Source organism: Bufo gargarizans, chromosome 7 (genome assembly GCF_014858855.1).
Source record: "Bufo gargarizans isolate SCDJY-AF-19 chromosome 7, ASM1485885v1, whole genome shotgun sequence".
Lineage (NCBI taxonomy): Eukaryota > Metazoa > Chordata > Amphibia > Anura > Bufonidae > Bufo > Bufo gargarizans.
Genome location: NC_058086.1, coordinates 6,590,805 through 6,658,510, shown reverse-complemented (window position 1 = coordinate 6,658,510; position 67,706 = coordinate 6,590,805). Strand labels below are relative to the sequence as shown.

General features: G+C 44.8%; 1 protein-coding gene across 1 annotated transcript; it reads left to right on the top strand.

The window, feature by feature from the left end:
* Nucleotides 1-26,960: 26,960 nt before the first annotated feature.
* RPS19BP1 (ribosomal protein S19 binding protein 1) lies at nt 26,961-36,899 on the top strand. Its single transcript, XM_044300947.1, has 4 exons — nt 26,961-27,085; nt 29,876-30,028; nt 31,883-31,980; nt 35,325-36,899. Exons 1-4 carry the CDS (start codon nt 27,031-27,033, stop codon nt 35,454-35,456), a joined length of 438 nt encoding a protein of 145 aa, XP_044156882.1. The 5' UTR covers nt 26,961-27,030; the 3' UTR covers nt 35,457-36,899.
* Nucleotides 36,900-67,706: the final 30,807 nt, after the last annotated feature.

Genomic DNA, 67,706 nt, shown 5'->3' with positions numbered 1-67,706 from the left:
CGCAAATACTGCACAAATGAGCGGATAAAGAGCAGATACCACCACCCCATCAGCCAGAATCGGAGCGGGAACCTCTGAATACCCCCCCTCCCCTATGTGACAAAGCTACGTGACAAAATTAAACCTGGTAAAAAACAATTACCATCTGGCCTGCCTAGGGTTCAGACGTTTAGCTGATTGCAGGTAAGCCAGATTCTTATGGTCAGAAATTACTGTAATCGGATGAATCGCTCCTTCTAGCCAATGACACCATTCCTTAAAGGCCAATTTGATGGCCAACAACTCTCTATTCCCAACATCATAATTTCTTTCGGCAGCAGAGAGTTTCTTAGAGAAAACAGCACATGGGCGCCATTTGCTAGGAGAGGGCCCCTTTGACAAAACTGCTCCGACTCCCACTTCTGATGCGTCAACCTCCACAATGAAGGGTTGAGACACATCGGGTTGTATCAGAATGGGAGCGGAAGCAAAACATTCCTTAATAGCAGAAAAAGCCTGTAATGCCTCTTCCGACCAGACAGAGAAGTCAGCGCCCTTCCTAGTCATATCAGTCAAAGATTAGACAATAGTGGAATAATTCAGGATGAATTTCCTGTAGTAATTAGTAAATCCTAAAAACCGCATCAGAGCTTTCTGATTCTCTGGCCGGTCCCATTCTAGTACCGCACGGACCTTTTCGGGATCCATGCGAAAACCTGAGCCAGAAAGTAAATAACCCAGAAACTACAGTTCCTGAACAGCAAACACACATTTTTCCAACTTAGCATACAATTTATTCTCCCGAAGGATGAATAATACTTGTCTTAAATGATCCTGATAAGTCTCCATATCGGGTGAGTAAATCAGTATGTCATCGAGGTAAACAACAATAAACCTCTCCAACAAATGATGAAAAATGTAATTGATAAAGTGCTGGAAGACTGCCGGGGCATTAGTTAAACCAAAGGGCATAACCAGGTTCTCAAAGTGACCCTCAGGGATATTGAAGGCCGTCTTCCATTCATCCCCTTCCCTGATTCTTATCAGATTATAAGCTCCTCTTAAATCCAACTTAGAAAACACCTTGGCACTGACAATCTAATCAAATAGATCCAGAATGAAGGGAAGGGGATAAGGGTCCCGGACAGTAATGAGATTCAGTACCCGGAAAACTAGGCACGGTCTAAGGGACACGCCTTTTTTTTTTTTTTTTTTTTACAAAAAAGAAGCCCACTACCATAGGTGATTTAGATGGTCTAATATGTCCTTTTGCCAAACTCTCGGCAATATACTCTCGCATAGCTACTCTTTCGGGTTGGGAAATATTATATAACCGAGATTTTGGCAATTTAGCTTCAGGAATAAGATTGATCAGACAATAATACTTTCGGTGGGGGGCAACTCCCAATCTCCACCTTCCGAGAATACGTCCAAAAAATCAGAAAGAAACTGAGGTAACACCTTAGTGGATACCCCAGAAGTAGATGTGCCGAGACAGTTGTCCATGCAAAAATCAATCCAATTACTGATTTGTCTAGTTTGTGTCATGGTCTTACCTTCTTACTGTTCTCCTTCGTTTGACATGTGCTGGCGGCCATCTTGGTTTCTGGGTTTCTTGTAGCCTCCCACCCTGCGGCTTCTCCTTCCCACTGGGAGGAGCTGGATGCCTAGCTCATATATATAGGAGGTCTGTGGCTTCAGTTCCTTGCTTGGTCCTCCTGTGTTCACATGCTTCTAAGACTGCTGCTGCTTCTGGTTCCTGATCCTGGCCTCGTCTGACTACCCCGTTGGTTCCTGATCCTGGCTTCGTCTGACTACCCTGCTGGTTCCTGATCCAGGCTTCGTCTGACTACCCTTCTGGTTCCTGACCTCTGTCTACGCAAGACCCTGCTTCGGTTTAGCCATCCGTTTGGACTTTTGCTTACAGCTTGATTTTCAATAAAGCCTTCTTATTTCCACTTATCTCTTGTTGTACGTCTGGTTCATGGTTCCATGACATTAGGACCAAGCCATGAATTCTGACGGTACAGGGCCATCCTCGCTACCTACGCTGGTTGCCAGACTTGATCAGCAGGATCACCTGTTGGGTCGGTTCGCTGTGGCGTTGCAAACCCTGCTTGAACGCACGGCTCATTTCGCTTCCGTTGCCGATGGGTCGGTTGTCGCTCCTGGGCCCGCTCCTACTGCCGCTCCGGTTGTTGCGCCAGAGTCTACCCCGACACCTGTTGCTGCGCCTGCGGTGTCTCGGGGTATGACCGGTTCTGCCCCCCTTCCACAGCGCTTTGGGGGAGAGCCAACTCAGTGCCGAGGTTTCCTTAACCAGGTGGGCATTTATTTCGAGTTGCTGCCACATGCCTTTCCTACTGAGAGATCAAAGGTGGGCTTCTTGATCTCGCTGCTCTCGGACAAGGCCTTGGCCTGGGCCAGCCCTTTATGGGAGAACAACAATCCGGTGGTTGCCGAGTTTTCCGGTTTTGTTGCTTCTCTTCGGAAGGTATTCGATGTGCCGGCTCGTGCTGCCTCTGCTGCGAAGCTCCTTATGTCCATCAGACAGGGTTCACGATCCGTAGCTGAATACGCCATTGAGTTTCGTACCCTGGCAGCAGAGGTGGGCTGGAATAATGAGGCTCTGGTCGCTGCTTTCTCTCATGGTCTCTCGGATGCCTTGAAGGATGAGGTTGCAGCTAAGGACCTACCAGTGGAGCTCGAGTCTCTTATTTCTTTCCTGATTTTGATTGACACCAGACTCAGGGAGAGACCTTCCTTTAAGGAGAGCCTGCGGAGGTCTTCTAACAGATTGGCGCCTACGTTTGCTGTCCCACCCGTGCCTCCCTCTCCTCCCACGCCTCCTGGGGATGACTTGTCTGGGGGTGAACCCATGCAGCTGGGGTTTGCTCGCCTGTCCGAGGGGGAGAGGGTACTCCGGAGACGCGAGGGCCGATGCATGTACTGTGGTCTCGGTGGGCATTTTCGGTTGGCATGTCCGAACCGTCCGGGAAACGCTCGCACCTGAGATCCTGTCGGGGGCAGATCTTGGGTGGAGTCTCCTCGTCCCCGGTTTCCCGTGTTGACAAACCACTGATCACTGTTGTCCTCTCCTGGGTCGGGGGCTCGGTGACGACCCAGGCGTTGGTGGACTCTGGTGCTGGTGGTTTGTTCATTGATAGTGTGTTCGCTGCCGCCAATTCCATTCCTCTGCAGCCTCGAGGTTCCCCACTGGCTCTTGAGGCGATAGACGGCAGACCCCTTCTGCCGCCACACGTGACTCATGAGACCCTTCCAGTGGGGATAGCCATTGGTGCCGTTCACAGAGAGTCGGTCTGTCTCCAGGTGATTTCGTCTCCACACTACTCGGTGGTCTTGGGGTACCCCTGGCTCCAGAAGCATAATCCGACTTTCGATTGGAGATCGGCCGAGATCCTCTCGTGGTCACCGCAGTGTGGGGCTAGTTGCATCCATGGGCCTGTCAAGTTGCTGTGTACTTCCTCGGACTCTCTGTTGCCTCCTGAATACGAAGAGTACCGGGATGTATTCGATAAGGTGCGCGCGGTTGCCCTACCTCCGCACCGCCCATACGATTGTGCCATAGAGTTACAATCTGGTGCCGTTCCTCCTCGTGGCAAAGTCTATCCACTGTCGGTAGCGGAGAATGAGGCCATGGAGGACTACGTGAGGGAGGCGCTTTCACGCGGACACATTCGCAAATCCTCGTCCCCGGCAGGGGCTGGATTTTTCTTTGTGAAAAAGAAGGGCGGTGAGTTGAGGCCTTGCATCGATTACAGGGGTCTCAATCGCATCACGATCAAGAACGCTTACCCGATACCCTTGATTTCCGAGCTGTTCGATCGCCTCAAAGGGGCCACGGTCTTTACCAAACTCGACCTGAGGGCGGCATATAACCTGGTAAGGATCAAGGCGGGCGATGAGTGGAAGACCGCGTTTAACACCAGGAACGGTCATTATGAATCCTTGGTTATGCCCTTTGGGTTGTGCAATGCGCCCGCAGTCTTCCAGGAATTCATCAACGATGTTTTCCGTGACCTGTTGCAGCAGTGTGTGGTGGTCTATTTGGATGACATCTTGGTATATTCTGAATCCACGGAGGCCCACATTATGGATGTCAGACGAGTGTTGCAACGGTTACGAGAGAACAGGCTGTTCGGTAAGCTTGAGAAATGCGAATTTCACCGATCCCAGGTAACCTTCTTAGGTTACATCATTTCCGCTGAGGGGTTCTCCATGGATCCTGAGAAGGTTTCGGCTGTCTTACAGTGGCCCCAGCCCAGTGGTCTCCGTGCCCTGCAGCGCTTTTTGGGCTTCGCCAATTATTATCGGAAGTTCATCAGGGACTTTTCCATGCTAGCCAAGCCTCTCACGGATCTGACCAGGAAGGGCAGTAATTTCCAGGTCTGGCCGCTCGAGGCCATCCGAGCTTTTGAGGCTCTAAAGTCCGCCTTTGTGTCGGCTCCGATTCTGTCGCATCCCAACCCTGGGTTGCCCTTTGTCCTCGAGGTGGACGCGTCTGAGACGGGAGTAGGCGCCCTTCTGTCTCAGCGTAGAACACCAGAGGGTCCTCTGCTTCCTTGTGGGTTTTACTCCCGGAAACTGTCTTCCGCGGAGTGCAACTATCAGATTGGTGACAGGGAGTTATTGGCCATCGTGCAGGCCCTTAAAGAATGGAGGCACTTGCTCGAGGGTTCGTGGTTCCGGTTCTCATCCTGACGGACCACAAGAATCTGACCTACCTTTCTGAGGCCAAGAGATTGACACCACGTCAGGCCAGATGGGCTCTGTTCTTGTCACGTTTTAATTACGTGGTCTCCTACCTACCCGGTTCCAAGAACATCAGAGCGGATGCCTTATCACGGCAGTACTCCGAGCTGTCCGGGGAGGAGTCGATTCCGACTTCGGTCATACCTCCGAATCAGATCCTGGCCGCCATTCGCACCAGCCTGACCTCTCCCCTGGGTGAGCAGATTTTGGTGGCTCAATCTGGTGCTCCCTCTGGGAGACCCAACGGCAGGTGTTTTGTGCCTGAGGAGTTGCGCACTCGGTTGTTGCGAACCTACCATAACTCCAAGGCCGCGGGGCATCCTGGAAAGAATCAGCTGTCCTGGGCTGTTTCACGTCTGTTCTGGTGGCCTTCTCTACGTTCCGACATCGCCGCATATGTAGCGGCATGCTCCGTTTGTGCCCAGAGTAAGTCCCCTCGGCACCTTCCGTTGGGCCTTTTGCAACCCATAGCCACCGGGGAGCGCCCATGGTCACACCTGGGGATGGATTTCATTGTGGACCTCCCTGCATCCCGAGGCCATACGGTCATTCTCATGATTGTGGATCGGTTTTCCAAAATGTGCCACTGTGTTCCTCTCAAGAAGTTACCCTCTGCACAAGAGTTTGCCACGATTTTCGCCAGGGAGGTCTTCCGGTTGCACGGTTTGCCCAAGGAGATTGTGTCGGATCGGGGGAGTCAGTTTGTGTCCAGGTTCTGGCGCGCCTTTTGCTCCCAGTTGGGGATTCATCTCTCTTTCTCCTCGGCCTACCACCCTCAGTCCAATGGGGCCGCAGAACGATCCAATCAGGCCTTGGAGCAATTCCTTCGTTGCTATGTCTCCGATCACCAAGACAATTGGGTTGACCTCCTGCCTTGGGCTGAGTTTGCCAGGAACACGGCGGTGAACTCTTCCTCTGGGACGTCTCCCTTCATGGCCAATTATGGGTTCGAACCTGCCGTGTTACCGGAGGTATTCTCTCCCCAGGATATTCCGGCTGTGGAGGATCACCTTTCCGTCCTACGTGCTTCTTGGGTACAGATCCAGAGGTCTCTTGAGGTCTCTGCGCAGCGCCAGAGACTCCAGGCTGATCGCAGACGAGCGCCCGCTCCTTCCTACCAGGTCGGAGAACGTGTATGGTTGTCCACCCGCAAACCTCAACCTTCGAGTGCCCACTCCCAAGCTGGCGCCTCGCTTTGTTGGTCCCTTCCGAGTGCTTCGCAGGGTAAACCCGGTAGCCTATGCCCTTGCGCTTCCTCCTGGCATGCGGATCTCCAACGTGTTTCATGTCTCCCTGTTGAAGCCATTGGTGTGTAATCGTTTCACTTCCTCGGTTCCTCGGCCCCGTCCGGTCCAAGTGGGCAATCGTGAGGAATATGAGGTGAGCAATATCCTGGACTCACGCCTGGTCCGCGGTCGGTTGCAGTTTTTGGTCCATTGGCGTGGTTATGGTCCAGAGGAGCGTTCCTGGGTTCCCTCCGCAGATGTCCATGCTCCTGCTTTGCTCCGAGCCTTCCACGCACGCTTCCCTCAGAAACCGTTCCTTACTCCGCGGAGGAGGGGCCCTTGAGGGGGAGGTACTGTCATGGTCTTACCTTCTTACTGTTCTCCTTCGTTTGACATGTGCTGGCGGCCATCTTGGTTTCTGGGTTTCTTGTAGCCTCCCACCCTGCGGCTTCTCCTTCCCACTGGGAGGAGCTGGATGCCTAGCTCATATATAGGAGGTCTGTGGCTTCAGTTCCTTGCTTGGTCCTCCTGTGTTCACATGCTTCTAAGACTGCTGCTGCTTCTGGTTCCTGATCCTGGCCTCGTCTGACTACCCCGTTGGTTCCTGATCCTGGCTTCGTCTGACTACCCTGCTGGTTCCTGATCCAGGCTTCGTCTGACTACCCTTCTGGTTCCTGACCTCTGTCTACGCAAGACCCTGCTTCGGTTTAGCCATCCGTTTGGACTTTTGCTTACAGCTTGATTTTCAATAAAGCCTTCTTATTTCCACTTATCTCTTGTTGTACGTCTGGTTCATGGTTCCATGACAGTTTGCCAGTCAATGGTCGGATTATGTTTGGTCAACCATGGTAAACCCAGAACCACTGGAGCAGGCAAACCTTTAAGAACAAAACACGATGTAACGGATCTCCTGGCACCCCGACCGGGTACCTCCGTTGATGGATGCTCCTAGTGCTTTCCGAGGACTCCACTTGACACCGTACGCACTGCAGACCCCACGAACCGCCGAAGCTTGGTTGAGGTCTCACCGCCTCCTACCACCCTGGACCTACGACAAGGCTCCAGGCTCCAGTGGGTGAACCTCTCCTAAATCCAGAGAGCATGGACAGCTCTTACAAGAGCTAGTAGTTATGCCAGGGGAGTATAGAAAATCTTCAGCGTATAGCAATCCCCAAGTGTCGATCAGTTACCCTAACACCAGCCTCAACATGGTAAAGGGTAAAAACAGGAACTCTTTATTTGAACACACAAGCCTTGATTTATACTCATCTTCCAACAAGGTTACCACCCACAGGGTTTTGTAAAAACAGCCAATAACTACGTACAATACACTCAGACACTCCCACACAAAATCCTCCCCTCTGCCCGTGATACAATTACCTCACACTGGATTGATGTAATCATCACAGGCAGGCGAATACACAATGTCTTCTGTCCTGGAGACAACCGAGACATAATTCAATTATCTCTCAGGACAAAGGGACATCGCCAATACACACAGAGAGACAATGGAACAGACCTCACTACTCAACATATACAATGTCCCACCCTTTAGAATACACCTAGACATTTAACATCCCAAAATGGCACGAATTAGACCAGGGGTTCAAGTTATTACAAGTCCTTTGTGAACAAAGGAAGCCTGGCTGATGAGAGGGCCCATAATCCTGGGGCAAGAGGCTAGCAAACAGGCCCCTCCAAAACCCAGTGACGAGGTTGGTTTCGCCACACAAGAAGTATATTCAGCATGAGAATCAGCTACCCTCAAATGAATATCCTGCACAATATGAGTTAGATTTTTTGCTAGAGAGGAGCGGAATCTATAGCAAACACTGATATCTCCTTGCTTAATGCGCTAGTTCTAAAACCATGACTCTGAACAAATTGATAATCAACAAGATTAACCCCTGCGCCACTGTCAACAAATACTTCTACTTCAATATTTTCAGAGTCTAGTGCCACCATGGCAGGCAGGAGGAATCGGGTACTGCAGGTAGAAAACAAATATACCTGTTCTGACTCTTCATTCACGCTACAAAGAATAAGGGAACTTGTTTTCTTTTTGAAAGAACCCTCCTTATGTTTTTTGTTACCACTTTGAGCCTCAGTAAAAGGACACACATTAACGAAATGTCCTTCTTTAGCACAGAAATAACACAGTCTTTTCTGCACTCTAGAGTTCCTATTACTAAGGCAAGAAGAGACCTGAAATATGATGCATAGATGAGCACTCTCATCTGTTCTTATGCAGAAATATTTATTGGTTAAAAGATATATAAAATATTTTAAAAGAGAATATATTGAAAGAGGGTATAATGTACAGATAACGTATACAGTTGCTTATTAAGATTTCTACAGAAGCAAAGAATGATGTGAACTTGATCGCATGAATATAATTGTGTACAAAGAAGTGCATGTGCGGTAAAGAGGTATCAATAATTTGATAAAAATAGAAAATAAAAAAAAATATTAAAATGTGAAAAAACAGGATGGAAAAGTTTTAGGTATAAAAATAGTAAAGGTATGTGAGTGTCCAATCTATTGTAAAGGGTTAATACTGGTGTTGGTATAACAGTTGTTGTTGAATTCTTGATAGAAGATCAGAAAGTGAATAAGTGCAAAAAATAGTAAATGAAGTATATATCGTTGTGATTTAGATAGTTCCGTGTCTTCTCTTATATAATTGTATTCTCCTTTCCTCTGTGGAGTGATTCTATTCCTTGTGCAGGTTAGTGTTGCTAATAGTCATAAATAGCATTCATATTGCACAGCGGCATTCCTGCTTATTTGTGACTTTCGAATAAGAAGATATCCGGTTCTGCTAAATACTATTTCAAATGCAGAGGTATTCAATGAATAAATATAGTTCACAGGCAGCAGGTTGTCGGGTCAGCCGTGGCGTCCCACGTAGCCGCCAATAACAACTCCAAACTGCCGTTACCTTTGTGATGTCTTTACAACTATCCTGCCTGTGTTTGCCCTTGTACGGTCGGCGGGCGTGTGGATAAGACTTTAGTTTCTCTTCCCAGACTGACATTCTTATATTTGAAAGTGGAATATTGCGTTTCTATTGCAGTTTCACATTTCATACTTTTGTTACACATCTTGCTTTTATTCTATTTTCTTTTCTCTATATTTTTTATTTAGTTTTTTGTTTTTATCTTGAGGTTTGGGACTCATATTATGTGAATATTAATATCACCATGTGGACATCTAGTGTATTCAAATCGACTGTAAATATTTCTATCTTCCTATTTAGGTCTGTTTAAGATGAATCGAGTGCTTTGATGGAAGAGAGGGGGGAAGAGGCCACCCGTCGGTGGGGAGGGAGGGTCGGGGTGCTGGGAAACAGCCGGACACCGACCCTCCACCCCAGTCCATTCATAGGATGTGAAACAGTTTGAATTCTGCATTTAAACCTCCTGGTGTGAGTGTATTGAACTCAAATATATATTGATTCAATACGTGACATTTTTTTTATGTGGTCTCCTCCACTCCAATCTCCATTGACCCTTTCTATTGCCGCAAATGATAGACCCTTTGGATCTTGATTATGTACTGTTTTAAAATGTTTGGACAAGGAATGTAATTGGTAACCATTTTTTATGTTGTTAATATGTTCCGATATACGTTTTTTCAGTGTCCTTTTTGTCCTCCCTACATACTGTTTCTTGCAGGGACATTGTACTATATATATTACATTTGTGCTGCTACAAGTGAGGAATTCTCTAATCTTGTGTGCGAAAGTATTTGTTGTGGACTGTATCTCTTCCGTCTTTTTTTGAAAAGTGGTTGTCTTGCAGTGCTAGGGAACAAGGAAAGGTCACCTCCTGACTATCCCTCAGCCCTCTCCCTGACTGCTACCAACATGAACAAATCTCGATGGTAGAAGTGTTCATGCACTCAAACCTAATGCCTGCTGCAACTGATACAAACCCTCAGCTAGGGAGCAGGCGAAAAGACAACCTGTTCCTTGCACAGGATGAAGGAACCCGTGTCTACCTAAGGCCTAGCCAGAACAAACAACAGAAGGGAAGGAAGGAGAAGTTAATTGAACACGAACTGGGAGCAGGCGATCCACCAAACACCAGCAGAAAACTCCAGGAGTAACTATAAACCGACAAGGGCTATACAGGGAGTGCAGAATTATTAGGCAAGTTGTATTTTTGAGGATTAATTTTATTATTGAACAACAACCATGTTCTCAATGAACCCAAAAAACTAATTAATATCAAAGCTGAATATTTTTGGAAGTAGTTTTTAGTTTGTTTTTAGTTTTAGCTATTTTAGGGGGATATCTGTGTGTGCAGGTGACTATTACTGTACATAATTATTAGGCAACTTAACAAAAAACAAATATATACCCATTTCAATTATTTATTTTTACCAGTGAAACCAATATAACATCTCAACATTCACAAATATACATTTCTGACATTCAAAAACAAAACAAAAACAAATCAGTGACCAATATAGCCACCTTTCTTTGCAAGGACACTCAAAAGCCTGCCATCCATGGATTCTGTCAGTGTTTTGATCTGTTCACCATCAACATTGCGTGCAGCAGCAACCACAGCCTCCCAGACACTGTTCAGAGAGGTGTACTGTTTTCCCTCCTTTTAAATCTCACATTTGATGATGGACCACAGGTTCTCAATGGGGTTCAGATCAGGTGAACAAGGAGGCCATGTCATTAGATTTTCTTCTTTTATACCCTTTCTTGCCAGCCACGTTGTGGAGTACTTGGACGCGTGTGATGGAGCATTGTCCTGCATGAAAATCATGTTTTTCTTACCTTGCAGACTTCTTCCTGTACCACTGCTTGAAGAAGGTGTCTTCCAGAAACTGGCAGTAGGACTGGGAGTTGAGCTTGACCCCATCCTCAACCCAAAAAGGCCCCACAAGCTCATCTTTGATGATACCAGCCCAAACCAGTACTCCACCTCCACCTTGCTGGCGTCTGAGTCGGACTGGAGCTCTCTGCCCTTTACCAATCCAGCCATCTGGCCCATCAAGACTCACTCTCATTTCATCAGTCCATAAAACCTTAGAAAAATCAGTCTTGAGATTTTTCTTGGCCCAGTCTTGACGTTTCAGCTTGTGTGTCTTGTTCAGTGGTGGTCGTCTTTCAGCCTTTCTTACCTTGGCCATGTCTCTGAGTATTGCACACCTTGTGCTTTTGGGCACTCCAGTGATGTTGCAGCTCTGAAATATGGCCAAACTGGTGGCAAGTGGCATCTTGGCAGCTGCACGCTTGACTTTTCTCAGTTCATGGGCAGTTATTTTGCGCCTTGGTTTTTCCACACGCTTCTTGCGACCCTGTTGACTATTTTGAATGAAACGCTTGATTGTTCGATGATCACGCTTCAGAAGCTTTGCAATTTTAAGAGTGCTGCATTCCTCTGCAAGATATCTCAATATTTTTGACTTTTCTGAGCCAGTCAAGTCCTTCTTTTGACCCATTTTGCCAAAGGAAAGGAAGTTGCCTCATAATTATGCACACCTGATATAGGGTGTTGATGTCATTAGACCACACCCCTTCTCATTACAGAGATGCACATCACCTAATATGCTTAATTGGTAGTAGGCTTTCGAGCCTATACAGCTTGGAGTAAGACAACATGCATAAAGAGGATGATGTGGTCAAAATACTCATTTGCCTAATAATTCTGCACGTAGTGTAGTGAGACGCAGGAATAAATAGCATCACTAACAAACTATTGAGCAGAACCTGTGAGGGGGTGGGATCCTGCCCAAAGCCACAACAAAGCAATCTGTCAGATAGATTCACGTGCAGCAAGTCTGACAGATCTTCTCAGATTACTCACAGGGCAGGGCGTGACAATATTTTTAATCAGAACTCATATTACATCCTGGTGGTGCAGTTGCTGCCATACCATTTAGTCGAGTTTGCTCCCTTTAGTTAAGTCTTGCTGGAAGATTCTTAGCCGGCATTATTTCTCCCAAAAAGCCATCCCTGCTTTGTACTCTCACGTAACGGACAATGTGGGCCTCTTACTATGTTTCTCGCAGTGCGGCAAGGTTCACTCCATGGTGGACACCATGAGCAGCTCTTATGGGCAGTGACAGTATATGTCGTTCACAGACCACTGGGTCAATGTTTTTTTCTTATAAGAAAAAGGAGAGAAAAAGACAGGAGGCCGAGCCTCGTGTGTGTGGCTGTATTTTTTTTATCTTATCGCACTATATACTGGAAGCGCTTGCCATATGTTGTTGTGTGGAGCCACAACAACTGTATACTGCTTGTGCTGGTATTCTCCCGTCCAGCGTGCGGGGTCCTGTACTGCTGCCAAGGTTCCTTTTTCTCTGCCCCAGGTGTGGCAAGAGAAATAGTATTGAAGATAAAAAAGAATAGTTTTTTTTTAACCTTTTTTTTGCGGCGCTGAAAACAGGAGCCAAATTTCCAAGTGGTATTGTTTAAAAAAGAAGGTAGCTATTTTATTCTTTTGTCAACACGTTTCAAGGGCTCACAGCCCTCTTCATCAGGACAATAGAAGCATATGTTGAGTCACATTAAAACATCGTCTTTTAAAAAGTGATTTGGCGCGCAGGCCAGTGGTTTGCTGGGCGGGGAATTGGTGTGTATGACGTTAGGTGTGACGTCAGGTAGGAAACACCCACAGTTATCTGTCACTGGGGATTTGATGATTCCTATTGTATGATGGCCGATTATTACCTATATGGTGTATGTGTCTTTAAATTGGCGATTATATGGGCTGGCCTTCTTTTGATGTTTAGGGTAATGTGCGGCATTTTTAGAAATTAGCGATCTAATGCTGTTTAAATATTGAGCTGTTGACGGCACTGTAAAGTAAGGGGGTCAGTCATAAGTAGCGCTCTGGGGACCTGTAGATGGGTTGCGCTCTTGCGATCTATTGCGAAAGACGGCATGGTAAGAGGGGGGGGGGTTTCTGGGTTGCGCTCTGAATTGCTGCAGGTGGCGAACCATGTTTTACTGTAATTATCGGACTGTGGTTAGCTGCTGTGTTCCAGGGGGATTGGGGTTCTTCAGGTGAGAGGATCTGGCACTGAAGTACAGCGGGGAAGGCGTGTCATACACCGCAGCATTTTTGTGGATATAGCAGAGTCCTGGTATTCTCCTTTGTTTTATTTTTCTTGGGGGGGGGGGGGGGTTTGGGGGGGGGGAGGGGGGAATGAAAGGTATGTTATTTGGGGGATTGTTCTGAGGATTACTGGTTAATTCTGGTTACGGTTTGCGGCAGTGGATTAATAGACTGCAGGTCATAAGTTGTGGTCTGTGGATAGGTCTGGAGATAGGTGATGTTCGTCTCGACCCTTCAGTCTGGTGCTTGCTGAGACGGGGGGACGCATTTATGGGTCAGTTTTGATGTTTCCTCTCTCCTTTTTCCCTTTGTTATTTTATGTGTATATTGTATTTGCTGGCGTTCCGGGCTGTGTGGAAGCGGCCGGCAATAGCCATATGGTCGGCTGATGGTGTCGCTTGGTTGGCATTTATTATGTAGCAACCGGTGCAAAGAGGAAGGAAAGTTATATTTTCTCGATATGTTTTGATGTGGCAACATTTTGTTATACTGTGTTCATATGTTTCTGCTGGCCTGGTCGGGTATACTATTAATTATATTATATTTGGGTCATGAAAAAGTGGGATAAGGGGTGGGGAATAAGCAGGTAAGTAGGGGAGGGGAACGGGAGGGGAGGGGAGGGGAAGAAGTATATATTATATTAAAATAGAGGATGGATGAAGGTAAAAATGTAGATTACTTGATGTAAGTAGATAAATGAAAAATATGATAAATATAAATATAATTATAATTGTGACCATAATTATAGATCTAAAAGCAAATGTATATAAAAATGTGAAGTATAAAATATATATATATATATATATATATATATATATATATATAGGTAGATATAGCAATAGTAATGAAAATTATGTATATATACATATAGAATTGGATAGATGATAATGGGACTATTAAAAGTATATATAAGCACCTATACAGGGAGTGCAGAATTATTAGGCAAATGAGTATTTTGACCACATCATCCTCTTTATGCATGTTGTCTTACTCCAAGCTGTATAGGCTCGAAAGCCTACTACCAATTAAGCATATTAGGTGATGTGCATCTCTGTAATGAGAAGGGGTGTGGTCTAATGACATCAACACCCTATATCAGGTGTGCATAATTATCCTTTGGCAAAATGGGTCAAAAGAAGGACTTGACAGGCTCAGAAAAGTCAAAAATAGTGAGATATCTTGCAGAGGGATGCAGCACTCTTAAAATTGCAAAGCTTCTGAAGCGTGATCATCGAACAATCAAGCGTTTCATTCAAAATAGTCAACAGGGTCGCAAGAAGCGTGTGGAAAAACCAAGGCGCAAAATAACTGCCCATGAACTGAGAAAAGTCAAGCGTGCAGCTGCCAAGATGCCACTTGCCACCAGTTTGGCCATATTTCAGAGCTGCAACATCACTGGAGTGCACAAAAGCACAAGGTGTGCAATACTCAGAGACATGGCCAAGGTAAGAAAGGCTGAAAGACGACCACCACTGAACAAGACACACAAACTGAAATATCAAGACTGGGCCAAGAAATATCTCAAGACTGATTTTTCTAAGGTTTTATGGACTGATGAAATGAGAGTGAGTCTTGATGGGCCAGATGGATGGGCCCGTGGCTGGATTGGTAAAGGGCAGAGAGCTCCAGTCCGACTCAGACGCCAGCAAGGTGGAGGTGGAGTACTGGTTTGGGCTGGTATCATCAAAGATGAGCTTGTGGGGCCTTTTCGGGTTGAGGATGGAGTCAAGCTCAACTCCCAGTCCTACTGCCAGTTTCTGGAAGACACCTTCTTCAAGCAGTGGTACAGGAAGAAGTCTGCAAGGTAAGAAAAACATGATTTTCATGCAGGACAATGCTCCATCACACGCGTCCAAGTACTCCACAACGTGGCTGGCAAGAAAGGGTATAAAAGAAGAAAATCTAATGACATGGCCTCCTTGTTCACCTGATCTGAACCCCATTGAGAACCTGTGGTCCATCATCAAATGCGAGATTTACAAGGAGGGAAAACAGTACACCTCTCTGAACAGTGTCTGGGAGGCTGTGGTTGCTGCTGCACGCAATGTTGATGGTGACAGAATCCATGGATGGCAGGCTTTTGAGTGTCCTTGCAAAGAAAGGTGGCTATATTGGTCACTGATTTGTTTTTGTTTTGTTTTTGAATGTCAGAAATGTATATTTGTGAATCTTGAGATGTTATATTGGTTTCAGTGGTAAAAATAAATAATTGAAATGGGTATATATTTGTTTTTTGTTAAGTTGCCTAATAATTATGCACAGTAATAGTCACCTGCACACACAGATATCCCCCTAAAATAGCTAAAACTAAAAACAAACTAAAAACTACTTCCAAAAATATTCAGCTTTGATATTAAAGGGAACCTGTCACCGGGATTTTGTGCATAGAGCTGAGGACATGGGTTGCTAGATGGTCGCTAGCACATCCACAATAACCAGTCCTCATAGCTCTGTGTGCTTTTATTGTGTATAAAAAACGATTTGATACATATGCAAATTAACCTGAGATGAGTCCTGTACGTGAGATGAGTCAGGGACAGGACTCATCTCAGGTTAATTTGCATATGTATCAAATCATTTTTTTTTACACAATAAAAGCACACAGAGCTATGGGGACTCGGTATTGCAGATGTGTTAGCGGCCATCTAGCAACCCATGTCCTCAGCTCTATGCACAAAATCCCGGTGACAGGTTCCCTTTAATGAGTTTTTTGGGTTCATTGAGAACATGGTTGTTGTTCAATAATAAAATTAATCCTCAAAAATACAACTTGCCTAATAATTCTGCACTCTCTGTATGTAAAAAGGGGGGGGGGGGCATCTGGGGGTGTGCGTATGAAGAAGGTTTTTGTTAATTCATATTTTTTTCTATAGTATGGTTTCAGAGATTTCATTCAGTCCATATGGTGCAAGGGTATCCAACTGATATATCCAGTATACTTCTCTCTTTTGTAAGGTGTTGAATCTGTTAAAGGGATTATCTGGTATGAATTCAATTGGGGTGATTATTAGAGGATGTTTTTCTTTTTCCATTGTTGATGCGCAGTGTCTGGAGAGGCTGTGTTTGAGGTATTGCCTGCGTATATTGTATCTATGTTGGTTTAGACGGTTATGTAGGGCCTGGGTTGTGCGTCCCACGTACTGGAGGCTGCATTTGCATTCAATGAGGTATACCACATAGCAGGTTTGGCATGTCATATTGTGTTTTATCATGAAGGTGGACCCATTTTTGTTTGAGGAGAAATGTGTGCGGTTGTGTGTGATGGCCTTACAGCATAGGCAGGTTTTTGTTCCACATTTGAAGCTGCCTTTTTGATCTGGTCTATCCCTTTCTGAGGCTCTCTCATGTTGTTTTGGTTTACTGGGGGCTAGCATGTTTTTCATGGTGGGGGCTCTTCTGTAGATGATTCTTGGTTGTGATGGCAGGTATTTGTCCAGGTAGGGATCTTGTTGTAAAATATGCCAGTGTTTGGCTAGTATTGAACAGATGGTTTTGTTAGATGTGTTATATTGAGTAATTAGACTTAGGTGCATGTTGGATTTTTCTTCGTTTTTGATCCCCTTCTCTAGACAGGTTTTTTGTGATATTTGTGTGGTTTTTTCATATGCGTCCTTTATTAGTTTCTTGGGGTACCCTTTTTCTTTGAATCTCTTTTCTATTATTCTAGCTTGTAGGATGAAATCCTCCCTTTGTGTGCAGTTTCGTCTAATTCGTTTATATTGACTGTAGGGGATATTTTGGAGCCATTTTTTGTGATGGAAACTTGTGAAATGTATATAACTGTTTGTGTCTACTGTTTTGAAGTATGTTTTGGTTATGAGATGGTTATTTACGCTGGTGATTGTAATGTCGAGAAAGTCGATCTGTGTCTTGTTGAAATTTGGGGTGAAAGAAATTCCCCAATCTGTGGAGTTTAGCTGGGTGCAGAAGTCTTGTGCTTGTTTTTCATTGCCATCCCAGATGATGAACAAGTCATCTATATAACATCTGTAGTAGACAATGTGTTTGTTTGGTTTGGAGGTGTTCAAGATGTATTCCTTTTCGAATTCGCCCATGAACAGATTAGCGAAAGACGGTGCCACTTTCGTCGCCATCGCGGTCCCCCTGCACTGATGGTATGTGGTGTGGTTGTATATGAAGAAGTTGTTTTCCAAGATAAATTTTAGGCTTTCCAGGAGGAAGGTTATTTGTGGTGGTTTTAGTCTTTTATCGTTTGATAGTATTCTATTTATGCATCAAAACTGACCCATAAATGCGTCCCCCCGTCTCAGCAAGCACCAGACTGAAGGGTCGAGACGAAAATCACCTATCTCTAGACCTATCCACAGACCGCAACTTATGACCTGCAGTCTATTAATCCACTGCCGCAAACCGTAACCAGAATTAACCAGTAATCCTCAGAACAATCCCCCAAATAACATACCTTTCATTCCCCCCTCATCCCCAAGAAAAATAAAACAAAGGAGAATACCGGGACTCTGCTATATCCACAAAAATGCTGCGGTGTATGACACGCCTTCCCCGCTGTACTTCAGTGCCAGATCCTCTCACCTGAAGAACCCCAATCCCCCTGGAACACAGCAGCTAACCACAGTCCGATAATTACAGTAAAACATGGTTCGCCACCTGCAGCCCATATAATCGCCAGCCCATATAATCGCCAATTTAAAGACACATACACCATATAGGTAATAATCGGCCATCATACAATAGGAATCATCAAATCCCCAGTGACAGATAACTGTGGGCGTTTCCTACCTGACGTCACACCTAACGTCATACACACCAATTCCCCGCCCAGCAAACAACTGGCCTGCGCGCCAAAATACTTTTTAAAAGACGATGTTTTAATGTGACTCAACATATGCTTCTATTGTCCTGATGAAGAGGGCTGTGAGCCCTTGAAACGCGTTGACAAAAGAATAAAATAGCTACCTTCTTTTTTAAACAATACCACTTGGAAATTTGGCTCCTGTTTTCAGCGCCGCAAGAAAAAGGTTCAAAAAAACTATTATTTTTTTATCAATGTTTTTTTCTGGCAGCAGTGAAGCAGCACCCAGGCAATGAGCCCATGCCTCCCCCGACCCCCCCAAAATGCGTCGGCCTGGCTCCCACACCAGGCTCCTATCCGCCTCCTCTTCTATGAACATGTTCCCATCCCCACCACCAGCTGGGCACAGGGCCACTCGCACTAACTCACCTTCCTATCACATGTGTTAGGTCAAGGGTTGCAGCGCCGTGTTAGAACTGATTGACCCAGGAGAGAGTAGCAGTTTCTCAAGTAAATCAAGCAGCAAACATCCTACTGGCTGTCACCTCGCCGGCTCCAACTCGGCAAAATGGTCAGTGACAATGGGCGCAACATCGTGGCTACCATGAACCTGGGCAAAATGACACATGCTCCCTGCATCGCACATGTCATCAACCTAGTAGTGCAGCACTGTCTAAATAAGGAGACTGTCCAAGCACTTCAGCCACTTTTATGTGGCGAGGAATGCTCTCCTCGACCTGCAGCGACAGAATGGCCTGCTGCTGCACTGCTGAATCCACGACATGCCAACTTACTGGAATTCGACATTGCATACGCTGGAGCGTCTGTATGAGCAATGGAAAACTGTGAACAAGTTTGTCATGCACCAGACAGCCTGAGCAGCAGACAGTATGTGTTGTTTCAAGCTCAGGCAGTGGCAGCTCATCTGAGACGTCTAGTAGGTGCTGAAGCCCTTCAAATAGGCCACAAAGCTTGTCAGCTGGCACAAATACAGGGGAGGAGAGGGACACAGAACTAGGTCTCAAGGCTAAAGAGAGGGAAAAGGTCACCTCCTAGGAAGCCCCTAAACCTGGCCATGACTCCTGTCAGTATGTATAGACCCTGAAGGTGGGAAAATACATACGCCGTAACCTAGACCCTAGGAGACCTGAAATGCCCTAGATAGTGGCAGGGAATGAGACTACTGGTTCCTTCCCAGGTTAACAAACCAGCGCCTCTCTAAGGCCTAGTAACAACAAGCACAGGGGAAAAACCAAATACAAAGAGCAGTACAACTTATCTCATAGAAAATGGATGAGCAGGAACACAGGTAAGGTCCACACACCAACTCTTCAAAATCCAAGCAGAGAATATCAACCGCATGGTATGAAGTGTGAGACCAAACTAAGTAGGGAAATCAGTAATGACCAAGGGCTGCACATGACAAGAGGCGTGGCCATCACCAAACCACAACAATGAGAATCAAGAGACTGTCAGTTAACCTCACGTACAGTCAGTCTCTCTGATTTTCTAACCTCTTTCACAGAAGGTACCGTGACATCAGCAGAGACAAAAGTGGCATGAACAACATCATCCCTCTCATATTTATACAGCACGGGACCACAGTGGAAGAAGCAGTTGACTCATTTTGCTGTTTGAAATATACCTGTTGGGGACACACAAATGTAATCTGCAAATGGAGGAGGAGGAGAAGTCAGAGGTGAAGGAGAACGATGATGAGGATCGAACCAGCCAAGACCCAATTGTCTCAGTGGGGGGTGGAGCTGGAAAGAACTGGCTCCACAGGTAAGCTGGCCAGAATGACTTGCATACGCAGTGACAGGCGTATCGTTGACATCAAGCAGCCTGATGTTTACTAGATAGCCATGCCTTTAGATTCTCAAGGCAAAATGGGGGAATGTTTTCCTCTTGCAGAAAGGGAGGAAAAAGTACGTTATTACCAGGAAACACTGTGTTTGCAGCGTTCCGCAGCTTACGACAAGCAGACGCCTACCACCAGCGTATCTGAAAGGGAGGCCCCTTTCCGCTCCCAGCAGAGTCAACCCCCCTCCCGCCGCCACGAGCAGTAGAAGCCATTTCGAGAGACAGAGGCCAGTCAGCAAGCCGACAGCTGACGCTCAGGTATAGGTCTATCTAAACTATGGCCAGTCTCTGTCACATACCCAGTTCCCTGACCCCATGGATTTCCAGGCAGGCAGACTGTAATAGTGGCCCGAACTGTTATAGTACGATCCTCTTTCTTGCCCAGCCTCCAGTGTCATCTCAGAGAGGGTTTTTAGCGCCCGGGGGTGAGGTGACAGCCAAACGGATCAAGTTGTCCTTGTCAAAATGAACAAGTTACTGTCCGTCTGTCTACCTACCATCATGTTCTGTACAGCTACTGGTGTTGCAGCCTGCATCATGCTACTAATGCCTCAATAGTCAGTTTCTGTGTATTCAGTTTCCACACAGTTGAAACTATTTTAAAAAAATTGGGAGGGTGAGGTTAAGCAGCATAATCAAGCAGCATAAATGTATGTGATTACTGCATCAATACTGACATTTTCTCAGAGCTCAGGCTGATTCTGATGAATAGACTTTGTTTTGCTGGCAGCCCCCCATCTGGCCGCTGTTGTTGTCTGTCTGCCTACCATCACGTTCTGTATGGCTGCATGTTGCGGCCTGCATCAGGTCACGAATGCCTAACTCGTCTGTTCACGTGTGTTTACTTTCCTCATGGTTGAAATTCAAAGGGGTTTTCCCAATTCTAAAAATGTCCCCCATATTGCCCAGGAACCTTGAACAGATCATACTTACCCTGCTCCCCAGCATCCGCGTCACCCTGGATCCCTGCACGGCCACCATTGCATCTCTCTGCCACGCGGATCATAACATCCGGCGAGGGGTGCAGACAATAGCAGGATAGAGTGGTGACCAGCCTCCTTGCTAGAAAAAAAGCCATTAAAATCGCCTCAAAAAAATAAATTAATAAGTGAAGATACTTTACTTTTATTAATAACATGTTAGGCTGTATTTGTTTGGTGCTTTCAAATATAATTTATTTTGTGCTGTTTTGTTGCACTTTTACATGCATGTTTAATTGCATTCTTTGCTGCAAAAAAACAGGGAGTTAGCTGAAGGTCTATGTAGTCGGTAGCAGTCGGTGAAATCACTGATTCTGGCGCATTAACCCTTGATGTGCCGCGGTCAGTGCTGACCGCGGCACGTGTGATGTGTGGAGGGAGGGAGACAGCAGCCATCGGGTCCCCACGCTGTTGTGACGGGGATCCGATGGCAGGAAAGGCAGCCCGATGCCTTCCTTAGGCATCGTGGCTGCCTTATGTGACAGCCTGTGAGATCCAGCCCCCTGGATCTCACAGGCACACAGGCTATAAGTGTATTACATTCAGTACTACACTTACAGCCAATGCATTACAATACAGAATACCCCCCAAAAGTTGAAGTCCCAGAGTGGGACAAAAAAGAAAGTGTAAAAAAAGTAAAAATAAATAAAGTTTGACAAAAAAATATAAAGTTTCAAGTAAAAAAAAATGCGTCCTTTTCCTAAAATAAAGTTTAAAAAAATGGGAAAAAAATGGGAAAAAAAAAAAAGTTGACATATTAGGTATCGCCGCATCTGTATTGACTGGTTCTATAAAAATATCACATGACCTAACCCCTCAAATGAACACCGTCAAAAAAATTAAATACAAACGGTGTCAAAAGCCATTTTTTGTCACCTTAGATCACAAAAAGTTAAATAGCAAGCGATCAAAACGTCATCTCATCCTGCAAAAATTATACCCTACCTAAGACAAAAAAATTAAAAAAAATATGACTCTCAGAATATGGAGACACTAAAACATGATTTTTTTTGTTTCAAAAATGATATTATTGTGTAAAACTTAAAAAAAAAAAAAGTTGACATATTAGGTATTGCGACGTTCGGAACGACCGGCTCTATAAAAATATCACGTAACCTCAGGTGAACACCGTCAAATTTTTTTTAATAAAAACTGTGCAACAAAAAAAATTGGGGGGTCACCTTACATCACTAAAAGTGCAACACTAAGCGTATGCCCCCAAAATAGTACCAATCTAACCGTCACCTCACAAAGTGACTACAGACCTGAACTGGTCCTTAAAAAGTAGGTTTTGGAAATTTTCTGAAAAAATTTAAAGATTTGCTTCTAAACTTTTAAGCCTTCTAATGTCCCCAAAAAATAAAATGGCATTCACAAAATGATCCAAACATGAAGTAGACATATGGGTAATGTAAAGTAATAACAATTTTTGGAGTTATTACTATCTATTATAAAAGTAGAGAAATTTAAATTTTGAAATTTGATAATTTTTCAACATTTTTTGCAACTTTGATAATTTTTCATAAATAAAAATAAAAATGTTTGATTTAATTTTACCACTGTCATGAAATACAATATATGACGAGAAAACAATCTCACAATGGCCTGGATAAGTAAAAGCGTTTGCAAAAATTGGCCTGGTCCTGGGGTTCTGTCACCTGAATAATGGGTATTAAGCTGTCTGACATTATCGATGTGCTAACGTCTGCTGAACATAACTATATTAGTGCCATCTCACTGCCTGAAGCCTTTATTGAGAAAACAAACTTTTATAATATGCTAATTAGCCTCTAGGGGGGGGGGGGGGCGTTGCACCTGCTCCTAGAGCCTCTGTTTGCCCACCTCTTTTCACGCCCTTCTTCTCTTCATTGACAGGGCCAGGGCAGCGCTGCTTTCCTCCCGCCGGCCGTGTCTGAAGTGTAAATCTCGCGCGTTCAGTATTCGGCGCAGCCGCAGTGAGGAAGCCAGGAGCCACCAAGCGTCCTTTCTTCTTTGGAGTTATATTCAGCTATTAGCACATTGCTAATGTCAGCCAGCTTAAAGGGGCTTCTGTCATCAGAAATAACGTTATGTAGGTGACCGACATTAGCGATGTGCAGAACATAACAGTATGATCTATATCTCCCTGCCTGCCACCGTTCCCTCAAAATAAAGCCTTCTATAATATGCTAATGGGCCTCTAGGTGCAATTAGGGCGTTGCTTTAGCACCTAGAGGCTCGGTCTACGCACCCTTTGGCACACCGATGTACAGTTGATTGACGTCCTAGTTCTCTTCAGTGCCCTGTAAATCCCGCGCCTGCGCCGTCCTGTTTAGTTCTCGGCGCAGGCGGTGAGTGAAGGACGCTCACTGCGCCTAATACTAAACGGGACGGCACAGACGCGGGATTTTACGGGCACAGAGGAGAACTAGGACGTCAATCAAATGGACCTGGGCGTGCCAAAGGGTGAGAAGACGGAGCCTCTAAGAGCTGCAGCAATGCCCCAGTAGCTCATTAGCATATTATAAAAGTCTATTTTGAGAGAATGGCGGCAGGCAGGGAGTAATAAAGCATGGTGGTATGTACTGCTGACATCGCCAATGTCAGTCAGCTACATAACGATTTTTCTGATGACAGAAACCCTTTTTAAGATGAAATATGGCAGGGTCCTTAACCGCCTCCGGACCGCCTAACGCAGATGTGCGGTCCGGAGGCGGCAGCCCTGCGCACAACGACGCATATACGCGTCATCTCGCGAGGGCCGGGATTTCCTGTGAACGCGCGCACACAGGCGCGCGCGCTCACAGGAACGGAAGGTATGCTAGTGGATCTCCAGCCTGCCAGCGGCGATCGCTCGCTGGCAGGCTGGAGATCTGATTTTTTTAACCCCTAACAGGTATATTAGATGCTGTTTTGATAACAGCGTCTAATTTACCTGCTACCTGGTCCTCTGGTGGTCCCTTTTGTTAGGATCGACCACCAGAGGACACAGGTAGGTCAGTAAAGTCGCACCAAACACTACACTACACTACACCCCCCCCGTCACTTATTAACCCTTTATGAACCCCTGATCACCCATGATCACCCCATATAAACTCCCTGATCACCCCCCTGTCATTGATCACCCCCCTGTCAGGCTCCGTTCAGACGTCCGTATGATTTTTACGGATCCACGGATACATGGATCGGATCCGCAAAACACATGCGGACGTCTGAATGGAGCCTTACAGGGGGGTGATCAATGACAGGCGGGTGATCACCCATATACACTCCCTGATCACCCCCTGTCATTGATCACCCCCCTGTCATTGATCACCCCCCTGTAAGGCTCCATTCAGACGTCCGCATGTGTTTTGCGGATCCGATCCATGTATCCATGGATCCGTAAAAATCATACGGACGTCTGAATGGAGCCTTACAGGGGGGTGATCACCCATATACACTCCCTGATCACCCCCCTGTCATTGATCACCCCCTGTCATTGATCACCCCCCTGTAAGGCTCCATTCAGACGTCCGCATGTGTTTTTCGGATCCGATCCATGGATCCGTAAAAATCATACGGACGTCTGAATGGAGCCTTACCAGGGGGGTGATCAATGACAGGGGGGTGATCAGGGAGTCTATATGGGTGATCACCCCCCTGTCATTGATCACCCCCCCCCCCCCCCCCCCCGTAAGGCTCCATTCAGACATTTTTTTGGCCCAAGTTAGCGGAAATTTTTTGTTTGTTTTTGTTTTCTCTTACTAAGTCTCATATTCCACTAACTTGTGTCACAAAATTAAAATCTCACATGGACGGTATGGTGCATACCCCTCACGGAATCCAAATGCGTAAACATTTTTAGACATTTATATTCCAGACTTCTTCTCACGCTTTAGGGCCCCTAAAAAGCCAGGGCAGTATAAATACCCCACATGTGACCCCATTTCGGAAAGAAGACACCCCAAGGTATTCCGTGAGGGGCATATTGAGTCCATGAAAGATTGAAATTTTTGTCCTAAGTTAGCGGAAAGTGAGACTTTGTGAGAAGAAGTCTGGGATCCAAATGTCTAAAAATGCCCTCCTAAAAGGAATTTGGGCCGCTTTGCGCATCTAGGCTGCAAAAATGTGTCACACATCTGGTATCGCCGTACTCAGGAGAAGTTGGGGAATGTGTTTTGGGGTGTCATTTTACATATAACCATGCTGGGTGAGAGAAATATCTTGGCAAAAGATAACTTTTCCCATTTTTTTATACAAAGTTGGCATTTGACCAAGATATTTTTCTCACCCAGCATGGGTATATGTAAAATGACACCCCAAAACACATTCCCCAACTTCTCCTGAGTACGGCGATACCAGATGTGTGACACTTTTTTGCAGCCAAGGTGGGCAAAGGGGCACATATTCCAAAGTGCACCTTTCGGATTTCACCAGTCATTTTTTACAGACTTTGATTGCAAGGTACTTCTTACACATTTGGGCCCCTAAATTGCCAGGGCAGTATAACTACCCCACAAGTGACCCCATTTTGGAAATAAGACACCCCAAGGTATTCCGTGAGGGGCATGGCGAGTTCCTAGAATTTTTTATTTTTTGTTGCAAGTTAGTTGAATATGAGACTTTGTAAGAAAAAAATAAAAATAAAAAATCATCATCATTTTCCGCTAACTTGTGACAAAAAATAAAAAGTTCTATGAACTCACTATGCCCATCAGCGAATACCTTAGGGTGTCTACTTTCCGAAATGGGGTCATTTGTGGGGTTTTTCTACTGTTTGGGCATTGTAGAACCTCAGGAAACATGACAGGTGCTCAGAAAGTCAGAGCTGCTTCAAAAAGCGGAAATTCACATTTTTGTACCATAGTTTGTAAACGCTATAACTTTTACCCAAACCATTTTTTTTTGCCCAAACATTTTTTTTATCAAAGACATGTAGAACTATAAATTTAGCGAAAAATTTATATATGGATGTCTTTTTTTTGCAAAATTTTACAGCTGAAAGTGAAAAATGTCATTTTTTTGCAAAAAAATCGTTACATTTCGATTAATAACAAAAAAAGTAAAAATGTCAGCAGCAATAAAATACCACCAAATGAAAGCTCTATTAGTGAGAAGAAAAGGAGGTAAAATTCATTTGAGTGGTAAGTTGCATGACCGAGCGATAAACGGCGAAAGTAGTGTAGTGCCGAAGTGTAAAAAGTGCTCTGGTCATGAAGGGGGTTTCACCTAGCGGGGCTGAAGTGGTTAAAGGGCTTCTGTCACCCCACTAAACCTTTTTTTTTTTTGCTTACTTATAATCCCTACACTGCGATTTATGCCTACATAATCGAATTAATCATTTTGGTCCTGTAGATTTTGTTTAAAACATGCTTTTAAAATATGCTAATTACCTTGCTACCAGCAAGTAGGGCGGCCACTTGCTGGTAGCAGCCGCATCCTCTGATCCTAAAGATGCCCCCTCCGCATGTTGATTGACAGGGCCAGGGAACGGAATTGTTCTCTGCTGGCCCTGCCTGTCTGCATTAAAAATCTGGCGCCTGCGCCGCGACCGTACCTGTCTTCAATCGGCTCAGGCGCACTGAGAGGCGGCCGCTCCATCCTCAATGCGCCTGCACCGATGACATCACATCTACACCCGGCGCAGGCGCATTGAGGATGGAGAGGTTGCCTCTCAGTGCGCCTGCGCTGATTGAAGACAGGTACAGCCGCTGCGCTGGCGCCAGATTTTGAATGCAAACAGGCAGGGCCAGCAGAGAACGATTCCGTTCCCTGGCCCTGTCAATCACAATGCGGAGGGGGCGTCTTTAGTATCGGAGGATGCGGCTGCTACCAGCAAGTAGCCGCCCTACTTGATGGTAGCAAGGTAATTAGCATATTTTAAAAGCATGTTTTAAACAAAATCTACAGGACCAAAATGATTAATTTGGTTATGTAGGCATAAATCGCAGTGTAGGGATTATAAGTAAGCAAAAAAAAAAAAGGTTTAGTGGGGTGACAGAAGCCCTTTAAGGGGTTAAAAGTCAGGATGACAGCTGGCCCTGAGCTGCCATCTTCCCAGCCTCTCCCTCCTCACAGGGGCTGCTACTCTTGGTTATTGGCAATGCCGCTAAATGCTTGAAAAAATAAAACTGCCTGCATCCTGCACAGCACGACATGTTCTGTGAGAGGATGCAGGCCTCCGCCATTATCGCCATCTAGTGACCGGGCGTGTACATCACTGCACACCCTCCGGCAGGTGGCGTGATTGCGTGTCACTCTAGCACAAGTGCTAAGACTCTATGGTAGTAACCAAGCCCCAGAAGGTTGTGTACGGAAGGGCGTCATGTGATGCCGGAAGTTGTAGGTTACTGGAGGTGGAAATCACACGTGTGGACTGCAGTGGAGGGAACATGTCCGCGGCGCTGCTCAGGAAGGGGCTGGAGCTGCTGGGCTCCGATTCCGGCGGTGAGGATGGACTGTGTTTTCCATTAGAGAGCAGCCTAGCAGAGGACTGCACTGACCCAGCTGGGGTCTATAGCACGGATCTGCGCTGCTGGGAAACTACTACTCCTAGCAGGAGTGATGACAGAGATTTGCAGTTTGTGTATTGGTTTATTGAATTCTGTTTGCATTGATGTGTATGTTGTCTAATCAGTGGGTTCATTCCTAAGGTGACAGTGACGCGGGCACGATGTAACCAAAACCACGGTGGTATCTGCCTCTGTGGTCCTTAAAATGTTTGTTAAAGGAGTTGTCCTAGATCAGGGATCCCCGACCTGCGGCCCTCCAGCTATTGTAAAACTGCAACTCCCATCATGCCCTGCTGTAGACTGTCCGGGCATGCTGGGAGTTCTAGTTTGGAAACAGCTGGAGGGCCGCAGGTTGAGCATCACTGTTCTAAGTTATTAAAATATCTTGGACAAGCCCTCAAATCGTCTAAATTAATAATAATAAAAAACAAACATTCTGTACATCCCTTTAGGCCTGAGCGATCATAGATCAGAAGTCGATTCGTTCAAATACTTAGATTTTAAAGCTGTCTCTGTACAGTATTATAATGTATGGGCTCCATGGAGACAAAGTTTCTTTTCGCCCGAAGTCACGTAAGACTTTGGTTTATTACTTTAGTATTCCTGTTTAAAATAGGAATCCAAAGTGAACTTTGGCACCGAGGTACCGGTCAGTACCAAAGCCCACTTTGATTCCTATTTTGCGCAACTTCGGGCGAGACGAACTTTGGCTCCAATGTATGGATACAGCATTAAAATAAAAATATTTGAACAAATTGGATTTCGATCTATGACCTAAGCTCGATTTGCTCAAGCATAATCCCTTTATCTCGAGCACCGTTGTGTGGCCTGGCCCGGTCTTCTGCTGCTGCTTGTTTACAGACTGGAGCGGTGACATGTCAGTATACAGCATGTGTTCACTGTCCTCAGTGGTGTATAGCAACAGGAGGACTTCACTAGCGGCACTGGAGAAAGAGGAAAGTGTAGCATTCTTTTTTATTTAGGTCTGATCCCATGACCATGCTCTGTCCGGGAAACATGGTCCGTTTTTCAGACACAGCGCTCCCAGCGCGTCTGCAGCTCCCCTGACCCAAACTGGCCATATCATAGTGATTTATGATAGTCAGTTTCTATCTAATTGATGGGCTCTTGCAGTGTACTAACATGAGATGAGTACAGTACAGTGGCATCATGATCAGATAGGAACTGACTGTATCATAGCAATTTATGATAGTCAGTTTCTAATTGATGGGCTCTTGCGGTGTACTAACACGATGATGTGAGTACAGTACAGTGGCACCGTGACCAGATAGGAACTGACTGGATCATAAATGACTGATGCCGTCAGTTTGGGTCAAGGGAGCTGCAGTAGGTCCAGGAGATGTCTCCAGCACACGGACCGTGTTTCTGGACCAAACACAGTTGTGTGAATCAGCCCTCAGACCATTTGGTGCTTGTTCAAGTTTATTCATTATATCGGACAACTCCTTTAACCCGTTTGCTACCAACGCCGTAACTGTAGGGAGCTGCGATCTGTGTTTAAAATGCCAGCGTCGGGCGCAGGAGCTGCGCCTGATCAGCTGTAGGGGTCCAGCAGTCACTGATAGCCGGACCCCTGCTGACCACAGCATGTGTGATGTATAGGAAGGGAGGGAGCTGCCATCGGGCCCCCGTGCTGCTCTGGTGAAGCCGCATCGCGGCGAAACTTGTCGGGTGGGGTGTAGTGTTGGGCGCACATATTTTAGGCAGGTTTACTGTCGCTTTGATCTCTGAGAATATTGAATATATCCGTTACTCAACTAGCAATGTATGTGGCTGTGTGAGGGAATGTGCTGATGTTACAGCCCAGCTGGCAATAAAGATGCAGTGAATAAGCAGTGCATATATGAGTGAATACCCTGGAGACATAAATGAACAATCCCTAGATGATTCTTTGGGGTAGGTGCAAACCTACTCATATCCTCCTGTAGGGACACATTTTACTCAGAGCATTGCAAACTGCACACATAAGGAGTAGTTATGCACGTTTTCTGTCGCAACATTGTTGAGGGAATTAGAGAAATAAGCAAATTCAGAAACCAGCGCAGTACCTGAGAGTTTTAACATTGTGGGGTTATGGTTTACTAGAGACAAATAATTTTTAAAAATTGATTGAATAAGGTTTATGCTTTTAAATAGCAATAAGCAGTGCCCCTAAAGGGATTTTCGGTCTCGTGACCGGTGGAATATTGAGGTTTTACCTCCCGCGGGTCTCTACTAGGGCCCATATAGTAGTGTTTTCATAGATCAGTTTACCACCACATATTGGGTATTTCTGTAAACTGCAGGATCAGAGTAATGTATATTAAGGTTTATTTTGCTGTTAACACTTGCGGTGTTGCAAGAAAAAATTTAACATAAAAAATTACCCAAAAAATTAAACTTCACCTCCTATTTTACTTTTAATTCTTGTGAAACACCTCAAGGGTTAACAAAGTTTGTAATAATCAGTTTTGAATAATTTGATGGGTGTAGATTCTAAAATGGGGTCATTTATGGGTGGTTTCCATTGCGTAAGCCCCCTCAAAATCACTTCATAACTGAATTGGTGCTTAAAAAAATGGTTTTCTACATTTTGTTGAATTTTAATTGTATTTTAATATGAACATTGGTTGATGATTTCATTCCCACTGATTTAATACTGCCTTATGGAAAATGAGTGCAGCCATTTTGGTCATAACCTGCGGTGTGTCCTTGTCCTTGTCAGGTATAAAGAAAAGACCAGGAGGCAACAATCAGCAAGCAGCATTAAGTAGCCACAAGATAGGAATGAAGAAACAGCGCAGGAGACTAAAGCAGCAAGGAAAGCCCCAAAACCAGAAAGCATCAGCCAAAAACAGAGTGATCAGATCGGCCGTGGGTGAGATCCTGAGCACTACATAACGGACTTAGGGCTCTTTCACACCTGCGTTCTTTTCTTCCGGCATAGAGTTCCGTCGTCGGGGCTCTATGCCGGAAGACTCCTGATCAGTTTTATCCTAATGCATTCTGAATGGAGTGAAATCCGTTCAGGATGCATCAGGATGTCTTCAGTTCCGGACCAGAACGTTTTTTGGCCGGAGAAAATACCGCAGCATGCTGCTCTTTTTGCTCCGGCCAAAAATCCTGAAGACTTGCCGCAAGGCCGGATCCGGAATTAATGCCCATTGAAAGGCATTGATCCGGATACGGCCTTAAGCTAAACGTTGTTTCGGCGCATTGCCGGATCCGACGTTTAGCTTTTTCTGAATGGTTACCATGGCTGCCAAGACGCTAAAGTCCCGGCAGCCATGGTAAAGTGTAGTGGGGAGCGGGGGAGCAGTATACTTGCCGTCCGTGCGGCTCCCGGGGTGCTCCAGAGTGACGTCAGGGTGCCCCACGCGCATGGATGACGTGATCACATGGCACGTCATCCATGCGCATGGGGCGCTCTGACGTCATTCTGGAGAGCCCCGGGAGCCGCACGGACTGTAAGTATACTGCTCCCCCGCTCCTACTATGGCAACCAGGACTTTAATAGCGTCCTAGCTGCCATAGTAACACTGAACGCATTTTGAAGACGGATCCGTCTTCAAATGCTTTCAGTTCACTTGCGTTTTTCCGGATCCGGCGTGTAATTCCGGCAAGTGGAGTACACGCCGGATCCGGACAACGCAAGTGTGAAAGAGCCCTAACAAACACAAATTTAGTCTGGGGTTAAAAAAAATGGGAGAATAACTGCAGGTGTTTTATTATTATTATTATTTTTTTGCCTCAGTTTTTGTGGTGGCTTTTCAGTGCTTTTTGTGCAAACATTGGGGGTGTTTTATTAAGACCATAATTTTTTGCTGTCTTTTTTTGTTGTTGCTCTTACGGCAGTGTTCCTGCCAGAAGATGGATGTGATTTATGAATTGCTAGCAGTTTGCATTGAAGATCCAGATGGGTGTGTCCCTGCACAGTATGAATCGCAGCATTTCAACTCAGCTGGGGGAATAAATATCACTGATCTCTCTGAAAAAGGAGTGCAGTGTCCCCCCCACCCCACCCCCCTCAAATTTAGATTCATTACTGGGACCAAAGGTCTAGAGTTGGATATGGCCCACTGAAGTATATCCAGTTGGTGTGCTGCTGTCCTATTTCTTATGGGCTTTTCCTTGCACAGTCTAATACTATTCAATTATTGCTGCCAGTGTCAGACGGCAGGGACACGCCCCCAACTGGTAACATCCATCTGGACCTCCACTGCAATTCATTCATAATTTCTGAAGGGAATAATAAAGGAGTGCCACAACATTGAGCCATGAGAATAAATGCTACTGAATCATATTACTAAAACAGACGTGTCATGAGAGGTGACAGGTCATCTTTAAGTCACCCCTGTTCTTTCCTGTGCTCAGTTCAGTAATAATTCCTTGAGCCAATGAATTGAGATGGACACATGACCACTCCATTGAAAGGCTGTGAGGGATTATATTCCCTACAGATATAGGACAAAACCGTCTTTGGGAACTCGCAAACAGGAAAACCAGAAACCCCTAGTCACATCAGTAAGTTGTCATAAGCAGACGGATGCCGTTTCCCAGACCCATAGACTTCAATGGGTGTGTTTTGGTTGACATCAGTAAGTAGTGCACGTCTGAACCTACTGTACAGTCAGTGAAAAACCACTGATGTGCGAAGAAACATATTAAAATCAATGGGTACGTGATGTGATCTTTGTATTGGATCAATGCTTAATTCATTTTCTCATTATAGAGGAGTACAAGAAGCAAACCGCGAAGGATCATCTCGCACAGAACCTCAAGTACATGCTTGGTACACAAGCTGTTGCAAATCAAGTCTCGTGCCACAAGGTGAGTCAGTTGTAGAAAATCATTTGGGGAATGTTTAGCCTTTATGTACATTTACTGGTAAACTGCTATAAGTATATAAAGGGACATTTACTAAAGTGTTCACGCCTCTATTGTGGAGCAAAAACATCACCAATTATGGTGCACTCCATATTGTGACTACTTGCCACGTTTCTAAAGTTTTCAGAAAAGCCCACCTTATACAACTACTCAAACATACTTCCATCTTTAATGACGATGGCCCCACCTGTTTTGAACAGATGGTCCTAGGAAACAAAGAACCACACAAAAAGATATCTAAAATATAGTCCTTGCTTTTTGTAGACAGTGGGGTTGGTAGGCCAGCCTTTGTCAGGAGTTGGGAAAAAGATCTAGAATGCACATTCACACGTGAAGAAGTTAAAACGTTGCTGGCACAAACACTTAAAGTTTCTAGATGTATACATCTTCAAGAAAACTACTGCAAAATGTTAACCAGATGGTACTACACCCCTCTGAGATTGCACCACATATTTTCCTCATGCTCACCAATGTGCTGGAGATGCCTAAAAGAAAAGGGCACCTTTTTGCCCATCTGGTGGGTGTGCCCAATTCTCCACAACAAGGAGTTTCCATTACTGCCAAAGCTGTGTTTTCTAGGAGTATTGACCCTTCACTGGGCCCACGCGGCGGCAAGAGTAATGATAGCAGCAAACTGGAAGTCAATCGATCCACCATCAATTCCAAAATGGTTAAATAAATGCGACCAGGTATACCGCTTGGAGCAAATTGCACACTGGGAGATGAATAATTCTCCATTTGAGCAAACTTGGGGGAGAGCATGGAAGAAATATAGAAACCTATACTGATCAGGTATAAATATATTATATACTGAAAGGTGAAATAATATGACCACCGGCCTGTTTCTGTGTATATGTCTCAGTCTCAACACCAGTTGTTACTTGTTTTTAGTAACTTATTTTATATTCCTTCATATTGTTATACAATGTAATCATTGTGATCTTTGTTTACATGATTAGCATACAAGTTAAAATGCAAAACTAATACCAAAACCCGTATTCCAATTTGTCAATGACCTGATGAGATATTCGGTTCAAATCTCTCTAACATTGCAACATCGTAACCACATTGTGTGTAAGATAAGAGATGATCTCGTCTACTTTATTGTATCTTTGTCAATTTTGTATCACCTCTGTCATTGACATTTCTTTTCCACAATAAAATATTTAAAAAAAATAAAGTTGTGAGAAAAGGAAGGGGATTCGTGCGGCCTGCTGGATTTACTATAACTAAGGCTACTTTCACACTAGCGTTTTTACTGGATCCGGCGGGGTTCAGCAAAAACGCTTCCGTTACTGATAATACAACCATCTGCATCTGTTATGAATGGATCCGGTTGTATTATCTCTAACATAGCCAAGACGGATCCGTCATGAACTCCATTTAAAGTCAATGGGGAACGGATCCATTTTCTATTGTGTCAAAGAAAACGGATCCGTCCCCATTGACTTACATTGGGGGTCATGCCAGATCCGTCTTGCTCTGCATCCCAGGACCGAAAGCAAACTACAACATGTTGCGGTTTGCTCTCCGGTATGGCAACGCAACTAAACGGAACAGAATGCATTTTGGAGCATTCCGTTCTGTTCATTTCCGTTTTGCCCCCATTGACAATGAATTGGGACAAAACTGAAGTGTTTTTTTCCGGTATAGAGGCCCTATGATGGATCTCAACACCGTAAAACTTAAACGCTAGTGTGAAAGTAGCCTAACTCCAGGCACTGGTATAAGTTATAGACTTCAGTTTCTGGCACACCACTGCTAGAGATGCGACTAATTTATTAAGATGCATCTGCCTGTTAATTGGGTGCATCTCCCTCTGGCACACAGGGATCAGGTGTAGTGTATAGGAACGCCAGGCTGGATGAATCTCTTCCCAATGTTCCTGTCTTTCCAAAACAGTGCCACACCTGTCCAGGGGTTGTTACTGCAGCTCAGCTTCATTGAAGTGAATGGAGTTGAGCTGCAAATACCACACAACGTGAGGATGTGTGGTTCTGTTTCTGAAAGTAAGTGACCACGTTTTTCTAGACATTCCCTTTAAATATTTGTGCAGCTGTATCGAGTACTGTAGCTCTGATGTAGGAAGCGGCCCTCTACTGATCCTTGGAAGTATTAGAGGATAGATACCCCGAACGCTTTAACCAGTTCAAGACTTTAAGAGCCATAACTTAGTATAAAAAATTTTTTTACTATGAAAATGTTAAAGGGGAAAAATAGTTTTTCCTTTTTTTTTTGTACCACAAGGTGCAACTAAAATGTTTTTATTTTAATCATTTCCCCTTTCCATAAAGTTTGTTTTGATTATAGGGGATGTATGGAGTACGTTTGTGGTAGGCAAGGATAAAAGCTGCAGTGTGGCATGTGCTGGCATTTTTTTATAATATTTTTTTTGTATTTATTTTACACTTTTAAATTGTAACTGTCACTTGTTTGTATAAGGACAGGAATTTTTGTAAAACACTTTATTAGGGAAAGTTGTTTCTTTGTACCAGAGAACAGGGTGTAAAAATTCTCTTTAGCAAAGCTCTAAGTGAGTGGTGGTAAGGAGAATTGGTCTTCAGCGTTGTGCTGAGCACTGAAGACGTGTATGTATAACAGAAGCCTGTCACTACACTAGTCCATTGATTATGTACATGTCACTGCTGTTCTTCCTGCTGGCAGCTGAGCTAGTTTAGCTCTCTTCCCTGCGCTTCTCTTGTACAGTAAGTGTACAGTAACATGGTGCACCTACTGTGAGCGCCGGATGCTGAAGGCAAGGATGGTAAAAATAATCAAAGCCCTTCCGTGGGGAGCTCTACGGTCACTGACAACTGGCTCCCTGCTCCTGCAGCTGTATGCCCCTTGCTTGCAGACCGGATATGCTTGACACACAGGAAACTGCTCCTCCTGCTTTCATGTCGAGATGTCATGAGCGAAGGACTTTGGCTTTCTTCCCAGGCTGTCAAGACCTCGCTCTTTGGTCCTGCCTCACTCTCCCCACCAGCCTTGACACCCACACCCCTTATCCAAATGTTCAGTAACCTGTAGATATGCTGTGACCAGAAATGGAATGCAGGCTCTGGGTGGTCTCCAGGCTCCTTGGTGTGACACCTGAGTCAGACCTCACTTAGTTCTGAAGGTATATCATTTTGAAATCAGTTCTACCTCCCAGGCCAACCCCGTTTCCTTGAATCCTCTTACAAAGTAACACGTCATTTTTCATTTCTTAATTGATGCAGCAGCCATATATAACAGCCTGTCAGTATACCACGTGACTTTTTTTTTTTTTTATATTTCTCATGCAGATTCTGACTCAGCACTTTGGACGGAAAGCAAAAGACCAGCGTGTCAAAAAGCAAAAGAAGGTGGTAGAAAAGTCTGTCTTTACAGATCAGGACTTCGAAAAGTTTCAGAAAGAGTATTTTGGAGCCAGATAGCAGAGAGGAGGTTCAGTCACCCCTTGGCAGATATATTCCTTTATTTCAAGTCTTATGTGTTATGGGGCATTAGAAAGGATGAGAACATTTTGTGGTGGACTAAATGAAGCCACCTGGACTGCATTTCTCTGTAAAATGTTATCACTGTGTCTATAATAAAACTGGGGGAAATGTAGAAATGATATTGTCGCTATGGAGAGAGAGTGCCTGAAACAATAAAAAGAGCGGAAAGTAAAGAAATGTGGATAGAGGGAGGCATGCTTTCAGAATGATATTATTAACAAAGGCCACTATGCTAGTAAAGGGGGTTTCCAGTAAGATAAAAAAAAAAAAAAAGTCCAGAACATGTTAAAAGTCACCATGAAGGATTTCTGTCCATTCCCATGCCGCTGGCCGTCTGAGACGTCGGTCCCTGCTGCTCTACTCTTCCTGTCCGAGCTCAACATGGTGGAAACGCTAGGAAGGGCCTGCTCCTGCAATCGCCCTAAGGCCTCATGCACACGGCTGTGGCCCGTATTGTGGCCCACAAACAGCGGGTCCACAATATGCAGGCATCGATCGTGTGTTCCCTGCATCACGAATGCGGACCCTTTGACTTGAATTGGTCTGCAATCCAGAGCATCTATTTATTTATTTTTCCCCCGGTGCGGACGTATCACGGACATATTCAAGTTGAATGGGTCTTGATCCATCACGGCTGCCGCACAGAAGTTGCCCTGCATTGGGGACCGTAAACTTGCGGTCCCCAATGCATTGAACGGCCGTGTGCATGAGGCCTAAGACTGGTTTCACAGTTTATTTTTCAGATCCATCAGAAAAATGAACAAAAATAAATAAATGATCCTGTATTTTAAGCATCAATTATGCACATTATGTATCCGTCTTAGCTACTTCCATCTGAGATCCGTTAGCTGCCACTCAGGATTACTAAAGCAATCTTGCATTTTGTCCCAGTGTTGATTATCCTTTTGTTTCTCCATAATTTTTTAATCCATCAGATGGCTGATAGCCACGTGCTTTCAACAGAAGACAATGGAGGTTAATACAAGTGAGTTATTAAGGTGGTCCTTCACCCACTGCACAGCCCCATACAAACAGATGGGGGCCGTGAGGGACATGTCATGTGACTGTTCAGTCAAGATGGATGTTTCATTGAACGCATAGCCCCCACTAGCTTTATGGTATTAGCTCCGATAGATGCCCTAACTATAGCTAGACGAGACCTCTAATACAGTGCCCACAATACAATATATTTTTATTTGATATGTTATGTAAGGAGTGGAATAAAAAATGATCACAATTCTTATTACTATTATATTGCCAGTCCTTTCATTTGTTGTTAGAATATATCAGTATTTATTTTTCTTTTATTTTTAATGCATCTGAAATAAATAATGAATCAACTTTGCAAATAGTTGTAATAAAGAGTCTTTAGCACATTACACACTACTAGATTACTGGACCGGTGACATAAAAAGTACAAACATACCTATGGTGGACCCGTGCCTGGCTTTAGCTTACAAATACTGATGCAAAATATCCACCGAAGTATGCAACTGAATAATGACTTAAGAGAATTGGTAGCCTTCAATGTCTGAGCATAACCAGGTGTGCTTTTAGGAATCTGCATGGACAAGAAGGCCAAGTCATGGACTATGTCATCTGCACTGCACAGGTCTTGTGAATTTACTGACTGTTGACCAGTATGCACTTAGGGGGAGGTTTATCAAACTGGTGTAAAGTAGAACTGGCTTAGTTGCCCATAGCAACCAATCCGATTCTACCTTTGATTTTCCAAAGGAGCTGTGAAAAATGAAAGGAGGAATCTGATTGGTTGCTTTGAGCATCTAAGCCAGTTCTACTTTACACCAGTTTAATAAATGACCCCCTTAAAGTCCACTAGATATGGGTAGGATGACCTACCTTTTCTCCATGTCTCCAAGCACACAGGAAAGTAGCCCTCCTAGGCAATAGCTCTGTTTTCTTTTATTAAATGGGTTGGCCCCCTATATTTGCGTTGTGTGGATCTACCATGTGCTATACTTTAACAATTGGGATATTATCCAAATGTGTGGCTGGCATGTAAGTGAATGCTAGCATTGTAAGCTGTATCCTTAGGTTTAAAGTTTTTGGACTTGTGATGCAGTTCTCATTTTTAGCCACATGGTGGCAGCAACACAATGATTTTTTTTTTATGTACCATTGTATATACAGTATTTCCATTCCATCAGCCAAACGTCACATATAAAGAATGGGATTTTCTAAACTGACGTTTATGAGTGTCTCTGTTGCACTGTTATCTCACCAAAAGCACATATATTAAAGCATGTGCTTTAAAGGGGTTTTCCACTTTTACTATATTGATGACCTATCCACAGGTCCTATCATATCAGTGGGGCCTGAGTGCTGGCACCCCTCCGATCAGCTTTTTGAAGAGAACGCAGTACTCCTACCAGTGCTGCCTTCTCTTCACTATTTACCTGCTCACCGCCATCACTGCAGTGGCAAGCAGGTGTAATTACAACGCCTCCGTCCTATTCACTTCAATGGGACGGCAGGGCTGTAATTACACAAATATATCCACATAATCCACTCACTTGTATTAGTCTTGTTTAAAAGGTTATTCGTGAGGTATAAATTATACTCACTCTTTTGAAGCTTTGCTTGTATTTTTTTTCAGTCCTTTTATTTTTCATATAAATAAATCGCTATAATGCATAGTAATTCTGAGAGCGCTGAACTGACTGCTATCCCATGCTGCACAGGTCGTGGTATACTCAAGCAATAGTCGATGATTGCTGTAATTACACAAAACCAGAGAACCCCTTTAAGTGCATTTTAGGGTGCAATCGTTGCATTACTCAATACCGCTGTATAAAGCTTGTTTGAAGTCTGATATTGAGGTGGTAGTTCTTTGGGGTAAAACCAAATGATGTGTCCGACCACACGTGGCAGCCAATAGCCACACAATTTAGCAGCAGAATTTATCCTTGGAACGTTTGACCAGCTAATTTGGAGCTTTCATACATAATTATAGAAAATATGGGGAAAGGGTCTGTTTCTAGTCACAGATGCAAAGGTGTAATCAGATTCAACTGTAGGTTTCTATGCACCTACAGCCTCATGCACACGACCGTTGTTTTGGTCCACATCACTTGCTCCGTTCCGTAGGCCCGCAAAAAAAATATAACATGTCCTATTCTTGTCCGTTTTGCAGACAAGAATAGGCATTTCTACAATGGGCCGCCCGTTCCATTCCACAAATTGCGTAAGGCACACGGGCGGCTTCCGTTTTTTGCGGACTGCAAAAAAAACGGAACAGTCGTGTGCATGAGGCCTAAGCCTGGGCTTTTACATATTAGAGTATCTAAACTTTTAATTAACGTTTTGGTAAAAATGTCCTTAATTCCCTAATACTTTTTGTACTATACTTTGTTAATGCATTTTGAATAGAGATACCGCAGCGCAGGGAGTACCTGTGCCCCTCCAGAGGTTTACTAAATGCTGGTATAGCACATGGGTACCCTGTGCTATGCCAGGATTAGCTGAACAGAGCGGGCTCCTGCCTGTGCCTGCTTCACTAAGCTGAAAGTCCTGGATGTCAGCTCCTAGTTTGGCGTAGCAGGCACACGCATGAGCCCGCATCATTCAGCTAATCCTGGCATAGCACATGGTTACAGGGCACCCATGTGTTATGCCAGCATTTAGTAAATTTAGTAAACCACTGGTAGTTGCCCAGGCAGGAGCAGCAATGTGCGCTTGTGCCCGTACTCCCTGCCCTGCTGCAGCCCCATTCATAAACTGTAGAGCCCGAGAAGTCAACGGTGTGGAGAAAAGTGAATTCGAAGCACACAGGGAAAGGTGCGCAGTAGGGTTTGGGGGGGATATCTCTTTTAGAAATTTAAAATGCATTAACAAAGTATATTACAAAAAGATTAGGGCATTTAGGACATTTTACTAAAAAGTTAATTAAAAGTTTACTTTTTAACACCAGCAATAGCAGGTAAAGTACATGATTTTGTGTGCTCCATCTCTGCTTGTTGAGAAAGTGCAGCGATTTGTGGCAAACCATTGTAGTTTTGCTGCACGTCACAGTACTGGCAGCGGAATTACATTCAGAAGATCTGCAGTTGCATTGCAATGGATGAGATTTTAACATCTCCTTCTCATGCTGCGGACATTTCCTGAGACAAAGATCTTGTACTCCCCAGAGAATACTGTATATTCTAAACTAATAAGAGGGTGGAAAATGATGCTAAATTGGTTCAGGAAAAGTACCCAAATCCTAAGGGCTAGGATGTTTTTTCCTTCTTTTTGGATGAAATTGGCTGATACAGCTAAGTATGTGAAGGGTTAATCATGGCAGATGTTCTTTAATGACTGGTCCCTACTAGTGTCTGCTTTCTTAGTATTGCAGGCTGCATATTTCAATATTTCCCTGTTTGGTAGTTTTCAGTCTTTCCTAATGTAGCATTGTGTAATTCTCATAGTGATCATTATCATGGTACTAGTGTGGCGGTTAGAGTATATAATTAGAGTTGAGCGAACACCTGGATGTTCGGGTTCGAGAAGTTCGGCCGAACATCCCGGAAATGTTCGGGTTCGGGATCCGAACCCGATCCGAACTTCGTCCCGAACCCGAACCCCATTGAAGTCAATGGGGACCCGAACTTTTCGGCACTAAAAAGGCTGTAAAACAGCCCAGGAAAGAGCTAGAGGGCTGCAAAAGGCAGCAACATGTAGGTAAATCCCCTGCAAACAAATGTGGATAGGGAAATGAATTAAAATAAAAATTAAATAAATAAAAATTAACCAAAATCAATTGGAGAGAGGTTCCATAGCAGAGAATCTGGCTTCCCGTCACCCACCACTGGAACAGTCCATTCTCAGATATTTAGGCCCCGGCACCCAGGCAGAGGAGAGAGGTCCCGTAACAGAGAATCTGTCTTCATGTCAGCAGAGAATTAGTCTGCATGTCATAGCAGAGAATGAGGCTTCACGTCAGCCACCACTGCAACAGTCCATTGGCATATATTTAGGCCCAGCACCCAGGCAGAGGAGAGAGGTCCCGTAACAGACAATCTGGCTTCATGTCAGCAGAGAATCAGTCTGCATGTCATAGCAGAGAATCAGGCTTCACGTCACCCACCACTGCAACAGTCCATTGTCATAAATTTAGGCCCAGCACTAGTGTTGAGCGGCATGTCCCATATTCGAATTCGCGAAATTTTGTGAATATTCGAAAGAATATTCGTAAAATATTCGCGATTATTCAAATTCGTTATTATTTCGCATATGCGATAATTCGAATTATCGCATAATACATATGCTATGCAAAATTCACATGTGCGCTAATGAAATCGCCTTACGAAGATTCGCAACTCAATTCAATCACTAATGTATGAATGCAATGCCCTTTGCCTCTGTTCTGGGACAAGTGTAGATATTCGCATGTGCGCTAATAAAATCGCCTTACGAAGATTCGCACCTCAATCACTTTCTAGGGAATGTGAGACTTTTGGGAATCAATCGAGATACAGTGGGGGGTGATGACAGTAGTTGACAGAGTACAGATCAATGTAATCTGTAAGGTGGAAAGTAAAATAAAAAATACGAATATTCGTAAATCGAATTTTACGAAGTTCTACGTATTCGCGAATATGGTGCTATACTATATGAATGCACAGGCCTTTGCCTCTCTGTTCTGGGGACAAGTGTAGATATTTGCATTTGCGTTAATAAAATCGCCTTACGAAGATTCGCAGCTCAATTCAATCACTAATGTATGAATGCAAAGCCCTTTGCCTCTGTTCTGGGACAAGTGTAGATATTCGCATGTGCGCTAATAAAATCGCCTTACGAAGATTCGCAACTCAATTCACTAATGTATGAATGCAAAGCCCTTTGCCTCTGTTCTGGGACGTGCCGATATTCGCATGTGCGCTAATAAAATCGCCTTACGAAGATTCGCGCCTCAATCACTTTCTAGGCAATGTGAGTAAGATCTGAGCTGTTGGACCTTTGGGAAACAATCAATTATATGTGTACTGTAATTTTGTGGGGGGGGGGGGGGAAACAAAAAACGAATATTCGTTTTTACGAATATATAGCACTATATTCGAAATATTCGCGAAATCGCGAAGTTGCGATATTCGCGAAAAAAATTTGCTTTTCGAATATTCGCGCTCAACACTACCCAGCACCCAGGCAGAGGAGAGAGGTCCCGTAACAGAGAATCTGGCTTCATGTCAGCAGAGAATCAGTCTTCATATCATAGCAGAGAATCAGGCTTCACGTCACCCACCACTGTAAGAGTCAATTTTCATAAATTTAGGCCCAGAACCCAGGCAGAGGAGAAAGGTCCCGTAACAGACAATCTGGCTTCATGTCAGCAGAGAATCAGTCTTCATATCATAGCAGAGAATCAGGCTTCACGTCACCCACCACTGCAACAGTCAATTGTCATAAATTTAGGCCCAGCACCCAGGCAGAGGAGAGAGCTCCCGTAACAGAGGATCTGGCTTCATGTCAGCAGAGAATCAGTCTGCATGTCATAGCAGAGAATGAGGCTTCACGTCACCCACCACTGCAACAGTCCATTGGCATATATTTAGGCCTAGCACACAGGCAGAGCAGAGAGGTCCCGTAACAGACAATCTGGCTTCATGTCAGCAGAGAATCAGTCTGCATGTCATAGCAGAGAATGAGGCTTCACGTCACCCACCACTGCAACAGTCCATTGGCATATATTTAGGCCTAGCACACAGGCAGAGCAGAGAGGTCCCGTAACAGACAATCTGGCTTCATGTCAGCAGAGAATCAGTCTGCATGTCATAGCAGAGAATGAGGCTTCACGTCACCCACCACTGCAACAGTCCATTGGCATATATTTAGGCCTAGCACACAGGCAGAGCAGAGAGGTCCCGTAACAGACAATCTGGCTTCATGTCAGCAGAGAATCAGTCTGCATGTCATAGCAGAGAATGAGGCTTCACGTCACCCACCACTGCAACAGTCCATTGGCATATATTTAGGCCTAGCACACAGGCAGAGCAGAGAGGTCCCGTAACAGACAATCTGGCTTCATGTCAGCAGAGAATCAGTCTGCATGTCATAGCAGAGAATGAGGCTTCACGTCACCCACCACTGCAACAGTCCATTGGCATATATTTAGGCCTAGCACACAGGCAGAGCAGAGAGGTCCCGTAACAGACAATCTGGCTTCATGACAGCAGAGAATCAGTCTGCATGTCATAGCAGAGAATGAGGCTTCACGTCAGCCACCACTGCAACAGTCCATTGGCATATATTTAGGCCTAGCACACAGGCAGAGCAGAGAGGTCCCGTAACAGACAATCTGGCTTCATGACAGCAGAGAATCAGTCTGCATGTCATAGCAGAGAATCAGGCTTCACGTCAGCCACCACTGCAACAGTCCATTGTCATAAATTTAGGCCCAGCACCCAGGCAGAGGAGAGAGGTCCCGTAACAGAGAATCTGGCTTCATGTCAGCAGAGAATCAGTCTTCATATCATAGCAGAGAATCAGGCTTCACGTCACCCACCACTGTAAGAGTCAATTTTCATAAATTTAGGCCCAGAACCCAGGCAGAGGAGAAAGGTCCCGTAACAGACAATCTGGCTTCATGTCAGCAGAGAATCAGTCTTCATATCATAGCAGAGAATCAGGCTTCACGTCACCCACCACTGCAACAGTCAATTTTCATAAATTTAGGCCCAGAACCCAGGCAGAGGAGAAAGGTCCCGTAACAGACAATCTGGCTTCATGTCAGCAGAGAATCAGTCTTCATATCATAGCAGAGAATCAGGCTTCACGTCACCCACCACTGCAACAGTCAATTGTCATAAATTTAGGCCCAGCACCCAGGCAGAGGAGAGAGCTCCCGTAACAGAGGATCTGGCTTCATGTCAGCAGAGAATCAGTCTGCATGTCATAGCAGAGAATGAGGCTTCACGTCACCCACCACTGCAACAGTCCATTGGCATATATTTAGGCCTAGCACACAGGCAGAGGAGAGGTTCATTCAACTTTGGGTAGCCTCGCAATATAATGGTAAAATGAAAATAAAAATAGGATTGAATGAGGAAGTGCCCTGGAGTCCAATAATATATGGTTATGGGGAGGTAGTTAATGTCTAATCTGGACAAGGGACGGACAGGTCCTGTGGGATCCATGCCTGGTTCATTTTTATGAACGTCAGCTTGTCCACATTGGCTGTAGACAGGCGGCTGCGTTTGTCTGTAATGACGCCCCCTGCCGTGCTGAATACACGTTCAGACAAAACGCTGGCTGCCGGGCAGGCCAGCACCTCCAAGGCATAAAAGGCTAGCTCTGGCCACGTGGACAATTTAGAGACCCAGAAGTTGAATGGGGCCGAACCATCAGTCAGTACGTGGAGGGGTGTGCACACGTACTGTTCCACCATGTTAGTGAAATGTTGCCTCCTGCTAACACGTTGCGTATCAGGTGGTGGTGCAGTTAGCTGTGGCGTGTTGACAAAAGTTTTCCACATCTCTGCCATGCTAACCCTGCCCTCAGAGGAGCTGGCCGTGACACAGCTGCCTTGGCGACCTCTTGCTCCTCCTCTGCCTTGGCCTTGGGCTTCCACTTGTTCCCCTGTGACATTTGGGAATGCTCTCAGTAGCGTGTCTACCAACGTGCGCTTGTACTCGCGCATCTTCCTATCACGCTCCAGTGCAGGAAGTAAGGTGGGCACATTGTCTTTGTAGCGTGGATCCAGCAGGGTGGCAACCCAGTAGTCCGCACAGGTTAAAATGTGGGCAACTCTGCTGTCGTTGCGCAGGCACTGCAGCATGTAGTCGCTCATGTGTGCCAGGCTGCCCAGGGATAAGGACAAGCTGTCCTCTGTGGGAGGCGTATCGTCATCGTCCTGCCTTTCCCCCCAGCCACGCACCAGTGATGGACCCGAGCTGCGTTGGGTGCCACCCCGCTGTGACCATGCTTCATCCTCATCCTCCTCCACCTCCTCCTCATCCTCGTCCTCCTCGTCCTCCAGTAGTGGGCCCTGGCTGGCCACATTTGTACCTGGCCTCTGCTGTTGCCAAAAACCTCCCTCTGAGTCACTTCGAAGAGACTGGCCTGAAAGTGCTAAAAATGACCCCTCTTCCTCCTCCTCCTCCTCCTCCTCCTGGGCCACCTCCTCTTCCATCATCGCCCTAAGTGTTTTCTCAAGGAGACATAGAAGTGGTATTGTAACGCTGATAACGGTGTCATCGCCACTGGCCATGTTGGTGGAGTACTCGAAACAGCGCAACAGGGCACACAGGTCTCGCATGGAGGCCCAGTCATTGGTGGTGAAGTGGTGCTGTTCTGTAGTGCGACTGACCCGTGCGTGCTGCAGCTGAAACTCCACTATGGCCTGCTGCTGCTCGCACAGTCTGTCCAGCATGTGCAAGGTGGAGTTCCACCTGGTGGGCACGTCGCATATGAGGCGGTGAGCGGGAAGGCCGAAGTTACGCTGTAGCGCAGACAGGCGAGCAGCAGCAGGATGTGAACGCCGGAAGCGCGAACAGACGGCCCGCACTTTATGCAGCAGCTCTGACATGTCGGGGTAGTTGTGAATGAACTTCTGCACCACCAAATTCAGCACATGCGCCAAGCAAGGGATGTGCGTCAAATTGGCTAGTCCCAGAGCTGCAACGAGATTTCGCCCATTATCACACACCACCAGGCCGGGCTTGAGGCTCACCGGCAGCAACCACTCGTCGGTCTGTTGTTCTATACCCCGCCACAACTCCTGTGCGGTGTGGGGCCTGTCCCCCAAACATATGAGTTTCAGAATGGCCTGCTGACGTTTACCCCGGGCTGTGCTGAAGTTGGTGGTGAAGGTGTGTGGCTGACTGGATGAGCAGGTGGAAGAAGAGGAGGAGGAAGCCGAGAAGGAGGAGGTGGCAACAGGAGGCAAAGAATGTTGCCCTGCGATCCTTGGCGGCGGAAGGACGTGCGCCAAACAGCTCTCCGCCTGGGGCCCAGCTGCCACTACATTTACCCAGTGTGCAGTTAGGGAGATATAGCGTCCCTGGCCGTGCTTACTGGTCCACGTATCTGTGGTTAGGTGGACCTTGCTACAGATGGCGTTGCGCAGTGCACACTTGATTTTATCGGATACTTGGTTGTGCAGGGAAGGCACGGCTCTCTTGGAGAAGTAGTGCCGGCTGGGAACAACATACTGTGGGACAGCAAGCGACATGAGCTGTTTGAAGCTGTCTGTGTCCACCAGCCTAAATGACAGCATTTCATAGGCCAGTAGTTTAGAAATGCTGGCATTCAGGGCCAGGGATCGAGGGTGGCTAGGTGGGAATTTACGCTTTCTATCAAATGTTTGTGAGATGGAGAGCTGAACGCTGGCGTGTGACATGGTTGAGACGCTTGGTGACGGAGGTGGTGGTGGTGGTGTTGGTGGTACATCCCCTGTTTGCTGGGCGGCAGGTGCCAACGTTCCTCCAGAGGCGGAGGAAGAGGCCGAGGCGGCAGCAGCAGAATAGGCCGAGGCGGCAGCAGCAGAAGAGGTAGCAGGGGGAGCCTGAGTGACTTCCTTGGTTTTAAGGTGTTTACTCCACTGCAGTTCATGCTTTGCATGCAGGTGCCTGGTCATGCAGGTTGTGCTCAGGTTCAGAACGTTAATGCCTCGCTTCAGGCTCTGATGGCACAGCGTGCAAACCACTCGGGTCTTGTCGTCAGCACATTGTTTGAAGAAGTGCCATGCCAGGGAACTCCTTGAAGCTGCCTTTGGGGTGCTCGGTCCCAGATGGCGGCGGTCAGTAGCAGGCGGAGTCTCTTGGCGGCGGGTGTTCTGCTTTTGCCCACTGCTCCCTCTTTTGCTACGCTGTTGGCTCGGTCTCACCACTGCCTCTTCCTCCGAACTGTGAAAGTCAGTGGCACGACCTTCATTCCATGTGGGGTCTAGGACCTCATCGTCCCCTGCATCGTCTTCCACCCAGTCTTGATCCCTGACCTCCTGTTCAGTCTGCACACTGCAGAAAGACGCAGCAGTTGGCACCTGTGTTTCGTCATCATCAGAGACATGCTGAGGTGGTATTCCCATGTCCTCATCATCAGGAAACATAAGTGGTTGTGCGTCAGTGCATTCTATGTCTTTCACCGCTGGGGAAGGGCTAGGTGGATGCCCTTGGGAAACCCTGCCAGCGGAGTCTTCAAACAGCATAAGAGACTGCTGCATAACTTGAGGCTGAGACAGTTTCCCTGGTATGCATGGGGGTGATGTGACAGACTGATGGGGTTGGTTTTCAGGCGCCATCTGTGCGCTTTCTGCAGAAGACTGGGTGGGAGATAATGTGAACGTGCTGGATCCACTGTCGGCCACCCAATTGACTAATGCCTGTACCTGCTCAGGCCTTACCATCCTTAGAACGGCATTGGGCCCCACCATATATCGCTGTAAATTCTGGCGGCTACTGGGACCTGAGGTAGTTGGTACACTAGGACGTGTGGATGTGGCAGAACGGCCACGTCCTCTCCCAGCACCAGAGGGTCCACTAACACCACCACGACCATGTCCACGTCCGCGTCCCTTACTAGATGTTTTTCTCATTGTTATGGTTCACCACAACAACAAATATATTATTTGGCCCAATGTATTGTATTCAAATTCAGCGGGATATAAATTTGAGGCCTAGTATTTAGGCGCTGGGTGACCGGTATGGATTTAGTGACAGAATTAGACTTGGAAATGCACAGAAGCGTGTGTGTGTGAAGTTATTCTGAATGACCCAATGTGCACCTTGAATATTATATACCCTTTTAGGGATAGATTTCAAATAGCTCTGATATAGCAGAAACCACTAAATTATGAAATTGCTAAATTGGGAATTGTACTTCAACCCAGAACAAAAAATGTGCTTTGACGGACACTAAATATCTTGCCCAGCAACAACAGTACAACGGTGGGTAACGAGAGATTTAGAGGGAATTAAATTTGAGGCCTAGTATTTAGGCGCTGGGTCACCGGTATGGATTTAGTGACAGAATTAGACTTGGAAATACACAGTAGCGGGTGTGTGTGAAGTTATTCTGAATGACCCTATGTGCACCTTCAATATTATATACCCTTTTAGGGATAGATTTCAAATAGCTCTGATATAGCAGAAACCACTAAATTATGAAATTGCTAAATTGGGAATTGTACTTCAACCCAGAACAAAAAATGTGCTTTGACGGACACTAAATATCTTGCCCAGCAACAACAGTACAGCGGTGGGTAACGAGAGATTTAGAGGGAATTAAATTTGAGGCCTAGTATTTAGGCGCTGGGTCACCGGTATGGATTTAGTGACAGAATTAGACTTGGAAATACACAGTAGCGGGTGTGTGTGAAGTTATTCTGAATGACCCTATGTGCACCTTCAATATTATATACCCTTTTTGGGATAGATTTCAAATAGCTCTGATATAGCAGGAACCACTAAATTATGAAATTGCTAAATTGGGAATTGTACTTCAACCCAGAACAAAAAATGTGCTTTGACGGGCACTAAATAACTTTCCCAGCTACAACAGGACAACGGTAACGAGAGATTTAGAGGGATTTAAATTTGAGGCCTAGTATTTAGGCGCTGGGTGACAGGTATGGGTTTAGTGACAGAATTAGACTTGGAAATACACAGTAGCGGGTGTGTGTGAAGTTATTCTGAATGACCCTATGTGCACCTTCAATATTATATACCCTTTTAGGGATAGATTTCAAATAGCTCTGATATAGCAGAAACCACTAAATTATGAAATTGCTAAATTGGGAATTGTACTTCAACCCAGAACAAAAAATGTGCTTTGACGGACACTAAATATCTTGCCCAGCAACAACAGTACACCGGTGGGTAACGAGAGATTTAGAGGGAATTAAATTTGAGGCCTAGTATTTAGGCGCTGGGTCACCGGTATGGATTTAGTGACAGAATTAGACTTGGAAATACACAGTAGCGGGTGTGTGTGAAGTTATTCTGAATGACCCTATGTGCACCTTCAATATTATATACCCTTTTTGGGATAGATTTCAAATAGCTCTGATATAGCAGAAACCACTAAATTATGAAATTGCTAAATTGGGAATTGTACTTCAACCCAGAACAAAAAATGTGCTTTGACGGACACTAAATATCTTGCCCAGCAACAACAGTACAGCGGTGGGTAACGAGAGATTTAGAGGGAATTAAATTTGAGGCCTAGTATTTAGGCGCTGGGTCACCGGTATGGATTTAGTGACAGAATTAGACTTGGAAATACACAGTAGCGGGTGTGTGTGAAGTTACTCTGAATGACCCTATGTGCACCTTCAATATTATATACCCTTTTTGGGATAGATTTCAAAGAGCTCTGATATAGCAGGAACCACTAAATTATGAAATTGCTAAATTGGGAATTGTATTTCAACCCAGAACAAGAAATGTGCTTGAACGGACACTAAATAACTCGCCCAGCTACAGCACTAGGGACAGATTTAGCTGGATATAAATTTGAGGCCTAGTATTTAGGCGCTGGGTGACAGGTATGGGTTTAGTGACAGAATTAGACTTGGAAATACACAGTAGCGGGTGTGTGTGAAGTTATTCTGAATGACCCTATGTGCACCTTCAATATTATATACCCTTTTAGGGATAGATTTCAAATAGCTCTGATATAGCAGAAACCACTAAATTATGAAATTGCTAAATTGGGAATTGTACTTCAACCCAGAACAAAAAATGTGCTTTGACGGACACTAAATATCTTGCCCAGCAACAACAGTACAGCGGTGGGTAACGAGAGATTTAGAGGGAATTAAATTTGAGGCCTAGTATTTAGGCGCTGGGTCACCGGTATGGATTTAGTGACAGAATTAGACTTGGAAATACACAGTAGCGGGTGTGTGTGAAGTTATTCTGAATGACCCTATGTGCACCTTCAATATTATATACCCTTTTTGGGATAGATTTCAAATAGCTCTGATATAGCAGGAACCACTAAATTATGAAATTGCTAAATTGGGAATTGTACTTCAACCCAGAACAAAAAATGTGCTTTGACGGGCACTAAATAACTTTCCCAGCTACAACAGGACAACGGTAACGAGAGATTTAGAGGGATTTAAATTTGAGGCCTAGTATTTAGGCGCTGGGTGACAGGTATGGGTTTAGTGACAGAATTAGACTTGGAAATACACAGTAGCGGGTGTGTGTGAAGTTATTCTGAATGACCCTATGTGCACCTTCAATATTATATACCCTTTTAGGGATAGATTTCAAATAGCTCTGATATAGCAGAAACCACTAAATTATGAAATTGCTAAATTGGGAATTGTACTTCAACCCAGAACAAAAAATGTGCTTTGACGGACACTAAATATCTTGCCCAGCAACAACAGTACACCGGTGGGTAACGAGAGATTTAGAGGGAATTAAATTTGAGGCCTAGTATTTAGGCGCTGGGTCACCGGTATGGATTTAGTGACAGAATTAGACTTGGAAATACACAGTAGCGGGTGTGTGTGAAGTTATTCTGAATGACCCTATGTGCACCTTCAATATTATATACCCTTTTTGGGATAGATTTCAAATAGCTCTGATATAGCAGGAACCACTAAATTATGAAATTGCTAAATTGGGAATTGTACTTCAACCCAGAACAAAAAATGTGCTTTGACGGGCACTAAATAACTTTCCCAGCTACAACAGGACAACGGTAACGAGAGATTTAGAGGGATTTAAATTTGAGGCCTAGTATTTAGGCGCTGGGTGACAGGTATGGGTTTAGTGACAGAATTAGACTTGGAAATACACAGTAGCGGGTGTGTGTGAAGTTATTCTGAATGACCCTATGTGCACCTTCAATATTATATACCCTTTTTGGGATAGATTTCAAATAGCTCTGATATAGCAGAAACCACTAAATTATGAAATTGCTAAATTGGGAATTGTACTTCAACCCAGAACAAAAAATGTGCTTTGACGGACACTAAATATCTTGCCCAGCAACAACAGTACAGCGGTGGGTAACGAGAGATTTAGAGGGAATTAAATTTGAGGCCTAGTATTTAGGCGCTGGGTCACCGGTATGGATTTAGTGACAGAATTAGACTTGGAAATACACAGTAGCGGGTGTGTGTGAAGTTACTCTGAATGACCCTATGTGCACCTTCAATATTATATACCCTTTTTGGGATAGATTTCAAAGAGCTCTGATATAGCAGGAACCACTAAATTATGAAATTGCTAAATTGGGAATTGTATTTCAACCCAGAACAAGAAATGTGCTTGAACGGACACTAAATAACTCGCCCAGCTACAGCACTAGGGACAGATTTAGCTGGATATAAATTTGAGGCCTAGTATTTAGGCGCTGGGTGACCGGTATGGATTTAGTGACAGAATTAGACTGGGATATGGCCAAAAAATGAACAGACTATTGCTGGTTAAATGCACTTGGTGTGACAGCTTCACCCTGATGTAGGCTTTAGCCAAAAAACAACCACACCATTGAGGGTTAAATGCACTTGGTGACAGGCGCAGCTTGCCCCTGATTTTGTATATGGCCAAAAAATGAACAGACTATTGCTGGTTAAATGCACTTGGTGTGACAGCTTCACCCTGATGTAGGCTTTAGCCAAAAAACAACCACACCATTGAGGGTTAAATGCACTTGGTGACAGGCGCAGCTTGCCCCTGATTTTGTATATGGCCAAAAAATGAACAGACTATTGCTGGTTAAATGCACTTGGTGTGACAGCTTCACCCTGATGTAGGCTTTAGCCAAAAAACAACCACACCATTGAGGGTTAAATGCACTTGGTGACAGGCGCAGCTTGCCCCTGATTTTGTATATGGCCAAAAAATGAACAGACTATTGCTGGTTAAATGCACTTGGTGTCACAGCTTCACCCTGATGTAGGCTTTAGCCAAAAAACAACCACACCATTGAGGGTTAAATGCACTTGGTCGCAGCTTGTGCTGGCGCACCACAAGACACAAAATGGCCGCCGATCACCCCAGAAAAATGAGACTGACAAACGGTCTGTGCAGCCTAAAAACAGTGAGCAATTGAGGATCAGCAGCTCAATGATCCACAGCTGCAGATCGATCAGTTAATCAAGTCCTTTGGAGGAGTTAATCTGCCTAATCTCGCCCTACTGTCGCAGCCGCAACCTCTCCCTACGCTAATCAGAGCAGAGTGACGGGCGGCGCTATGTGACTCCAGCTTAAATAGAGGCTGGGTCACATGGTGCTCTGGCCAATCACAGCCATGCCAATAGTAGGCATGGCTGTGATGGCCTCTTGGGGCAAGTAGTATGACGCTTGTTGATTGGCTGCTTTGCAGCCTTTCAAAAAGCGCCAAGAAAGCGTCACAAAAGCGCGAAGAAAGCGACGAACACCGAACCCGAACCCGGACTTTTACGAAAATGTCCGGGTTCGGGTCCGTGTCACGGACACCCCAAAATTCGGTACGAACCCGAACTATACAGTTCGGGTTCGCTCATCCCTATATATAATGTGTGTGGGTGTATGTGCTAAAGGGGATACTGGTTCCTGGTACACTGTTACACCACAGCCTTGTAATCGTGCGATGTTCTTTCCAGTAAATTTAGGATCCTTTTTCCACCATCCACACAGAGACCACATGAGCAGGGATCAGTCACAGTAACATACGCAATACATATTTCCTGTGCAGAAGTTTTCCGGTCTTGCCCAAATACAAGCTTACATCCTGCTTTTGAAATTTCTGATTGCTTTTAACTTGGAAAATTTGGTACTGAAAACAGAAGTATGCTCATGTTGTATGCCGGGTTCTCCATTTTTGAATTATTTTGTAAATCCAAAAATAGGGCATCAAGATTCCTGTAAAGTTCTATGAGAAATGGGGAAATTTATGTGACAAACACACTTTAAAAAAAGTTCTAAATGAAACAAGTGGCCCTTTTTTAACGACAACCTAACCTATAGCACTCTCTTTCCTGAGTACTAATAGTGTTCCCCCAGACCCAGATACCCCTAGGACCTACAATAGGGCTGAATGGCGTAACAACCAGACAGTGGAAGAGAATAATATGAAGTGCATACCAACACTGACAAACAAGTATACAGACGTAAACAGGAACCAAATGACGATGGCAAACATGAAGGCGATGGCAGTGATGCAGATGGTGATGACATAAAGATTGAGATTGGACAGTGAACAGAAATAAATGAAACTGACCCTAATCTGCAATACTAACCCAGCAAGACAAGAAGAAGGATCTAAGACCAAGAGACAATAAAAAACAGAACGCTGCAAACGGACAATAGCAGACTCCATAGGTAAAGAATAATTTTCAATGCTAGCAGCAATGAAGGCCCTAGAAGGCTGTAGGTACCAAGCTACACAAATCTAGGCTAGGATACAAGGAATATAAAGGATTCTGGATACAGATGCACAGAGCACTTGGCAACTGAAGAGCAGAAAGCATTAACTTTTTTAGAAAAGGTTGGCAAAATAACAAGAACACATCGTATAAAACACAGACATATGGACATCATATTAATGTCCGCTCGATACGTGGCTAGCATATCCATAACTACTGCGATGAAGCAAATGAATCAGTGTACAAAGAGTACACATCAACTTCAACATAATGTACTCATGAAATAAGTACCATTTCTCTTTATTAGAAAATATTAACCCCTTAAAGGCCTTTTTAGATTTTTGAATTTTCCTCCCCACATTCCAATAGCCATAACTTTTTTCATTTTTCCGTTCGCATAGCTATCAGCGTTAATTGCGGCATCTGAAGGGTTAAATGATTGGGTGCAGCGGGATCATTGCAGTCGGGTACCTGCTGTATGATACAACTGGCACCTGCCGCATATGGAGCAGGCTAACTGCAGCAGCCTGCTCCATACAACTGCAGGCACATATATACATGTACAGAATGATACGTTATTGGGTTAACAAAGCTGAACAAGGTGATCATATCACTAGAGATCAAGTGCGCAGCAACTGATATAAACAATTTTAGGCCTCATGCACACAGCCGTAAGTGTTTTTTTTTGTAATTCACAAAACACAGATTCCGGCTGTGAACATGCCGTCTTATTTCCCCGATCATGGGCCTTTCTAATGCGCTTCTTGATGCGCTTTTAATTATATGCACGCTAAGGTCTGCCCCTTTTAGGGGCATAGTCATGCGAGATCTTTTACCAAATAGATTGCTACCAGCGCAATTTTTTTGTCACATATGGTATAAACATAATTGGGGTGTGCATACCGGCAGTTTGCCCTGAGGATTTGCTGGTGTACACCTTATATTTGCCAATTATCCATCTAGGCAACACCCAAACCTTCCCCCCTCCTGACTCTGTGACCTCCTTAAGGCGGTACTTTTGTATGTATATAAATGTGTGTAGCTTTATGCTGTTACACTTGTGCAGCTCCTTTGTGCTCCTCCTCTGATGAAGGGGAGTGATTCCCCGAAACGCGTTGTATCGCTGCAATAAAAGATTCCTTCTTAATCCCGGTGACTGGTCGATGGTATTTTGCGCCGTGGGACGAATTTCGTTTTTTTGCACTTATCATCTTCTCGGGGGCTCCAGGCTTCTCCATTTGAAGATCTATTGTGGTCCCGTGGCTGCAGACCGCCATACCCAGACGCCTAGGCTTGTTATACATACCCACACTAGTGTTGTGCCTATATTTGCACAACCACACAAGGTGAGCCTTGCTAGTTTTTTCTGCCTATCATTGTATATCCACAGAATCACCCTATTCGCCCATCTGTTTTTTTAGTTTTAATCAGCCTGCTATATTACATTCAGTATCCAGTTTACTGGAAATTGTGGCTGCAAATAGGGGGCTCTTTCTGTGGAAATAATCATTATGGAATACGCTATCAACCGTCTGGAACAACGTGAACGCCTCATTGCGCAGTGTGTTCAGATACAACATACACCTGAGGCTATGGACACCCCTGAATTGGACAAACAATATGAAGATATTGATGAGAAGATTCTGTTTTCACTTTTTCATGACCTTGAAAAAAGTATGGTCAGTGAATTACAATACCAATTAGATGCTAAGTTTCTTGAAATCTACCTAGCAGAAAGTTTGGTTGCCAGAGGTCTACGTCTCAGATTTAGACATTCATTCGAAGATGATTTGGCCTTTTCCACTGATTGGGACGCTTATCTATTAGAATGTGCTAGAGGTCTCATGTCTAGATTGCTGACCAAACGGCAGAGTCTAGCTTTAGATTTCCAACTGTGTCACTAACCTTTTGAATCATAGAGAACATCCATTGTACTATAAGTTCGATAGAATGGTTACCACACAGATTTTGTTGACCGAGAAAGAAACTTTGCATAAGAAAGCGGGCAAACTGAACAGGGATAGAACAGACTTTGCAACCAATAATATTAAGTTCTGGCTGAAGGACAAACATATGTCCACTGCATCCAACACTTTGGAGTCACCTATAGAACCAGTAGTCAACACAACTACTAACACTATACCACCCAAGCATGGTCTGATTCACCACAAACGTGGTCGTACTCACTCCAATTCACACCCCACACCGCCCAAAACTCACAGGGCGGTCACTTTTATTAATAGCAAAAATAGACGTCAGGCATCACTACCCGACACCAAAGATGTGAGGGCAACTTTGCCGGTCACATCTCGTAAATTTGACACTACCAAAAGTGTGAGGGCAACAATGCCGGTCAAATCTTCCGAATTTGACACCACCAACATTAGTTGTCCTACTATCACTCAGCCTAATTCCAGTGACAGTCAACACTCCCACACACAGGAGGTAAATATCACAGCCGGATGGTCTTGCCATCCCCATTGGTGAGCGATGAGGGGGGGGGTCTCCGCTTGGAGCCCGCATCCGGGTCTGCTTGTTCGGGACCTCCCAGCCTAATCTCTGCCGAGGTTTTTGACCCAGAAACCCTTTCCAGCTGTGCACCCCTCAATCTCCCTCCCACGTCCTTTTCCCCCATTAATAGATCCAGTCACTCCTTGTTTCACAAATCACTATCCTCACCACCCATTACCACCGATTTGGAGTTGGATTCAATCATCACGCTCCATGACTTTTCCCCCCACTCAAGCCTCCATCCACATGCCTTTGAACCACTTAAGTTCTGGGGTTAGCTTAAAACTTACAGAGACGTTTAACATGACGTCTCCGGTAGGTCAGAGCTCTTCTTTTTTATCCCTTCCAACGGTGCTCACACCAACCACGATATACCCGATAATGAAAAGCACGAATACGGTAACAATCACAAATTTTTTCCATCCTCTGGGGAAAAGATCAGTAAAAAGAAAAACCCTAGAAGAGGATGTAAAGGAGGCAAAAGTAAAAAGAAGAATCTAATAAAAGAGAAATCAGATCATGAAATCAAAATTTTCTATTTATCCTCCTATCTACTAAATGTGGAGGAAACATCACTTCTAGCAAGAGGTCTCTCTTTTTGCCCAACATCAGGCATAAAGGGCTTTGATCTTTTTCTAGATCTACACAATTTTGTAAGGAAATTAACATTAAAAAGACATTTTAGCCTACTGGATGGTTTGAATAAACCTAGTATCGAACACACTAGTGAGGCCCCATCCACCTCAGCAATTACACAATATGTTTCTACGAATCTAAAACCCCCCTCAACCTTTTACCCGACTCATCATAAGGGGAATTTTATAGACACTTTTTACTATCTAGTGATGGACAATTTTCGATCCATCCATCAGAAACCTATTTTGAATCACAATCTCAATCCCAAAGAATCCAAGGCAATAAAAAACCTATATGAAAACACCTCAATTGTTATTAGTAATGCTGATAAAGGTGGAGGCGTGGTCGTCCAAAATAGAGACGACTACGTTAAAGAAGCTCTCCACATTTTATCGGATACCGACTACTATCTTCCTTTGGAAAAGGATCCTTCTGGGGAACATAGGGTCGCATTGAGGACCTTGATTGACTCAGCCAAACATATACTGAGTAAAAAAGAACAAGAATACATTCTTAAAACAGATTCAGTAATGGCACTCTTTTACCATCTACCCAAAATTCATAAGGATATTCAGAACCCTCCGGGCCGCCCCATCATTTCTGGGATATCCTCGTTGACCTGCAATATGTCCCATTATGTGGACATCTTGTTACAAAAATATGTTATCCAACTACCTTCCTATTTGAAAGATTCCACGTCCTTAATAACAACATTAAAAGGAATCGCATGGAAGGACACATATTCATGGATAGCCCTTGATGTTGCGGCCCTATATTCTAATATCAATCATGAATTGGGGATCAAGTGTGTTAATTTTTTTTCCTTGATAAAGATCCCTCTGTACCTGTTGATCAGAAGTCGTTTATATTGAAATCCATTCAATTTATTCTGACACACAATACATTCTCTTTTGGTGAACAACTATATCTCCAGTGCAAAGGTACCGCAAAGGGTATGCGATTTGCGCCCAGTTTTGCGAACCTTTTCATGGGAGCATTTGAGGACCAGTATATTTATGTCCACCCAGTGGTCAGATAATATTGTTTTATATCAATGTTATATAGTTATGGAGTTATTGAGGCGGCTTACAACCGAGCTAAGGCTCTCACACAAGAAAATTGCCTATCAGCCAGCCATAAACATCAGGCAGAGGCCAAACAGCAAAATAACAAATGGAGTGCCAATTTCATCACTACCTTTAGTAGTAACCATAAGGATATGAGAAATATTCTCTCTAAACATTGGCACATTATCAAAAAAAGACCCTTATATAGGCAAATCTTTACCAAGCCACCCGCCTCTAACCTTCAGGAGAGCAAAAACCCTTAAAAATCTGTTAGCACCTAGCAAGTTACGTGAACTACACCACAATAGAGTAACTGGGTCAATAGTACAAAATGTAGGCAACCCAAATGTTTATGTTGCCTCTCCATACGAATTTCCACCTCTTTCCGTAATAATACTACTGGCGAAATTTTTTATATCAATCAATGGATTGTGGGTCAAATAATGTGATCTACATACTTGAATGCCAGTGTGGATTACAGTATGTGGGTCGCACTACACAAACATTGCGTAACAGGTTGAACAAGCATCGTTCAAACACCAAGAAGAAATTTATGCAGCATAGTGTATCACGACACATTACGGATAAACATCAGGGTCTCTTTTCAAGCATTTCCGTTTTACCTATAGAAAAAATTAATGCCGATAGCCGGAATATCATGAAAACAATTAAGAGACGTGAAATGTTCTGGATCTATAAACTTAATAGCCTGAATTCTCAGGGTTTAAATGAGGCATTTGAAATTAATTTTTAGATCCAATGCAATTAACCATCAATAGCTTCAGTCAATCAATGGAGAAATAGGTATTGGATCTAGACCCTAATTATCCGTCTTGTGTCTTGAACCTTTTCTTATGAATCAATAGGTGCATCAAAGGCTGCATCACTAATATGGCAGTTTTCAGTGGCAGTCACACTGATTGGGGGGATTGTGGATATATATGTATATTTTCAACAACTGTACGCGTGCATCTACCCCCGTCCATAGATCCTTTACTGGTAACTGTCATTTTTTATGTGCGTGGATCACATAATGTTTCAACAAATTTTTTCCATCAGAAAGAATGTTTTATTTGGCATTTAAAATGTGTGGCATCATTTATTTAATTCCATTTTTATCATTTTAGTAGTGCGTACATATGTACTTTTATATATTTATATGTATTTATATATATTTATTTAGTATATTTATATTAATATCGATTTTTTATCTTCTTTTATCTCCTTTTTAATGTTACATCATGCCACTTTGTCATATTTGTATGCATTTGTAATGTGTTTTTTTTTTCAGGAATCTAATCATTGGGTTTGTAGGGCATCAATATAGGTATATGATCCCTATTCTTTTTTTTTTTCCTTTAGATTTTTTTTCTTTAGATTTATGTTGGACTGCTCTTACACCCTGAGAGCGCCCCTGTCATACAGCAGCGGCCTCCAAGTTGAGAGCGTCCCCTGTTACCTAGTAGCGGTCTTCACGTGACCCGGCCGCTATCATGTGACGTCGGGCCGGAAGACGCCAACTAGTCTCTTTACAGCGTCGAAGCGTTCCTGTAACCAGGTAACAGCGCTCATGTGACTTGACCCCGCTCACGTGATGCGGGTCCTGAGTATCTAATAGGACCGCATCATCAGTGCGCGCGATCATGGGCCTTTCTAATGCGCTTCTTGATGCGCTTTTAATTATATGCACGCTAAGGTCGCCGTTTGCCCAGAGGATTTGCTGGTGTACACCTTATATTTGCCAATTATCCATCTAGGCAACACCCAAACCTTCACCCCTCCTGACCCTGTGACCTCCTTAAGGCGGTACTTTTGTATGTATATAAATGTGTGTAGCTTTTTGCTGTTACACTTGTGCAGCTCCTTTGTACCTGATGAAGGGGAGTGATTCCCCGAAACGCGTTGTATCGCTGCAATAAAAGCTTCCTTCTTGATCCTGGTGACTGGTCGACGGTATTTCGCGCCGTGGGACGAATTTCGTTTTTTGCACTTATCATCTTCTCAGGGGCTCCAGGCTTCTCCATTTGAAGATCCATTGTGGTCCTGTGGCTGCAGACCGCCATACCCAGACGCCTAGGCTTGTTATACATACCCACACTAGTGTTGTGCCTATATTTGCACAACCACACAAGGTGAGCCTTGCTAGTTTTTTTCTGCCTATCATTGTATATCCACAGAATCACCCTATGGTGCGCCCATCTGTTTTTTTTACAGTTTTAGGCTCCTTTCACACTAGCGTTCGTCGGTCCGCTCGTGAGCTCCGTTTGAAGGAGCTCACGAGCGGACCCGAACGCCTCCGTCCAGCCCTGATGCAGTCTGAATGGAGCGGATCCGCTCAGACTGCATCAGTCTGGTGGCGTTCACCCTTCGCTCCGCTCGCCTCCGCACGGCCAGGCGGACAGCTGAACGCTGCTTGCAGCGTTCAGCTGTCCGCCTGGCCGTGCGGAGGCGAGTGGATCCGTTCAGACTTACAATGTAAGTCAATGGGAACGGATCCGCTTGAAGATGACACCATATGGCTCAATCTTCAAGCGGATCCGTCCCCCATTGACTTTACATTGAAAGTCTGAACGGATCCGCTCAGGCATCTTGCGCACTTAGAAATTTTTCTAAGTTATTAATGCAGACGGATCCGTACTGAACGAAGCCTCCGTCTACATTAATATGATCGGATCCGTTCAGAACGGATCCGATCAAGCGCTAGTGTGAAAGTAGCCTAAATCAGCCTGCTATATTACGTCTTATTTCCCCCGTCTAGAGAAAAGTCCTATTGTTTTCCACAAAAAAGACAAGAATAGGACATGTTCTATTATTCTTGCGTTTTTTGTAGGATCATATGTTATATCTTTTGTGGCCCCGTTGAAATAAATGGTTCCACATCTGATCCTACAAAAAATGCAGATCAGATGCAGACCAAAACTACAGTCATGTGTATGCAGCCTTAGTAAACAGGAGTATATGAGACAATATGGAAATATCTGCTGCTCATAACACCTGTACACATACTGAATATGTAATAAGGAAAAATGCAAAGAATGACTATGAAAAAACATGTGCACAGTAGAAATGAACAAGGAAAGTTATCCCCTCACCCAGGGGCAGACTGGCAACTTAAAGTGGCCCTATTTTGTAGTCGGGTCCAAATTGACAGAAGGCAGGGCCAACAATACCATATTGCAGCACAAAATACCACCCCAACAGAGCCAAGTACCACAGTGCAACACAAAATATTGCATCAGCAGCACAAAATAAACCCCCTAAAACTGCCACTGGTGGCTGTGAGGAGGGTTCAGGCAGCCCCCTGGGCATTGACCCACCGGAAAGTTTCCCTGAAGGGTCCATGCCAGTTCACCCCTGCCCCCTCACCTCCCTATAAACATACATGATCAGTTGGGCGAGCTTGCTTATTCAGTGCAGATACTTTGGTCAGCTGCTTCCTGAATGAACAATTGGGATTGTCTACATCTCACATGGAGGATCCTTGTTTCCCCCTGATGTCTGCCCTTAGATGGACAATCAAGATGTTTTGTAGTGTACATGGACAGCTGTAATGTCATGGTGCGGTGTGGGAAATACACTCCACACCGAACACAGGAGAGAAAGGGGAAAGGTCACCACCTGGTAAGTCCCTAAACCGAGCCTTGACTGATAACAGTAGGAACAGACCTCGATGGTAGGAATGTTCATATGCCGGAACCTAAGACCCTGTCTCACCCTACAGGGCCCTGGACACAGTGTCAGGACAACAGGTGACCTGTTCCTTCCCAGCTGAAGGAACAGGGGACCCCCTCAGGCCTAATACCAAAAGGAAAGGGAAAAAACACAAACAAACAATAGGAAGAAATGACACTTAACTCCGAAGTATGCGAGCGAGCAAGAACTCAGAGGAGACCCAACACCAGCGCTTCCACAGCCAAAAGGAGCTATCAACCGCATAGCATGATTGGTGAGACCAGACTAAATAGAGGAGAAGGAATAACCACTTAAGCTACACCTGAGACCAGAGGTGTGGTCATCCCCAGCAACAACACAGAAAAGTTAAACTAAAGAGGCTGTCAATCACGTGCAGCCAGTCTCCTCGATCTTCTATTTCCCGTCACGGGCGGGACCGCGACATGTAAATCATTGTAAATACGCTTGTACAGGCTTAGGAAAACCTTTTGTTAAAAAAACTAATGCCACTCCTGTCCACATGTAAGCGGGTGTCACCCCGCTGAAATCATGCAGAACCAAATAAGTGGCTTTTTCTTCTCACATAGAGGCACTACACACCTTTTAGTTGCAGTTCACAAACTTGACACAATGGGGCAATTTAATAAATTGGTATAAAGGAAAACTGGCTCAGTTGCCCGAAGCAACCAATTAGATTCCACCTTTGATTTTCCAAAGGAGCTCTGAGAAATGAAAGGTGGAATCTGATTGGATGCTTTGGGCAACTAAGCCAGTTTTCCTTTACACCAGTTTTAATAAATCTATCCCTGTATGATTAATTGTGGCATATTACACGTGGTGGGATGTTGCACTTAAATAGTTACTAACTTTTCACACAACCTTACATAATTCAATAGTACGACCACAAGACACGTTGTAATATGTCTTATCAGAGTGAAAGGTCTAGTTTTTATGTTATCAGCTATTTACCCACCCATCCTCCCTTGCTAATTGCTTTTCTGTTTGAAAAAATGTTTGGAGTCCATATCTACACGGACCAGCTGTGATGAAGTATCATATTACATATGTCAGTACATGTCTATGGACAATGAAGGGGGAGCAAGAGTGATATTGGACTCAGGAGAAGCACTAAAGAGACTGCGTAGCTACATAGGAAATTTATATCTGAGCCCAGGTGCTAGGTTCACAACGATACAGGTCAGTATTTCTCTGTAATGTCCTCCATGATCCTGGGGCTCCTTCTAAGTGAGTGTAGATTGTTAGAAAGCATATTCTCCTCTACTTTCTATGTGCAGTGGATGGGAGCTAATATCCACCCACTATCTCTGGGAAAACTAGATATGCCTTTAGAGGCATTCAGTTATTCATTCCGTCATAATAGAAGTCTATGGCCTGCATAACGGATCAGTTCGGTTTCCGTTATGCAGGAGATAACTCCTGCATAATGAAAACTGGACGGATCCGTTATGCTGGCCATAGACTTCTATTATGATGGAGAGAATAACAAAATGCCTCTAAAGGCATTCTGTTATGCATTCCATCATGGTTGCGTTATGGTCTGTGGTAACGGAATTCATAATGCAATTCAGCATATACTTGAAGTTTGCTCATCCCTAGTACCATTTTTCCCAATGCGGCTTCCATGAGGGAGAGTACTTCCACACTGTCTTAGCTATTCTCCAAGCACCTTTTGTAGACTTGTCCCACTCTCCTCTGACACCAGTACACATTGTGCTTGCTTTTCTGTCCAGATTTCCTCCTAGGCCCCAGGGCAGCCAACTCTCACATCTGTAAAATAGTAAAATAGTCGCAAGTCCCCTTTTTTAACCACCGTGTAACGATACTTAGTCGCACGGCCGGTTTTATGCCATGTCCGCTGGGCTGTGTCAAGGCCAGGACTCCAGCCCCAGCAAATTTACTAACATTCATGCAGTCGCCAGACATAATTGTTAGCAAAAAACTTCACTTTTTACGACAGGCGCAAGGACTGCCACCGATGTGCCTAATTCATGCCGAGGCGCATGCCTCATCATCATAATTTAGTCTAGTCTGATGGCAGAGCAAGGGAGAAAGTAAGATCTGTGTAAAGAGCCGGTCTTAGTAAATGTGCCTCATTGTGTCAGGATCTGTTCAGGAAAAAACTGATGGTCTGGCACACAAGTTCAATCAGTTTTTTCAGCGATTGCCTTCAATATGTGAATTTTTTCTTTCTGGATTGTATCCTGATTGCATGTATTTTTCACATGTGTGAGGTAAAACTGGAGAATAACAATCTACATCTCCCAGTAACCATCACTGAAAACCGCATTGCAACCAAATGCCTTCCGTTTTTCACGCAAGCCCCATTTACTTCTATGGAACTAGGGCTGCACAAAAAATATGCTGACATTTTTCCTGAACTCAGAGATGATGCATGAAAAATGAATGGATGAATAGGTCAGGATTCAGTCCAGATGCTAAGCGCATCCAGGTGGAAAATGTGCTTGTGTGGAAGAGCCCTAAAAGTTGGCTCTCAGACTCTCAGACTGATATACATAGCAGTCTATTGTATTCCAAACTCGCTAATGCATATGGGTAGAGCTACCAACTCTCCCTTGAGATAATGTCAGGGGAGAGAAGGATCTGGTCAGTTGAATTTCAACACTTTGTTCTTTCGGGAGATAAGCTGCCACCTGATGTGTGTACTGTAGTAGCAGCTTTGTGCTATCTCCTCTTTGAAAACACACCAAATCAAGAGAGTGTGTGTGTTTTTGGGAAAGATGGCTAAGACAAGTGTTACCTTTAGTACAAGCCCAATGGCTTTTTATCACTACTGTAATAAACGTATACGGAGACTGGCTTCTTAAATGTTCCTCACAAATAGTACCCACCAAACATCCTTAAGACCTTAATTAGGGTACTTTCACACTAGCGTTTATAAACGCATCAGTTTTATTCCCATGCATTCTGAATGGAAAGCAATCCGTTCAGTATGCGTCAGGATGTCTTTAGTTCAGTCCCTTTTACGGTATTGGGCTGGAGAAAATACTGCAGCATGCCAAAATTCCAGGACACTTGCATTCATTTCCATTGGAATGTATTAATGCCGGATACGGTACCAAGTGTTCCGTTTTTTCCGGATGTCACCGGAGAGACGGATCCGGTATTGCAATGCATTTGTCAGATGAATCCGCATCCGGATCCGGAAACAAATGATATCTGTTTGCATATGGATTTCCGGATCCGGCAGGCAGTCCAGCAACGGAACCGCCTGCCGGATTCTTTGAACGCTAGTGTGAAAGGACCCTCATTGTACAAATCTATGATCCTGAACTAAAGATTTCTTTAGCAGAGCACAACCTTTCAGTATAAAGCCTGCAAAAAAACATAAAAAGGAAATAAAGATAATACCACAAATGTTAATCTGCACCACAGGAGGCTTTCATTTATCCTTAAAAATGAAAGGCAAAGCCTTGATCCTGAAAGTCAAGGCAGTGACCACTTATTGTTTGGGAATCAAACCAGCTGTCCAGATATAGGCAGCAAACTCCTCCATGCCCCATTATCCCCATACTGAATCATTGTTTCCAGCAGCAGATCGCGATTACACAACACGATCTGCCGCTGGCAAACAATGATTTTTAAACCTGTTGAAAGATTTCAAATGTGTTTGCTCATTCATTGGGTAATTGGCAGAGACGGACTGGGAATTTAAAGTGGCCCGGGAAAAAATACTAAAAGTGTGCCCGTTTGGTAGTCGGGTCCAAATTGATGGATGGCAGGGCCAACCAAGTAGGCGGGGGCCAGCAATACCATATTGTGGCACATTATATCACCCCGACAGAGCAAAATACCACAGTCCATCACAAAATACTGCTCCCAACAGAACAAAATACATCCCCAAAAACTGGCCAGCTGTGAGAAAGGCTCAGGCAGCCCCCTGCGCATCAGCCCACCTGGAAATTTCCGTGTATGGTCTATGGCCAATCTGCCCCTGGTAATCGGCGGCAGTATTACACTGCCAGATCATCGCTAACGAGTGTTCCTGCAAACACTTGTTAACGATGAACTGGCCGACTATTAATACAGACTTTACTATCCATAAACTTACCTAATCTACACCCCAAAATTCAAAAAAACCAAAAGCAAGTCAGCTTTTAAAAGTAAATCACTGAATTTGGGTGTAACAGTGGCTACTGTGCGCCGCTGTTCCCCTGCTTACCACAGCGGTGATCTGCGGCTGGTGCTTCCCATTTCACAGCTGCAGTCCTGGGCTCTGTCTGTGTGGGTGCTGTTGTTCTGGATCTGCTCCACAGTTTGCTCTCAGCCCTGGCCACAGCATGCTTGATGTTTGTTCCTGCTGCACTTCCCTAAGGGCCGGCGCGCATCACTTCCTGGGCTTTGTGTCTTAGATCATGTGACCCCACTGACCTATCCTAGCCATCCTGTGCATATAGAAGTGGCTCAGCCCCCAACCCAGATGCCTCAGCGTCAAGGTCCTTGTGTCATGCTAAGGTTCCTGATAACCACTTGTGTTCCTGACTCATACTTGTGTTCCTGGATTCTGCTACCAATCAGATCCCTGCCTGTTTGTCTTGACTCTCCTGTTGCCTGACCCGTACCTGTGCCACCTGCCCTGACCTTTTGCCTGTCTGACTGCGCTTATGCCTCATCCTTTGGTCCTGCACTGTTGCATCTTGTAACGACCCCCTCTGCTGACATCTCCTGTACTTCTGGTACCTTTCTCCGGTACCTCCTGATCCGCCTGGACCAACTGCCTCGTGTGCCTATCCACTTCAAGAGGTAGCGACCTGGTGTTCCCCTCAGGAAAGTCTATCCCCACCATCAGGGGTACTGTGAAGAATTGAGGGGTTCACTTAGACAACCCCCTTAAAGGAGGTGGGACTCGTGGCACAGTGGGTTCACACCCGCTGATTTGTGACATTGGGGACTATTAGCAGGGATGCACCTAGCCTTTCTGCTGCCTGAAATGAAAACTGAAACGCCCCACCTTCCCCCCCTCCCCAGTCCTAATTTCTTAACCTAACCCCTTCCCTCCAGCCCTACTGTTAAAGACATACTTGGAAAACATTACATACAGAGCTACAAAACATACAGGGTAATACAGCGCCACATACCTCTTACATCCAGTGACATATCCTCTGATGTAGACGTTCTCTTTCTTTATCTTCTCCATTCAGACCAGACCGCCATGATTATTTAGTTCAGCCTTCTCTTGTCTCTGCAGAGTTTGACAACTACTTTCCACCTTCTGGACACTCCATCTTTTCTCTTCTAATATTTTGTCCATTGTGCTTCCCAATACTCCCATGTCCTGTCGCAGCATTCAACTGTATTGCTGTCATGAGTACAGAGATGCAGTTGAATATGCAGCGTTTCCACAATGAAAGCACTCATTGCCCATAGTCCTTCCACTGCCCCCCTCTTGCCCCTACCTGGTGCTGCTTCACCTGGCCTTATTGGTGGTGCACCCCGGACTATTAGGGTATATTCACAAGCAAAAATTTCCATGACTATCCCATTCATTTCAATGGAGCTTGCAGAAATGTATGGACTTCACACTACAACAGCCAGATTTAGATGAATGCACCAATTTTCAGTTGCATAAATTACATTAGCACCTCTGCTATTGTCCACAATCAACTGTGAGTGGTATTATTGCAAAATGGAAGCAATTAGGAACCACAGCAACTCAGCAGACCACGTAAAGTTACAGAACCGAGTCGCTGAGTGCTGAGGCTCATAATGCATAGAAGTCGCCAACTCACTTCTGACTCAGTTAGGCTACTTTCACACTTGCGTTCGGAGCGGATCCGTCTGGTGTCTGCACAGACGGATCCGCTCCTTTAATGCAGACAATAGGATCCGTTCAGAACGGATCCGTCTGCATTATATTTCAGAAAAAGACGGTTGCTCAGACGGATCAGTTTGAAATTTAGCCATATTGTGTCAACTTCAAACGGATCCGTCCCCATTGACTTACATTGTAAGTCTGGACGGATCCGTATGCCTCCGCACGGCCAGGCGGACACCCGAATGCAGCAAGCAGCGTTTGGATGTCCGCCTGCCGAGCGGAGGCCAAACGGTGCCAGACTGATGCATTCTGAGCCTTCAAACGGAACTCACAAGCGGAGCCCCGAACGCTAGTGTGAAAGTAGCCTAACTGCAGAGTCCAAATCTCCTTAGGCTACTTTAACACTTGCGGCAGAGTGATCCGGCAAGCAGTTCCAGAGTATCCGGCAAAACGTATGCCAACTGATGGCATTTGTAAGACAGATCAGGATCCTGATCAGTCTTAAAAATGCCTGATCAGTCAGAAAAATGCATTGAAATGCCGGATCTGTCTTTCCGGTGTCATCCGGCAAAACGGATCCGGCATTTATTTTTTTCAAGGTCTTGCATTCTGGTATTTTGAATGCCGGATCCGGCACTAATACATTGCTATGGAAAAATATGCATTCAGGCAAGTCTTCATTCTTTTCGCCGGAGATTAAACCGTAGCATGCTACGGTTTTATCTTTTGCCTGATCAGTCAAAATGACTGAACTGAAGACATCCTGATGCATCCTGAACGGATTTCTTTCCATCCAGAATGCATGGTGTTATGCCTGATCAGTTCTCTTCCAGCATTGAGTCTTTTGACGGAACTCAGTGCCGGAAAAGAAAAACGCTAGTGTGAAAGTACCCGTAGGCATTAACATCAGAAAAAAAACTGTGCGCTGGGAGCTTCAAATACGGGAATAACTCCATGAATTTGGAATGAGTTGTCATAAATGCTCCTATAGGTGTAATGTGCAAGTGTCCCAATTCTTTTGTCCATAAAGTATATAAAGCTGTAGGGTATATACGCACACACACAAATGAAGGGCATTATAAATAATGAATTCAAACATTATTAATAATACTAACCATAGAAAGGAATGTGCAAAAGATAATGCACTCATGCATTTCCTATGAGGTTCACACAGGGCCCAGCTTATCTGCCTTGAAAACTAC

Excerpts from the sequence above, each read along its gene's own strand:
- RPS19BP1 (XM_044300947.1), top strand. The coding sequence starts at position 27,031 with ATGTCCGCGGCGCTGCTCAGGAAGGGGCTGGAGCTGCTGGGCTCCGAT. Across the intron at positions 27,086-29,875 it reads GCTGGGCTCCGATTCCGGCG|GTATAAAGAAAAGACCAGGA; the intron begins GTGAGGATGGAC and ends TGTCCTTGTCAG. Across the intron at positions 31,981-35,324 it reads ATCAAGTCTCGTGCCACAAG|ATTCTGACTCAGCACTTTGG; the intron begins GTGAGTCAGTTG and ends TTTCTCATGCAG.